The sequence below is a fragment of the Tenrec ecaudatus genome, chromosome 8, assembly GCF_050624435.1.
Source record: "Tenrec ecaudatus isolate mTenEca1 chromosome 8, mTenEca1.hap1, whole genome shotgun sequence".
NCBI classification, from domain to species: Eukaryota; Metazoa; Chordata; class Mammalia; order Afrosoricida; family Tenrecidae; genus Tenrec; species Tenrec ecaudatus.
In genome coordinates, this window is record NC_134537.1 from 25,927,196 (window position 1) to 25,988,143 (window position 60,948).

At 53.0% G+C, this 60,948-nt stretch overlaps 3 protein-coding genes across 4 annotated transcripts; all 3 read left to right on the forward strand.

The window, feature by feature from the left end:
• The first annotated feature begins 5,291 nt into the window (after window positions 1-5,291).
• On the forward strand, window positions 5,292-12,581 carry EIF2B5 (eukaryotic translation initiation factor 2B subunit epsilon). Its single transcript, XM_075556122.1, has 16 exons — window positions 5,292-5,593; window positions 6,197-6,321; window positions 7,178-7,363; window positions 7,449-7,626; window positions 7,716-7,796; window positions 7,956-8,033; window positions 8,261-8,573; window positions 9,334-9,479; window positions 9,652-9,793; window positions 9,911-10,012; window positions 10,113-10,220; window positions 10,390-10,480; window positions 10,745-10,868; window positions 11,544-11,669; window positions 11,949-12,059; window positions 12,191-12,581. The coding sequence occupies exons 1-16, from the start codon at window positions 5,402-5,404 to the stop codon at window positions 12,248-12,250; spliced, it is 2,163 nt and encodes a 720-aa protein (XP_075412237.1). The 5' UTR covers window positions 5,292-5,401; the 3' UTR covers window positions 12,251-12,581.
• A 20,425-nt stretch (window positions 12,582-33,006) lies between these two features.
• DVL3 (dishevelled segment polarity protein 3) lies at window positions 33,007-47,927 on the forward strand. Of its 2 annotated transcripts, XM_075556123.1 has the most exons (16): window positions 33,007-33,316; window positions 38,475-38,544; window positions 39,036-39,157; window positions 39,277-39,386; window positions 39,505-39,640; window positions 39,801-39,894; window positions 40,100-40,169; window positions 41,093-41,232; window positions 41,373-41,449; window positions 41,560-41,627; window positions 41,793-41,942; window positions 42,637-42,768; window positions 42,947-43,114; window positions 46,073-46,288; window positions 46,385-46,795; window positions 47,632-47,927. In XM_075556123.1, the coding sequence occupies exons 1-16, from the start codon at window positions 33,156-33,158 to the stop codon at window positions 47,661-47,663; spliced, it is 2,157 nt and encodes a 718-aa protein (XP_075412238.1). In that variant the 5' UTR covers window positions 33,007-33,155; the 3' UTR covers window positions 47,664-47,927. The 2 variants fall into 2 exon arrangements, with proteins under 2 accessions (XP_075412238.1, XP_075412239.1); XM_075556124.1 differs by having other exon boundaries at window positions 46,385-47,927.
• Window positions 47,928-50,892: 2,965 nt separating this feature from the next.
• On the forward strand, window positions 50,893-60,543 carry AP2M1 (adaptor related protein complex 2 subunit mu 1). The gene is made up of 12 exons (XM_075556126.1): window positions 50,893-51,033; window positions 53,289-53,405; window positions 55,053-55,318; window positions 55,933-56,015; window positions 57,478-57,483; window positions 57,623-57,758; window positions 57,848-57,989; window positions 58,380-58,499; window positions 58,579-58,714; window positions 58,827-58,924; window positions 59,323-59,434; window positions 59,948-60,543. Exons 2-12 carry the CDS (start codon window positions 53,332-53,334, stop codon window positions 60,080-60,082), a joined length of 1,308 nt encoding a protein of 435 aa, XP_075412241.1. The 5' UTR covers window positions 50,893-51,033; window positions 53,289-53,331; the 3' UTR covers window positions 60,083-60,543.
• The last annotated feature ends 405 nt before the right edge of the window (window positions 60,544-60,948 follow it).

The window sequence follows — 60,948 nt, forward strand, 5'->3', positions numbered from 1 at the left end:
GAAGCACCAAAGAACTAGAGGAAAGTTGTGTGTTTCATCAGTGCTATACTGCACCAACTGGCTCCTCTCTTCCCTGTGACTCCTCTATGAGGGGATGTCCAATTGTCTACAGATGGGCTTTGGGTCTCCACTCCATGCCCTCCCCGCCCCCACACTCCCAATTCACCTTAGGTATAGTTTGGGGTTTTAGATGCCTGATACCTAATTCCATCGATACCTCATGATCACACAGGCTGGTGTGCTTCTCCCATGTGGACTTTGTTGCTTCTCAGCTAAATGGCCACTTGTTTATCTTCAAGCCTTTAAGACCCCAGATGCTATATCTTTTGATAGCCGAGCACCATCAGCTTTCTTCACCACATTTGCTTATGCACCCATTTGTCTTCAGCAACTGTGTCAAGAAGTCATTACAGAATGCCGGATTGTTAGAACAAAGTGTTCCTGTGTTAATGGAGTACTTGAGTCGAGGTCTAATGGCCATCTGCAACCTTAATTCTTAACATATAGATATGAGTACATAGTTCAATTGCCCTCTCATTATATATATATATATATATATATATATATATATATATATATATATATATATATATATATATATATATTTACATATGTACATGCCTTTATTTAGACCTCTATAAATGCCCTTTGCCTTCTGGTTCTTTCCTCTATTTCCTTTTACTTTCCTCTTGTCCCACCACCATGTTTGACCTTCATTCAAGTTTAGTAATTTCTTACTGCTACATTGACCTTGATTAAGCCCCACTAGGCCTCCTATGACCATGCTTCCATTGATTTTTAGTTCACTGGTTGTTCCCTGGTCCCTGGGTTAGTTCCCCTCTCCTTCCTTTCTCCACCTCCCCGTCTCCCATTGACCCTGGAACCATTGGTCCCATTCTTTTCATCTCCGAATTATTTATCTCACCTATCTTATCTAGAGAGATGCAGATACATTTATAAGTGCAAAAACCAGGCAAAGTTGAATAAAATAACAAAGGAAATGAAAACTATCAAAACAGTAACAACAACCAAAAACAATAACAAAAAGAAAGCCACCGACAAAAATGGAAAATCCCATAAATAATTCAAGGTCTGTTTGTTGGCCATTACGGGTGTTTTCCAGGTGAGTCTGATGGGGTGCCACACTCTGTCTCCCAAGTCTACTTTTGGTATTCCCCGGGGGTTTCATCACTCTGCTCCCCCTGCTGCTCTGTTGCATGCCCTCAGTGACTTGCCCCAGCATGATGGGGCCAGACAGTGCACTCACTATTCCCACACTGTGTCTCCAATGCTGTCCCCTGCTGCCATGGTTCAGTGAGGGACACTGTGTCCCATGGTGGGGCTGGCCCTACGGTCCTCCCTGTGCGTTGTCTGCTCGGAGCAGGAACATCGTCCTTGGGGCTTGGTGGGCCAGGATGTCCCCCTCCCTCTCCATCCCTTTGGGTTTCTCCCATGTGCTCTCATCCAATGGGCACCTTTCCCCAAGCTGTAGCCCCAGTGCTGTCCCCTGTAGTGCATTCTTCTGGGGAGGGTGGGGAGTGTCCACTCTGTTGGGATTGGGCCGTCCCCGCAGACCTCTCTATTGGTTCCCTGGTACATGTCTGGGCACATCGGGTTGAAGTCTGGTCCCTCTCTCCCTCTCTTGTGGGTGGGTTACTGCCCTCCCAGCAAGAATTTTTTTAAAATCATTTTATTGGGGCTCATACAACTCTTATCACAACCCATACATACATCAATTGTGTAAAGCACCTCTGTACATTCATTGCCCTGATCATTCTCAAAACATTTGTCCAGCAAGAATTTTTATAGACTATTTGCCTCTGTTATCTCATACTGATATGACAGAAATAACCACAAGTGATTAACGACAGAAATTTATTTCACTGGAAACATTGAATTGTCTCACAGAGACCCATGTGACAAAGTAGACCTGCCGCACAAGCTTTCCTTGAGGGGAGTCCCGTTCGCACGGACCTGCTGATGGGTCCCTGCACATGCTGAGCACTCGGGCGTGACAACACCAGGGTGCTGTGCACCGACATGGACAGGAGGGAGCCAAGAACAGACAGCCTCCAAACTCCACAATCTATCCGAAACAGTGTTCACTGAGCATGTCCATTAGCTAGAGGGGAAATTTACAAACCTCCACCTTGTGGACTACAAATGCCAGCGAACTCCGCCATGGTGCATGACAGTGTTTGCTGTAACTCTGCAGAATAAGCTGGTCTTAGAATTGGGGTTGAAAGGGCATGATGCCTTTCTGGATGTCTCCTTGCTTACTAAAAGTTGGATTCATCTCATTTCCATTGTTTTCCCTCAAGGCTCCGCCTGTCACCAGTCTCTCCCCTCTGGTCAAGCCCAGGATCTCTAGGCCGGCTGTCGCTCTGCCTGGATGGGACATCTTGCCTTCTAATTCCAGTCATGTTCTCAACTTCACAATCTTCCTCTTCCATTTCTGCTCCATCTAAGACAGAAAATATGTTTTCAATAAATGTTGATTGGCTGAATGAATAATGAAATTGTAAATCTCACATAACGTGGCTAAAAAATTGTTGAAGTACAATGACGCCAGACAAATTAGATTCCGGTACCGGCTCTTCCATTTACTAGCAGAGTGAACTTCTTCACCCACCCCACCGAACACTTAAGAAACACGGTTCAAATGAATGTCTCGCAGACGGAAATGAAATGAAACGAAAGCATGCTCCTATTGTGCAGGGCCGTAAAGGTTCTCCCTGTGGAGTAGCTCAGATGGATGAGCACTGGGGTGGCTGGAAGCCATCAGAGGAAGAAAGGCCTGGTGGTGCCTTCCCAGTGACAGCCATGGGAGACCATACAGAGTCCGCCTCTGCTCTGGCACACCCCAGCTCACCATAAGGCAGAACCCACGCAGGCCAACTGCTTTGGTTTTGTATTGTTGCTTTGGCGTTCATTTTTCCACTTGTAGATCACATTCTCTCCCTCCCCTGCAGTTTGTTGCACCGTTGTGGCTTTGTGATGCGGGAATCTCTGTCACTAGTATTTCAAACACCAGCAGGACCACCCATGATGAACAGGTTTCTACAGAGCTTCCAGACTACAAAGAAGGACTAAGCTGTCCCCTTCAGGAGGATGAGCCATGGAAAACCACGGAAAGCCAGCTAATGAGCAACAAAACGTTGCCTGACACCGTGACAGAAAATGAGCCCCTCGCGGTGGCAGGCACTCAGAAGATGAGTGACAAAGAGCTGCTGCCTCAAAGCAGAGTCGGCCTTTAATGGACATGGATGGAGCAAAGCTTTCCAGACACCTATTGCTGATAGGACACAACTCAAAATAAATAAATAAACAAAAGGAAAGGAAAGGAAACAGCTGCAAACATCACCGCTGTGGAATGTACGAAGCAAAAATCTGGGGGAATTGGAAGTCATTAAAACATCAAACGGAACACTACCCTTCCACTAGACTAAACATGATAAGCTCCTCCAGGGACTGTTCTCTCCCAACAGTATGCCAACATATGTAAGACAAAGTCTTGCCATCCTTGCCTCTAGGCAGCACTCTGGCCTTACTTCTTCCAAGACGGATCAGTTTGTCCTTTTGGCAGTCCATGGTACTTGCAATAGCCTCCTCCAGCAACACCATTCAAATGCATTGATTCTTCCTGAGTCTTCCTTTGTCAATGTCCAACTTTCACATGCAGCTGAAGCAGTGGAAAATATCAGAGCTTGGGACTTTTGATCTCTTGAGTGCTGTGTCCATAAGCACTGATTGTGGATCCACAAGCAAGAAGAAATCCTTGACAACTTCAACCTTTTCTCCATTTGATATGATGTTATCTATTAGTTCAATGGTGAGGATTTTGGTCTTCATATTGCAAGGAGTTATAATCCTTACTGAAGGCTACAATGCTTGATCTTCATCAGCAAGTGCTTCAAGTCCTCCTCACGGTCAGCAAGCAAGGTTGTGTCAGCTGCATATTACAGGTTGCTCACGAGCCTTCCTCCAATCCTAATGCCGAATTCCTCTTCATATAATCCAACTTCTCTGATTATTTGCTCAGGATAAAGATTGAGTATGTATGATGAGAGAATATAATCCTGACACACACCTCCCAATTTTACATCATGCAGTAACACAACTGACTCTTGATACATGTACAGGTGCTACATGAGCACAATGTGTGGGAAACTCACACAGGGAAATATGACTGGGACTTATTCCCTAACTTAGAGCAAATCTGGAAAGCTAGTGTTCCACGGTCGGGAAGCCACCACTTTGGTAAGTTCATGTACATGATCCTGCTTTAAATATCATTCCCATAGATTCTCCCTTAACAGCTAGGCTGCCTTAAAGTGAGCACATGGTTGATTCTGTCTCCCTATCCTCCTGCAGTCCCTCCTAATGCCTTCCCCCAGTGCAGGTATTAGGTTTCCTCACCTGTGAGTTCAGACTATACTGTGGTTACCACCCACCTTGTGACTTATATAACTACTGAATATACATATTTTATGGCTACCTACAAATATCCCAAGACAGTTATATATTTAATGCAGGATAGTGTACTTGGACTTCATCCCTAACTTACCAAAGTGGAGGCTTTCCTACCGTGGAATACTAGGTTTCCAGATTCCCTCTGTTATAAGTTAGGGAATAATTTCTAGTCATATTTCCCTCGGTGTTAGTGTCCCCCATTGTCCTTACACAATATTTGTCCTTTGGGGATTGACTTCTCCAAAGAGGTCTTGTGCAGCAGATTTACCAATGCAGCCCAAGGACTCTAGGAACAAAATGCTGGATGAGGCAGAAAGCACCACAAGAATATGGAAGGATTACCCAGAGTCCCTACCAACACTTAGAACCATTTCAAGACGTAGCATATGATCCAATAGCACTGGAAGAATAAATAGCAATAGCACTGGAAGAATAAATAGCACCAATAGCACTGGAAGAATAAATAAATCTATAAGCTGCACTGAAAAGCTTATGGAAAACAAAGTCTCCAGAAATTGATCGGAACCCAATCGAAATGTTTCCAGAAACTGATGCAGCGCTGCAAGCACTCACTCATCCCCGCCAAGCAGTTTGGAAGCCGGCTACCTGGCCAAGTGAACAGGCTGCGGGGAGGGTTGCCTGACTATCTCGGTCCTAACACGCACACCCAGGGCACTGGCAGCTCGAGCCTGACGTCACACGGAGGCCCCGCCCCTGCCCCGCGCCTCCACCAACCACAGCCGCTGCCGCAGCCCCGCCCCCGCCCCTTCAGCCCCCAGCCTGGGGAACACGCATGCGCGCGCCTCCGTCGTCGCCCGTCCCCGCCCACCGGAGGTATTCCTTCGCGTTTCACGCGCTGGGTCCTTTTTGACCCCTGCCGCGTGCGGTGGTCGTTTCCGTGCGGAAGTGGTGGCCGTGGGAGAAGAAAATGGCGACTCCGGTGGTGTCGCCGGCTGGCGCGGTGGCCAGTCGCGCCAACAAGCGTGGTGGCAGCAGGCCGGGAGGCGGCGGCGGTGGAGGCCGAGGGGCCGAGGAGGAGCCGCCGCCGCCCCTGCAAGCCGTCCTGGTGGCCGACAGCTTCAACCGCCGCTTCTTCCCCATCTCCAAGGACCAGCCTCGGGTGAGCGCGGGCCCCCAGGTGGCAGGGCGGGAGCAGGTTATCTCGCGGCCCCCTGCGAGGTGCGCTCTGCAGGCCGTCTGTCCACCCGCTGCCCCCGAATTGTGCCGTGTCCGGCGAGGAGGAGACCGGAGGGATTGTCTGAAGCCGCGATGACTGCCCGCCCGTGTGAGTGGCTGGCAGACCTGGGCACTGCGCTCCACCTCCGGCCTGCTTGGAAGGATTAAAGCGGGCTGGCTGTGGAGCCCGTGGCCTCCCCACGGAGCCTTGCCCTTTGAAGGAAGGTCCAGGAAAGAAAGGAGATGCAAAAGGCCTTGGAGGTGCTTATGTGTCTGGAGACAGGATTGGCTTTTAGGATGACAGTTTGACCTTGCCTGTGTCCAGCGCCAGACAAGTGGGTTCCATGCGCACTCTGCCCACCGTAGACTATTGCTTAGAACACACCGTGAACTTCAGGTCCCTGGTGACCCTTGGATGGGAGAAACAAAGCAAAATTAAAATGTATGGAAGCCTTCATCAAGGAGTGCAAATTGTGGTAGCACTTGGGGAAAGGATGGTACCCAAAGGGCCCTTTCCCCCTTACTTCCCCCCTTTTCTACCCTTCAGGCCCTCCTGCCCCTGGCCAATGTGGCCCTAATTGACTACACCCTGGAATTCCTGACCGCCACAGGGGTACAGGAAACCTTTGTCTTTTGCTGCTGGAAGGCGTCTCAGATCAAGGAACATTTACTGTAAGCCCTTGTCACTTTGCTTCCCTCCTTTCACCATCTTTTTCTAGTTTTTCTTTGGGTGCAAGTAGCAAAGTCAGGGGAATATACAAGGGACAGTGTCTAATCAAATCCCAGTGGAAGGTCTCAGGAGTAGCTTCTCTTTTCTTCCACTTAGGGGGAGCTGAGCATATAAAGCCCTCAGTTAGTACATCTTAGGGTTCTTGTGAGGAATAGTCAAGAATGACGTCTGGGTTTTTCCTGAATCATCCTTTAAAAGTTTGGGCCTGTGGGTTGGCTTTGTATTTAATGGCTCCAGGATGGAAGTCCCAAGCAAACCATCGTCTGTTTCTCCACTGAGCTTCCAAACACTGTCTGCTCCTCTCCGTGGGGACAAGAGGGAGCTCTGCCTCAGCTTAGTGCCAAGCACAAAGCAAGCACTTAGCGGATGTTTGGGGAAATCTTCCTTAAAAAGAGTGAATTTCAGGCATCATGGAAGCTCAGGAAATAAAGATGGTATTCTGGCCGCAGGCAGATGTTCAGAAATGTGGCATGGGCTTCGGAAGGGCAAGTGGGGCGTGGAAAGTGTGTTCGTAGAGTGTTTTCTATGCCCCTGGTCTCAGCAGGACTTCAGGGTCAAGTCCATGGTCAGGGGCAAGAATCCTAGTATGGAGAGGAAATGGCCATGTCTCTCTCTCGGCCATAAAACACAACTGGTGACACAGAATTGGAAGCAGTAATTATAGTTTATAAGTGGCTTTGAAGTTGACGCTGGCGGGAGCCCAAAGAAAGCCAGAGAGATGGAATGTGGATGCTGAATGGGGGAAAGACTGGAGATGGCCCACATGACCTGTATCCCGGCCTGCCCCCCACCCCTTAGGAAATCCAAGTGGTGCCGCCCCACATCCCTCAACGTGGTCCGGATCATTACCTCAGACCTGTACCGATCGCTGGGGGACGTTCTCCGGGATGTTGATGCCAAGGCCTTGGTGCGCTCGGACTTCCTGCTGGTGTATGGGGACATTGTCTCCAACATCAATGTGACCAGGGCTCTGGAGGAACACAGGTCAGGGTGGGGAAAGGGCAGGGGCCACGGCTGGGGCCCAGTGGATTGGGTTTTGTCGTAACTCCCTTCTTCCTGACCTTTGTAGGTTGAGGCGGAAGCTAGAAAAAAATGTGTCTGTGATGACCATGATCTTCAAAGAGTCATCCCCCAGCCACCCAACTCGCTGCCAAGAGGACAGTGTGGTTGTGGCAGTGGAGAGCGTCACAAACCGGGTTCTCCATTTCCAGAAGACCCAAGGCCACAGGCGTTTCTCTTTCCCACTGGTGTGTGACCGTCTGGGGGTCATGGGGTGGGACGATGACGGGGACCAGCAGGTGAGACCTGCTAAAGCGGCTGTCACCGCTCCCCACAGAGCCTGTTCCAGGGCAGTGGAGATGGCGTGGAGGTGTGCTATGATTTACTGGACTGTCATGTCAGCATCTGCTCTCCTCAGGTGAACTCTGATAGGGTGCTTGCCCTCTTCTATTGTTAGCTTATTCTCCAGTATCGCCCTGGGATTCTGTCCAACTGTTAGAGGGGCTGATGGGTCTTTGGGGGCTTCTCTTTGCCACCAGAGAACGCACGTAGCATTAGGCCTGCCCTCCTGCCACAGGTGGCGCAGCTCTTTACGGACAACTTTGACTACCAGACTCGAGACGACTTCGTGCGGGGCCTGTTAGTGAATGAGGAGGTAAGAGGCAGCTGCCAATGCCACCTCGGCACATGCTGGGAGTGCGCTTGTTAGCCGGAGCCTTTGGAGGGGGAACGAGCTGGTAGGGGAAGCGGTACCCACAGAAGAGCCTGGGCCACTTGGCTGTACCAAGTAGAGACAGAGGGAACTTGGGATGTTGTGCGGGGATAATCGTCCAGTCTGCTCGTGCTGGCTCGGGCAGCCTCCCTTTCCATCTCATCACCCAGGTCCTAGGAAACCAGATCCACATGCACATAGCAACCAAGGAATATGGGGCCCGCGTCTCCAACCTCCACATGTATGCAGCCGTCTGCGCCGACGTCATCCGACGATGGGTCTACCCGCTCACCCCAGAGGCCAACTTCACTGACAGCCCCAGCCAGAGCTGCACTCATTCCCGCCACAACATCTACCGGGGCTCGGAGGTCAGCCTGGGCCACGGCAGCGTCCTGGAGGAGAACGTGCTCTTGGGCTCAGGCACGGTCATTGGCAGCAATTGCTCCATCACCAACAGCGTCATTGGTCCTGGCTGCCACATTGGTGAGCGCAGGTGGGGGAGTTAAGCCGGCCGGCCTAGGAGCAAGATCGGACAAGGGGATGGGAGGGCACACCTCCAGGAACCCTGCTGTGGGTGGCTTCCCCACATTCCAGGGTACCCTGTATTCATGCTCGGGACAGGGTAGAGGGTTAGCATGCCAGTAGCAGGTGTTTAGTGCATTATAGTTTGTAAAGGCTTTTCCATACATTATCTTACTGAATCCTCACCAAAACTTTGTAAGTGTACGTTGTGGATCTCCAATTTATAGATAAGAAAACAGACTGCAATAGGTTGTCTTTCCCAAGGTCACCGCTAGTGAGAGGCAGTCCTGGGATTTTCATTGGAGTCTTCCAATTGTAAATCTAGGTTCTTCTACGCTGCCTAACGTCTGGATAATAACTCACGTGGAATTGTGGTGCTGCTGCTGACACTGCCCCTTTAAACCATTCTAAGACTCTGGTTCTAAAACGTATCAAAAATGAAATCATTTGGTTCTACTTGTAGACATGAGTATGCTTCCAAAGTTTAGGGGGTACCCAGCAGCCATACAGGTTCTTGGTGGTTCTGAGCCTTGTAGAGCATGGTCAGGCTGGGCAGTGATCTATTCTTGGGCCTGGGCTTTGAGAGGGAGCAGGGATTTGGGGTGTATCGGTGGGATACTGGAGCTAGGCGGGCACTGGTGTCAGTCCAGCCTACTTTACACGAGGGCTGTGTCTGGCATTGGAGTTCTGAGTGACCAGAGGTCCTTCCATCCTGAGCCAGGTGATAATGTGGTGCTTGACCAGGCCTACCTGTGGCGGGGCGTCCGGGTGGCGGCCGGAGCACAGATCCATCAGTCTGTGCTCTGTGACCACGCTGAGGTCAAGGAGCGAGTCACACTGAAGCCGCACTGTGTCCTCACTTCCCAGGTGAGCCTGCTCTGTCCTGCACACGGGCCCTAAGGTCAGGGGTGGTTGTGCTGAGCCAGAGGGCCCTGCCTTGTCTCTACCCTAATCCAGCCTGAACATTGTCCACATCCAGCGGTGGCATTTGCCTTCTCCCCAACAAGCTAATGGCGCTGTCACCCACCCCTTGTTCTAGGTGGTGGTGGGCCCCGACGTCGTGTTGCCCGAGGGTTCGGTGATCTCCCTGCACCCTCCGGACGCAGAGGAGGATGAGGATGACGGCCAGTTCAGCGACGATTCTGGGGCTGACCAAGAAAAAGAGCACATCAAGCTGAAAGGTGTGCTCAGCGGGTGTGGGGCGTCGTGTGTTTGGCTCTGCCCCCCAGCAAGCCAGAGTGTCCTGGCGAGGCCCGGGCTTCTGCTGGCCTTGCCCTAAAGGTCAGTGCCTGTCCCAGGTTACAATCCAGCTGAGGTGGGTGTGGCCGGCCAGGGCTACCTCTGGAAAACAGCAGACACCAGCCTGGAGGAAGAGGAGGAGCCACAGCAAAATCTGTGGGGTGAGCCCTCCCCTCCAGCTGTGTGGGACTGTGTGGAAGGGGCAGGGGTTCCTTGTTCGTTCCTTGTGTGGGCTTGTTTCTCACCCTTGGTGGGTCTCAGGCCTTCAGCTCCGCATGGACGAGGAGAGTGAGAGTGAGAGTGAGCACAGCCTGGACTCTGAGGAGCCGGACAGCCGGGCAGGCTCCCCACAGTTGGATGACATCAAGGGTGAGTGGCCAGGGGAGCAGGGTCTCTCGGACCGCAGTGGAAAATCTCCCGTTTATTCTTTGGCAGGATCAACTAGCCAAAGACTTGTGTTCCCCCTTGGAAGGAGGCTGGTTGGCTGAGAATGTCTGGAGCAACACTGCCCATGAACTCACTCTCGCTTTGGTTCCAGTGTTCCAGAATGAGGTGCTGGGAACCCTGCAACGGGGCCGAGAGGAGAACATTTCCTGTGACAATCTAGTCCTGGAGATCAACTCTCTCAAGTAAGAGCAGCAGGTTCCGGTTCTTCTCCCAGCCCCACAGGGCCTCCTTCCCAGGCAGGTGCAGCCACTGCTTCCAAGTAGGAGTCCGTTCCCTCCCTCTCCCAGACTAGGAGCACTTGGAGCAGGAAGGCTAGCAGGCTCTACCCTTAGCGTAGACTTCCCCATCTAGAACCATCTTGTCCCATCTGACGCCAGAGTCAGCGTCCTGTCTGTAGCATGCTGGGGGCCCAAGAGGCCGCTCGAGCCAGCCTCGTCTCCCCACAGGTATGCCTACAACATAAGCCTAAAGGAGGTGATGCAGGTGCTGATCCACGTGGTCTTGGAATTCCCCCTGCAGCAAATGGACACCCTGCTCGACCCAAACCGCTACCATGCCCTGCTGCTTCCAGTGAGCACACACTGAGCTGGGCCCGAGGGGGTGGTAGCGGGAGAGAGCCACATCCTTACCGTGTCAACTTGAAAGGCAGGAGGAGGAGGTCGCACGCCTTGAGGTAGACATGACTTGTGGTTGCTCTTTCCTTAGAGCGGTCTGCAGGAGTCAAGTTGGCTTTAGTACTTGGGGGCCTTTGCGACACCAGACTCTGACCCCCATGGGACCAAGCAGAACTGCCCCTGTCCCTTCCCGAGAGCCTCATCTGTCTCCTGTAGAGCTGCTGATCGGTTCACACTGCTGACTCTGTAGTTAGCAGCCCACTGTGTTATCTCCTACACCCCCAGACTCCTGGGACCATACTAGACACCTGTCCCCACCCGCAAAGTAGACCCGGAATAGACTGGTGTATTGAGATCTCCGATGGAAAAGAATTTGGTCCAGAATAGAGATGGACCTTTAGGCAGGAAATAGGTATTTTGAGGTAGCAATTAGCCTTCTTTCCTATCTGCAGGAAGCCTTTTTCTCCCAGCCCTGGCTGCCAGCAACTCCCAAGCCCCTCTGACGTGACTCCATAGGGCCGTACCACCTGTTTCCCTCTTACATCCCCACCGGTGTGACACCGCTATCATCTGTGCATGGGAAGGCCAAGCTCAGGGTTATATGGCCGTGTCTTGCTCCTTCCGTCCATAGCTACTCAAAGCCTGGAGCCCCGTTTTCAGGAACTACATCAAGCGTGCGGTGGACCATTTGGAAGCCTTGGCAGCCCTCGAGGACTTCTTCCTGGAACATGAAGTTCTTGGTCCGTGCATGGCCAAGGTCAGTACCACCTCAGGTCCCATAGTCCTGCTTTTGCCTTGCAGCAGGGCCTGGTGTTTCCCATGGAGACCGTCCTTGGAAAGGGCAGCATGGAGCCAGGCTAGTGAGGCAGCCATGGAGGGCCTGGCTTGGGGCTGGGGAGGACAGGACAATTCTCTCAAGGTCCAGAGCGTAGACCTGCCCCCAAAGCTGAGAGAAGCCCACACTCCCCTCTGTTGTCCATGTTCTCTTCCAAAGCCCCTGAGCTCCCCTGTGCATGTGCCGTCCCTCCCTCTGCAGGTGCTGATGGCGTTCTACCAGCTGGAGGTGCTGGCTGAGGAAACGATCCTAAGCTGGTTCAACCAGAGGGACATGACGGATAAGGGGAGGCAACTGCGCAAGAATCAGCAGGTGAGCTGGGCTGCCCCCCCTCCTTCCTCTTCCTGGATCCCCGCTCTGGACACCCTGCATTCCAGGGGGGTTGGCACCGGGGCTGTTCTCACACTGAGTGAACAGGAGATTGTGGGTCTCTCTCCCTACAGCTGCAGCGCTTCATCCAGTGGCTAAAAGAGGCTGAAGAGGAGTCATCGGAGGGTGACTGAAGTCACACTGCTACCCCTAGCTCCCAGGCCAGGGCCAGGCGGAGCTGCTTGCAGAAGGACGAGAGACTACAGGCCAAACTGAGGCTTAAAGGAGGAGAGACTGGAACTACAGTATTCTTCCCACTGCCAGCAACCAGACCTGCCTGGGGAGTTGGGATTAGGGACGCTGCCCTGGAATAAGGCTCTGCCCAGGGCAGAGCCCAACGAGTCTTGCCATTGGAGGCAGGCCAGAGGGACAGCTTGGTGCTCTGGTTTTCCCATGGGGCACAGCAGAGAGCAGCTGGGCCCCTCTGCTGCTTGTTCTGGTTAGTGATTAAAAGAGTGAGAGGGGTGTGTTTGCTTTCTCTCTGTCTCTGACTGACCAGCCATTGAAGTATTTAACCAGGGAGTTTGGGATCCTGGACACACCCGGCAACCTTTACTGGACACCTGGAGGGCGGGGCAACGGAGTGGGTGGTGTTTGCGGCCACTAGTAGATACAATGGTGCTTTCTGGATTGGCCATTCAAACAACATAAGGGTACTGGGGGACTCGGATTCTTTTCCAGTATCTGTAGACCAATTGGGAGAAAGATGAGGCTTTCTATTCCCACAAAGAGTTAACAGTCTCAAAAAACTGGCCATTGTGTCCTGCCCTGCCCTGTCTTGTCTCTGTGAGAGTTGACTGGCAGTGAGTTTGGTTTTGTTTGAGACTTTGAGTTGGTGTGCTGGTGGACAAATGAAAGGAGCCCTCATGGCTTAGTGGATTTTTCACTGGGCAGCTAAACACAAGGTCAGTGGTTCAAAGCCGACAAGCTGCTCCATAGGCAAAAGGAGGCCTGCTCCGTAAAGATTCACAGACTTGGAAGCCACAGGGCAGTTCTGTCTGCCGTATAGTGGTACTACTAGTCGGGATCAACTCAATGGCAGCGGGTTTGGGTTTTAGCATCTGGTGCCCCGTTTGGTGCTGGAGCGGTGTAACAGCCTATTTCCAGAGTAAGCCATATTCCTCTAGCTGTAGTCCGTGCCACCAAGAGTGACACGTGATGCCAAACCCACACGAACCCATTACAGCTTGCCAGTCCCGCTCCTCTTCCTGCTCCAGCGGATACAGCACGGCCTGTCTGGGAAGCTCAGGGAAATTTTCTCCTAGGGAAGGTTGTGTTTCTCTTGAGTTGTAAAGCTAAGGACTTGAGCGTTAAAATCCAGAATTCTTTCTGCTTCCACATTTTCAGCCAGCAGTGCTAGCCTGAGACTACAGGAAGGGAAGGCTGGAGTGGCTTCCCAGCTGAGTGTGTGCTCACTGTTCAGTGCTAAGTTTTCACGCGTTCATCGCTAACCCTCACATGGGACTGTGAAGGGGTCTTATCTCCACGCCGGCTGAGGAACCTGACACGCAGGTTACGTCACTAATCAGGTGCTTCAGTGAGCAGAGGCAGCATTTGTTGTTAGATGCCGGAACTGAAGTCTAATCCTCTGCTGTGTCGGCCATGAGCCACCCTTCTGCCGCTTGTCTGGCCTTGATGAGCCCTGTTGACACTAGCTGGGGTGGCTGTCACCAGTGGGTGGGCTTCCCAAGCACCACAAATAGGTGCCTTCATTTTAGTTGGGTGGAAAAGAGTAAGCTGAAGAAGACAATACCAAATTTCACTTAGGGTGTAAAGGTATGGGATATTTCTATATGGGGAGAGAATTTGCTTTTCTTGTTCAGGAAGTCTCCATGTCTACTGTGTCCAGAGTCTTGTTCCTGGAAAACAGTAAAGAATGTTACACCATTGACCTACTAAACCCACTCTGTTCAGTCGACTGTGGCTCAGAATCTTACAGGACAAGGTAAAACTGCTCCATTGAGTCCCCTAGGCTGTCAGTCTTCACAAGCAGACAGCCTCATCTTTCTTCCACCGAGCAGCTGGTAGATCTGAACTGACAACTGTGGTTAGCCCAACCAACACTTAATCCACAGAACTACTAGGGCCTCTTACAGGCCTAATATCCCATTGCCATCATGTTGGTTTCAATTTAGTGACCCTTAGGGCTGAGAAGAAGAAGACACTTCATCCCTTCCTGCAGAGCAGCTAGTGGGTTAGAACCCTTGACCTGTGCTTAGCTGCTCAGGGTTTAACGCACTATGTCGTTAGGGCTTTCGTGGACCCAATATCAAAAAACCAAACTCACTGCCATCATTGCAGTTCTGACTCAGTGACCTATAGAACAGGATAGAACTGCCCCTTGGGAGTGTATGAGATTGGAACTATTTATAAGAGTGTCTGGTGGTTTTGAACTGCTGGCCTTGGAGATTGCAGCCTGTGTAGCCACTAGGCCAGCAGGGCTCCAATGATCCTATAGGACAGTAAAAATGAGTAGAAAGCCTCTTTCTCTCAAGGAGCTACTGGGGGGGTTGGACTGCTGACTTCATGACTAAGAGCCCAATTCACCAGACCTCTTTATGGACCTACTAAAAAGAGCCATCATGTGATTCCCAACTCCTAGTGACCCTATAGAACAGGTTTCCCTGTAGAAGACCCCTATAGGTTTCCAAGATCACATGGGAGTAGAATGCCCCATCTTTCTCCTTCGGAGTAGCTGGTGGTTTCCAACATGCAGGCCTTGCCGTTAGCCCAACAGGCAAGCGTTCCAGCACATGGCTCCTGTCCGGAGCACTTAACTACTGTAGCCATGAGGCCTCTGAATGGTAGAGACCTGAAGTGCCCCGCAGGACTGTTTAGGAGGGAGAGAGGCCTTCCAGTCATGCTGGGGGAGGTATGGGACTGGGGTGCTTTTGAGTGGCCTGAGATATAGAAAATAAAAGAAGGGGGTAAAGCAAAGGGTTTCTAACATGGAATTATGCACATGGACTGATTTATTCCCGAAGGTCCATGAGGATGTCTAAAGGCATGTGATGAGGTCACAACAATGAGAGATGCCAGCGCTGGCTGGCTCAATTGGGGTCCACCTGCAGAAATCATGAGTAACATGAAGCAAGTCAATGTGCCCTCTGAACCCAGAAGGGGATCAGCATGTCCAGGGGTAAGCAGTGGGCTGAGCTGGAGAGACCATGAAGGGCACCTAGGAGGGCGTTAACTCCCAGGACCTGGCCTCATCCAGTCGACCTGGGAGATTGTCCCAACAGGAGAAAGGAGTCCCGCTCCCTGGAGAGTGGTGGGGAGGAATTTATCAGAGAAATGCTTACACAAGCTTCCCTTAATCTCAAAGGCAATGAATGTGCAGGTTGGAAAGCCAATGTATACCTGCATATTAAATGAGAATCCCTCGGATTTTCGCACCTCTGGACAAGGCAGCAGGCACTGGGGGTGGGGCCAGGAGCAGGAGGTGTTCAGGGTGAGATTGAAAAAGGGATTCAGTGGAAATATGAGTAATGAAACTAAACAAACAGCTGCGGAAAAAGGCCTTCAATACATTTTCAGTTTCCTCAACAAAGCTCTAAACTTTTGACCACCCTAAATTAATATGAATTGTACATGGACAAAGCTTCCAATCTGCTGTTCTTCCAAACTCAGCCCATCATAGATTCTGACTCTGTAGGACAGAGTAGAACTGTGCCAGAGGGTTTCTGATCTACACTGACAGACGCAAACTTCTTCCTCTCTCCTCAGGATTGACTGGTGGATTTGAGCCACTGGTCTTTTTCCTTTAGTAATCCAACAGGACCCACTGTGCCTCTGACCAAAACCAAACTCACTGCCATCCAGTCTACGCCAACTCATAGTGACCCTGTCACGGGCAAGGTGGAACTGCCCCTGAGTGTCTTAAATGTGAGTAGACACACATGAACCATCAAACATTCGAAGACAAAACCGTTTCCAACATCAAAGAGTAGACAAAAATAAAAACATGGAAATTGACAAAATAGGGAATCTCAGAATCCAGAGGAGCCTACAAAAAGGTGGGAAGTGGAGATATTGTACATATGAAAAATGTGACAATTGATGTATGTATATGTATGGATTGTGGTAAGAGTTGTATGCGTCCCTAATAAAATGTAAAAGATGAAAAGAGAAAAAAATGAATAGGGCAAAGACTGTACAGATGTGCTTTATACAATTGATGTATGTATATATATGAACTGTGAAAAGAATTGTATGAGCCCCAATAAATTGTTAAAATTTAAAAAAAATTAAAAAAAAAAGAAAAATGTGAGAGGGAAGAATTGGAATGCAATTTTTTAGGAAAAGCTTGTAAATTAAATATTTCCTTCCATTGAGAACTAAAGGGCTAGAGAACCAAGTAGCTGGGAGATGTTTCATGATACAACCATCCGAGTTTTGAAAGCTACGACTATCTAATAGATACATATAATAGGTGAAGTCATGTTGCAAAAAGGTGAGAACTTTTTTTAATTACAAAAAGTTGTACTTTATTTTGGTTTTGCCTTATTTTAAAAGTGTTTTCCATAGGTGTGCACTTATATAAATATATATTAATTCATAAAAGGAGGTATTGGCATAGGTACATATATTTATATGGCAATACATTGAGGAAATGGATGAACTTTCAGCCTCTGCTCAAGCCCTCCCTCAACGCATGAACACTTTGTTCTAACAACCTGGAATTCTGTGACGCTCACCCTCCCGGCACAATCACGGAAGACAAAATGGGTGCACAAGCAAATGTGAAGAAAGCTGATGGTGCCCAGCTATCAAAAGATAGAGCGTCCACCCTCCCAACACAACCGCTGAAGACAAAGGGGGTGAATAAACAAATGTGGTGAAGAAAGCTGATGGTGCCCAGCTATCAAAAGAGATAGTGTCTGAGGTCTTAAAGGCTTGAAGATAAACAAGCGGCCATCTAGCTCAGAAACAACAAAGCCCACATGAAAGAACACACCAGCCTGTGCAATCACAAGGTGTCAAAGGGATCAGGTATAAGGCATCATCAGAACAAAAAAGTCATACCATAGTGAATGAAGGGTGAAGTACAGAGTGAAGACACAAAGCCCATTTGTTGGCCACTGGAGATCCCCTCACAGAGGGGTCTAGGGGAGGAGATGAGTCAGTCAGGGTGCGATGTAGCACCGATGAAGAATACAGCTTTCCTCCAGTTCCTAAATGCTTCCTCCCCCGCAACTGTCATGATCTGAATTCTACCTTGCAAGTCTGGCTAGACCAGAGGATGTACACTGGTGCAGATAGGAGCTGGAGGCACAGGGAATCCAGGGTGGATGATACCTTCAGGACCAGGGGTGTGAGGGGCGATACTGGGAGGGTAGAGGGTGAGTGGGTTGGAAAGAAGGAACCAATTACAAGGATCTACATGTGACCTCCTCCCTGGGGGACGGACAACAGAAAAGGGGGTGAAGGGAGACATCGGACAGGGCAAGATATGACAAAATAATAATTTATAAATTATCAAGGGCTCATAAGGGAGAGGGGAGCTGGGAGGGAGGGGGGAAAAAGAGGACGGACCTGATTCCAAGGGCTTAAGTGGAGAGCAAATGCTTTGAAAATGATGAGGGCAATGAATGTACAGATGTACTTTACACAATTGATGTATGTATGGATTGTGATAAGAGTTGTATAAGCCCCTAATAAAACATTTTAAAAAAAAGATAGCGCGTCAGGCTTCTTAAAAGCTTGAAGCTAAAAGAAAAAAGGCTTGAAGTTAAACAAGTGGCTATCTAGCAGAGAAGCAACAAGCCCACATGGAAGAAGCACACCAGCCTGTGTGATCATGTGGTGTTGACAGGAGCAAGTAACAGGCATCAGAAGACCCAAAACAAACAAAAAAATACTGTTCAGAATGAGGTGGGGTCTGAACACAGATCCAAAACCCATCTGTAGACAATGGGACATTCCCCTCACAGAAAGGTCGCGAGGAAGGGATGAGTCCACCAGGGTGAAGTATAGCACCGATGAAACACACTATTCCTCTGGTTCCTTGAGGCTTCCTCACCCCTCACTATCATGGCCCCAGTGCTGCCTTTAGACCAGAGCATGTACACAGGACAAACAGAATCCAGGTCAGATAAACCCCTCAAGAACAGAAATGGGAGTAGTCCTGCCAGGAGGGTAGGGGGAAGGTGGGATGAAGAGAGGGGGAAAGAAACTGTAGCGGAAGGAAGACAAAGGTCAGTGTAAGATATGAAAATAATCATTTATCAAGGGGTCATGAAGGTGGGAGGTGGGGGAAGGTAAAAAGAGGAGCTGATACCATGAGCTCAAATAGAATGTAAATGTTTAGAAAACAATGATGGCAACATATGTACAAATATGCTTGATACAATTGATGTATCCCTTGTTATAAGAGCTGTACCAGCCCCCAATAAAATGATATATATTTTTAAAGTTTTTACTATTTTTCCCTCCCTTATATCCTTAATTTTATCTATTTTGCATTTTATTGGGAGCTCTTACAGATATTATAAGAATCCATAGTTCAATTATGAAATCTCAAGAAATGTAAAGGGTCCATCCAGAGGTCCAGCTGCAGATTCACAGGAAGCGCAAGAGGAGGACAGGGAGAATGACCTTGTTACCCCAGCAGTCAACAGATGACGGTTGAACATCTCCCCAGAAGGGCCCACGCAGCTGAGTGCAATGAAGAAGAGCCTCACCAAGGCCTGCAATGACACTTCAGCCCCTCGGGACCACGGAGAGCTTCCTAGGTAGGGCTCCCTGAGAGAATAAAATCCGTCTGGTATTGAGGCTTCAGGAAAATAAAGGGATCCAACTGCTACATCAAAGGCAAGTCCAAACTCACTGCCATCAAGTCTATGCTGACTCACAGTGACCCTGCAGGATGGGGTGGAGCTGACCCGGTGAGTTGCCAAGACTGTTTAGGGGAGTAGAAAGCCCCGTCTTTCTGCTGATGAGCAGCTGGTGGTTTCAAACTTCTGGCCTTGCAGTTAACAAGCCCAATGTGTAACCACTATGCCACTAAGAATCTTAACTATGAAGTAGCAACACTGAAAACTGAGTGACAATAACACGATGTCTTCAAATTTATGAAGGAAAACTATTTTCAACTCGGAATCACATTTTCAGGTACACAAATTCCTGATTTAAAAAAAATGTATTTCCTATCCTTTCTTTTGGAGGCTACCAAAAGATGGGCTTTACTTAAATACAGAAATATTGAGGAAATGGGTCTACTTCAGAGAAGTGGAGGGAATTCTGAGGATGACAGCAATTCTGCAGGTGGAGTCAGTTAAAGGTGCAGATCAAAACATGTGAATGGAATATGCCTCCCTGGGAAAAATGGAACCGATGGCTTATCTAATAGGTTTGAGTGAATGAACACATGCATGAGTAACCAATTAAACTTTGTGGGAAGAATTACCAGTAGGTGGTTGTTTATTTCCATCAAGTCTGTCCCAACTCCTGGTGACCCAATGTGTTACCGAACAGAATTGTTCTGTAGGAATTTTTACTGTAATCTTGAAAAAAAAGAAAGAAAAAAAAACTAAAACAACAGGTCTATCTTCCACAATATAATCGGATGGGTTTGAACTGCCAACCCGTAGGTTAGAAGTTGTGTGTAACTTGTTTGTGCCACCTAGGGATGACTGTTTTCAGTTTCTGTTGAAATGACCACCATTGCAGTCACTGATCCAAATGTCGCAGCTACAGGGTCAATTCATCTCCCGGTCTTCTTCTGTTTTGCTGACCTTCCACTTTACCAAACATGATGTCCTTCTCCAGGATCGATCCCTCCTGATACATGTCCCCAAGGACATGAGACAGCATCTCACCACCCTCCCTGTTAAGGGGCGCTCTGGTTGTGCTTAGTCCAGGACAGACGCGTTCATTTTGCCGGCCATCCGTGGTATTCTTCACGAACACCTCGATTCAGTGCATCCGTTCTCCGAGCTTTCTTCATTGTCCAGCTTTTGCGTGGATGTGAGGTGATTAAAAGTGCCCAGGCTTGCGTCAGGCACCCCACCCATGAGCCCTCGGAGTGACATCACTGCTGTCTAACACCTGTGCAGCAGGTTTGCCCAATGGACTCGGTCATTTGATTTCTTGACTGCTGCTTTCCTGAGTGTTGATTGTAGATCCGAGTAAAAAGAAATAGTGACTACTTTCTCTATGTATCTCTGTTGTCGATTGGTTCTGCTGTGAGGATTTCTGTGTTCTTTGCACGAGTTGTAATCCACACTGAAGGTTGTCCTCTTTGATCATCAGTGTGTGTTGCAAGTCCCCTTTGAGTAAAAAAGATTGTGTCTTAAAAAAAAAAAAAGTGTGTCTTTTGCATATCACGGGCTTTCGTGAGTCTTTGTCCATCCGATGCCCTGTTCTTCTCAGACGATTTGCTCAGCACACGGATTGAATAAGGATGGGACAGGACACAATCCTGAAGCGCCCATCTCCCAGGTACGAACCGTGCAGTAGCCTGTGTTCTGCTTGAACCACGGTGGGGACAGATCGCACACGAGAAGCACTGCCAAGTGTTCCGGCATTTCCATCCCGTGCAACATTATCTATCGTTTGTTGTGGGAAAACTAACCCTGAGGGAAACAGGCCGAGGACTACATTCCCTAACGTAATACAGGGGAATCTGGAAAGCTGGTATTCCATGGTCGGATAGCCTCCACTTTGGGAAGTTGGAGGTAAAGTCCAAGTACATTATCCGGCTTTAAATATTCCCACAGAGTCTCCCCTGAACAGCTATGTGGCCTTAAAGTGAGCATCTGCTTGAGTCTATCTCCCTGTAGAAGCAGACATGATCCTTCTGCACTTCTTCCTGGCCCTGTCACCCAACTCCCGCAAACCTTCCCCAATCTAGGTATTAGGTTTCCTCACCTGTGAGCTCAGGGACCTTAATGTAGAGACCACCCACCTTGTGCCGCATGTAACTACTGACTATGCCTGTCTTACGGCTACCTATAAATGCCCCAAGATAGTAAAGGCTCTCTCTCACTTCTCCCACCTCCATGTGGACCACCAAGAGGGGCTGAGGGGAGCATGCTACCATGAAATGTGTCTGACTCCTTTATTTTACTCTCTCCTAGCTTTCCTATTCTCTATGACTTTACTGTAATCTTTGTATATTATACTTGTACAATCGCACCTACTGACCCTTCAGTTGATGGAAGCTGACTTCCTCTGACAATTTGTTATGATCCGCACGTTCTAATGCCTTTGGGTGGTCAATAAACACTAGTAAACATCTTTTTAGTATTTTATTTTCGGCTTAGATCCACCTGCCATCAGCAATGATATCTCCCATTGCAAAATCTTTTTTGAACCCAGCTTGAATTTCTGCCAGTTCCCTGTCAAGGTGCTACAGTTACTGCAATTGTTTTTGAACTACCATCAGTTTTATGGTTTTGAAAAATCTTTTTATTGGGGCTCATATAATTCTTATCACAATCCATAATACATCCATTGTATCAAGCACATTTGTCCACTTGTTGCCATCATCGTTTTCAAAGCATTTTCTTTCTACTTGAACCCTTACCATCAGCTCCTAATTTTCACCCACCCTCCCTCATGAACCGTTAATAATTTATAAATTATTATTATTTTTTCATGTTTTGGACTTTTCAATGTCTCTCCCTACCCCCTTGTCTGTTGTCCATCCTCCTGGGAGGGGGTTATAGGTAGGTCATTGTGATCAGTTCTCCCTATTTCCCCCCACCTTCCCCTTCCCCTCCTGGTATGGTACTCTCAATATTAGTCCTGATGAGTTTATCTGTCCTGGATTCCTGTGTTTCCAGCTCTTATCTCTACCCATGTACATGCTCTGGTCCAGCCAGATATTTTTGTTTTTTTACATCATTTTTGGCAGGGGGGACGGCTCATACAACGCTTATCACAATCCATAGATCCATCCATTGTGTCAAGCATGTTTGTACATTTGTTGCCATCATCATTCTCAAAACATTTGCTTTCTGCTTGAGCTCTTGGTATCAGCTCCTCATTTTTCCCCTCACTCCCTCATGATCCCTTGATAATTTATAAATTATTATTTTGTCATATCTTATACTGTCCGATGTCTCCCTTCACCCACTTTTCTGTTTTCCATCCCCCAGGGAGGACGTTATATGTAGATCCTTGTAATAAGTTCCCCCTTTCCACCCTACCTTCTCTCCACCCTCCCACTATCATCACTCAGCACTGGTCTTGAAGGGATCATCTGTCCTGGATTCCCTGTGTTTTCAGTTCCTATCTGTACCAGTGTACATCCTCTGATCTAGCCAAATTTGTAAGGTAGAATTGGGATCATGATAGTAGGGGGGAAGAAGCATTTAGGAACTAAAGGAAAGTTGTATGTTTCATTGTTGCTACACTGCACCCTGACTGGCTCATCTCCTACCCAAAAGCCTTCAGTAAGGGGATGTCCAGTTTCCTATAGATGGGTCTTGGGTCCCCAATCTGTACTCCCTCTCATTTACAATGATTTGATTTTTTGTTCTTTGATTCCTGATAACTGATCCCTTTGGCACGCCATGATCACACAGGCTGGTGTGCTTCTTTCATGTGAACTTTGTTGCTTCTGAGCTAGATGGCCGCTTGTTTACTTTCAAGCCTTTAAGATCCCAGATGCTATCTCTTTTGATAGCTGGGCACCATCAGATTTCTTCACCACATTTGCTTATGCACCTGCTTTATCTTCAGTAATCGTGTCAGGAAGGTGAGCATCATGGAATGCCAGTTTAATAGAACAGTGTTCTTGCATTGAGGGACTACTTGAGTAGAGGACCAATGTCCATCTGCTACCTTAATACTAAACCTATAAATATATGCACATAGATCTGTTTCTCCATCCTCATATATAAATATATTTACATATGTACATGCCTCTATTTAGTCCTCTATAAATGCCCTTTGCCTCCTAGTTCTTTCCTCTATTTCCTTTGACTTTCCTCTTGTCCCACTATCATGTTCAGCCTTCATTTGGGTTTCAGTAATTCCTCTCGGTTACATACCCCTTGATCCAGCCCTACCAGGCCTCCTACACCCTCCTCGTCATCGATTTTGGGTCACTTGTTCCCTTGTCCCTGGGTTTGTTAACACCTCTTCCTTTCCCCCCCATGTCCCCATCTCCCATGTCGCCCCAGAACCGTCAGTCCCATTGTCTTCTCCTTCATATTATTCATCCAGCCTATCTTATTTAGACAGACCTGCAGATATAATAACATGCACAAAAACAAGACAGAGCAAAACAAAACAACAAAAGAAAACAAAACATTAACAACAACAAAAAGCCAATGACAAAACCATTTTTTAAAAAAAAGAACAACAAAAAAGAAAAGCCTGTAGTTAGTTCTAGGACTGTTTGTTGGCCTTTAGGGGTGTTTTTCATGTCTAGCCAGATTTGTAAGGTAGAATTAGGGTCATGATAGTGGGGGTGGGGAAGGAAGCATTAAAGAACCAGAAGACAGCTGTGTGTTTCATCGGTGCTACACACATCCTGACTGGTCCGTCTTCTCCCCATGACCCTTCGGTAAAGGGATACCCAATTGCTTACAGATTGACTTTGGGGTTCCACCCTGCACCACCCCCTTCACTCACATGATTCCCCCTCCCCCGGGTCTTTGCTGCCTAATACCTGATCCCATTGACACCTCATGATCACACTCATCATAGTTGTAATTGTTTGACACGAATGATACTGTTGGATAGTATCACTGCACACGTACATCTGTGAGAAACAGGTTACAGCAGAGTTGGTCGACTAAGATAGACTGAAGAAGCACTGGATGATGTTTCCCAAAATATCAGCCAATCAAAAGCCTCTGGGAGCAGGAAACCATTGTAGACTATATGTCCATAAAATGAACCCCTCAGGTTGGGAAGCACTCAAAATACAACTCGGGAAGAGTTGTCTCCTCAAGGAGAGTTGCCCTTAGGATGTCAGGACCTTCAGTTGCTGGTGTGGCCTAACTCGAAATGAAAAGAAGCCACTGGAAATTGCTGTGAGTGATTGGAATAGATTGTACGGAGGGGTGACAAGGAAAATCAGAAGTCGTCACAAATGGAGTTGCATACTTGAAGATCTAGAACCTAAGCATTTGGGGGCTGAAATGAACAGGCATTGCATATTTTAAAATAGGCAACCTGCTACAAAAATGACCTAGGGCTAGCATTGTACCACCTCTGACTTCACAAGCGGGGAAGTTAATCAAACTTACCACCCACCCAAGGCCAACTCCTATGAGTCTGAGGCCAGACCTACTCCATACCACCACCTTCTGTATGGATTCTGACACCAACTGTCCATCCATGGCACCTCCTACTTCTCTGCTCAGTTTGATGATTCACTACAATGACCACCCAGAACTCACAGGCCTAACTCATGATGATGGGGTTTAACAAGGAAGTTAAAAGGTTACAATTAGCCTGGGAAATGATCAGGATACAGTTCTTCAGTTAGGAACGCCTCTTCTCAGCCATTCTTACAGGCACACCTCTCTAGTGACCAGCCTCTTAGTCAAGTGGCCCTTGGCTTCTGTGCTCCTCAGGTAATGTCATAAAGCTGTCAGCACTGCCAACAGATGTCCCGAAGGCATGCCACTTCACCTTAAGGAAGTCTCAATGCAAAGGCTCAATCCAAAGGCTCCAGCTCCACCTATTAAGTACCTGGAGGTACCTCATTCAGCAACTGAGCCTGCTGTCAAAGGCTCTCATTCCATCTGCTGCAACATGCCCCAGAGTTTGGTGTGACCTGCACATTCAAATGCCTTTGGGTCGTGAGTAAAGCACAGGTAAACATCTTTTGGGAATTCTCTGTGTCCTCAACTTTCTCAGTCTGTAGGCTGGGAGGACGACCATTGCGCCTTGTGCTCCTAGTTTTGCTGCTCTGCCAATTGTGTTAGACTGGGTTACACACTATGCCCTATGCATATTGGGCTGATAACTGTAAGGTCAGCAGTTCAAAACCAGCAGGCACACTGTGGGAGAAAGATGAGGCTTTCTAGTCCCGGCAAAATGACAGTCTTGGAAATGCAGAGGGGCAGTTCTATTCTTTCCTACAGGGTCGCTATAAGTCAGAATCAACAGCAGTGAATTCTTTTCTTTCTTTGGGGTGGGCGGGGGTAGTTATCTAGAGAAACAAAGTCAGTGACACTTATATATGCATAAGAGAGAACTCAATATCAAGTAGTAATCTGATATCAATAAGACATCTCCATCCAGTCTAAGTCAAGTTCATGTGTTTGATGCCAACCAAAGTCCTCTTGCCACTCGTGTACACACAGGCCAATGAAGCAGAAGCAGGGAGGTTGCAGGCTGGCAGGTGCAGAGTCTCCTGGATCCAAGGTCTATGGGAACACAGCAGGGTACCAACAGCTCCCAGCTGCCACGGTCAGTGACCCATGGGGGGCCATCCCTGGAGTCAGACACAGAAGAACCCAAGCAAAGATCAAGAGGAAGGGCAAGGGAGAGAGAGTTATTCTGTCTCCCTTATAAAAAGGCCACACCCCAAGGGAGGCATTAGCAGGCTACCACCTGATAGACAGGTTAGACCCCACCCCTCCCTCCACACAGGCACCATCAAGTTACCATAAAATCTAACCAGCACACCACTCCTCTGCTGTCACAGCTGCCTATCTTCTGGCTCAAGGAGGTTCAACTTACAGGGATCTCAGAATCCAAGTGACATGTTCCACTTCGGGCTCTTCTCTCTTGATCTCCATTCCTCCTTCTGCGGTGGCTCATTTTATGCCCAGCAGAATGGTCAAGTTAACCAATTCCTAAGTTGGAGTTCCACACACCCTCTCTGTGTCGTCCCCCACTAGTCATTTAGTGGGAGTTACAAAGGCTGTGTGTTTAGAGGAGCCCTATCAAGTATTGGACTGCTGCTTACTGTACTACATCTATTATACCGGGAATAACAAAGAGGAATGACACCACATTCATCATCAAAAAGAACATTCCAAGACCCACTCTGAAAAGCAATGCTGCCAGCAGTCAGTTAATATCTGCCTTCATGACAGACCAGTTAATACGACTATTATTCAAAGTTATACACCACCCACAAAGGCCAAAGGGAAAACATAGATGAAGGGGATAATTACAGCATATAATAAGCAAAACAAATAAAACTGTAAGGGAATTATAAATGCCAGGAAACGGTTAAAAATCACAAAAGAAACGACACAAGCGTACTGGCTTTGCAGGGAACATTGATTCATTCATGGCCAAAATCATGCCACTGCTATTGTGTACCCTAGAGCTGATTCCCACTCAGCAGTTTCACAGTGCCGAGTGGCCCTGCCCCAGAGGGCTTCCCAGGTGGTCAAGCTTCACAGAAACACACTGCCACCTCATTCTCCTGCAGAGTGGCTGGAGGATTGGAACCACCAACCTTCAGGTGAACAGCCAAGTTCTTAAGCACCGTGCCAACAGACTCGCGAATGCCACGATTGTTGTTAGGCGCTGTCTAGTAGGCTCTCGTCGACTCATGTCGACCCTATGCACAACAGAACAAGACACGGCCCCGTCCTGCCCCGTCCTCCCTATGCTTGTTACGTGTGAGCCCATTGTTGCGGCCACTGTGCCAATCCATCTCACTGAAGTCTTCCTTTCTGTTGATGACCCTCTACTTTACCCAACATGATGTCCTTTCCCAGGCACTGTTCTCCTCTGCTAACAGGCCCAAAGTGGGTGGGGCGAAGTCTTGCTATCTCACGTCTAACAGAATTCTGGCCGTACTTCTTCAAAGACAGATGTGTTCATCCTTCTGTCTGTCCCCGGTACTTTGAGTAGTCTTCGACAACACCATAATTCAAATGCATCACTTCTTCCCTGGTCATCCTTATTCAGTGTCCAGCTTTCATATGCAGATGAGGTGATTGAAAATCCCTGGCCTTAGTCCTCCAGGGGGCATCTTTGCTCGTTAACAATTTTTTCATCAACATTTTAAAGCGGTCTTATACACTCTGAATGTATGTGGAAGCATAGTGGTACAGTGGTTACGAGGTGGACTGCCATCCACAAGGTGAGCAGTTTGAACCGACAGCTACTTTGAGGGAGAAAGATGGGGCTTTCTACTCCTGGAAAGAGTTACAGTCTCAGAAACCCACATGAGCCATTCTACCCTGTCTTATAGGGTCACTATGAGTTGTCATCAACTCAATGACCGTTTGTGTGTGTGTGTGTGTTATTTTCCCAATGCCATATAGCACTTGATTTTTGGACCGCTGCTTCCATGGATATTGATTATGGATCCAAGTAAAATGAAATCATTGACTTCAATCTTTTCTTCATTTACCATGATGTTTTCTATTGGTACAGTTGTGAGGATTTAGGTTTTCTTTATGTTCGAGTATAATCCATTCTGAAGGTTGTAGTCTTTAATCTCCATCAGTGAGTACTCCATCAGAAAAGGAGTCCTCCTTTTCAGCCAGGAAGGCTATCATCTGCATATCGAAGTTTGTTCATGAGCCTTCCGCTACTCCTGATGCCACATTCTTCTCCACGTAGTCCATCTTGTCAGATTACTTACTCAGCATACAGACTGAGTAAGTAGGGTGGGAGGACACAACCCTGGCACATGGCTTCCTTGATTGAAAACCATACAGTAGTCCCTTGTTCTGTTTGCACAACTGCCTCTTGATCCACGCACAGGTTCTTTACGAGCACAAGGAAGTGTGCTTGAATTTCCATTCTTCTCAAGGCTAGCCAAGTTTGTAATGATCCGCACTGTCGACTTCCTTTGCATAGTCCAGTGGTTCTCAACCTCCTTTTGCGGCAACCCTTTCATCCAGTTCCTCATGTGGTGGTGACCCCCACCCTAACATTATTTTTGTTGCTACTTCATCACTGTCATTTTGCTATGGTTATGAATTGGGTGACCCCTGTGAAAGGGTCGTTCGACCTCTCAGGGGGTCTTGACTCACAGGTTGAGAACCGCTGGCATGGCCAGTAAAACACAAGTAAACATCTTCCTGATATTCTCTGCTTTCAGCCACGATCTATCTGACGTCAGCAATGATATCCCTTGTTCCGTGTCCTCTTCTGAATCCAGTTTGAAATTCAGGCGGCTCTGTAGATGCATTGCTGCAAACATTTTATCTTCAGCAAGATTTTACTTGCACATGATGTTAATCATCTTGTTCAATGGTTCCCACATCCTGTTGGGTGCCTTTCTTTGGAATGGGTATGAACATGGAGTTCTTTCCGTCAGTTGGCCAGGTAGCTGTTTTCCAAATTTCTTGCCATAGATGAGGAGCGTTTCCAATGTTGCATCGGTTTGTTGAAATATTTCAATTTTTATTCCTCAATTTAGGGAGTTTTGTTTTTCACTAAAGCATTCAGTGTAGTTTGAATTCTTCCTTCGATACCATTGATTTTTGGTTTATGCTACTTGAAATGGTGGATGCATGTTGACTACTTCTGTTTAGAAGAGAGAGTCTGTGTGGTATTTTTCCATCATCTTTTGATGCTTCCTGCAGTATTTAATGTTTCCTACAGAATTCTTTACTATTGCAACGCAAGGCTTGAATTTTTTCTTCAGTCCAGCTTGAGGAATGCTGGAAGATGCTTCGCTTTTGTGTTTCTAATTCTAGGTCTTTCATGATAATGTTTAATTTTGTCCTCTTGAACTGCCTTTTGAAGTTTTCCGTTCAGCTCTTCTGGTTCATCATTTCTTCCCGCTTGCTTTCACTACGCTACATCCAAGAACAAGTTCCGTTCTCTTCTGGCTTGTTAATGACCTTTTGCTGTGCATGATGTTCTTGAGGTCCTCCCACAAGGAGTGCGGTCTTCAGTCATTAGTGTCAGGGTGTCAGATCTGTGCTGGCTCTCATAGATTTGTTGGTTTTTTCTAGTTCCAACATTTTTAAAAATCTTTTTTTAAATTTAATAAATCATTTTATTGGGGCTCATACAACTCTTATCACAATCCATACATACATCAATTGAGTAAAGCACCCTTATACATTCATTGCCCTCATCATTCTCAAAATTCACCTTCCACTTGGGTTCCTGGAATCAGCTCGTTTTCCTTTTTTGTTTTAATTCCCTTCAGCTTCAACCTGAACTTGCATCTTCATCACTAGGCTGAGACCAGATTGATACGCTGGACTTGAACTTCCCACAGGTGCAAGTTGACATAAAATCTAACCATCACAGTTGTAGTAACTGGTCTTCCTTGTAGGCTTCTAGATATTATCCGATCACAGACAACATTGTGCTTCATGAAAGATGTTCTTTTTGTTGATAAATGTGGTGCTATTCTTGAATCGGTCATCGCTAGCATAGGGAGCCATGCTTGTCTGATGCAAAATGGCCAAGACCAGTAGATTTCAGTTCACTAACGTCCAGGACACAGACTTTTATCCGTTCTATTGCATTTCTGACAGCTCCCAAAATTTCCTAGATTCACACAGTCCACATCCCAATTTACTGATGGATGTTTGCATCTGTTTCTTTTCATTCTGAATCATGCCCCATCAGCAAACAATGTCACCATTGAGTCCTATATTGATTTGACAAAAAAAAAAAAAAAAAAAAAGGTGAGATTTCACTACCTTAATAGGATGAGGGAATTGGAAGGGAAATAAATCATCACCAATCACACTGTAAATCAATAATCAATGCATAGAATACATAAATCAAGAATGCGTGTGAACTTAAGTGATTATCTGAGGTTAGGGAGAGGAGTGAGGCTTGGTGGTGGTTGTCATATGTGTCCTGTGCTCATACTGTTTGACTGTATGTAAAATGTTTCCCTTACTGTGGAGGAAGGGAAGGGTACAGAGTGAAAATACACTAGTGTGTGCCAGGGCTAGCGGGGACGGCAATTTCCCTGAGGTAACCTCTGGCCAGTAGGTAGTGAGGCAAAGGCTGGAAAAGTAGAAATGAGATAAAGGAGGGACTTGGGTATCCTGCTAACTATATTTGGAAGGCAATGAGGGTATAGAAATGCTTATTTGAAGAGAGACACCCCGAGGAGCACAGTTTGCCCTTGTCTATTAACTAAAAGGTTGGCAATTTGAACTTACCCAGCTTCACACTTGGTAAAATAGAAGGTCAGAGAAAGACAGAATATATGAGGATACCCCCCCAAAAGAAATGGAATTTTTTCCCAAAGCTATATATTTAGAATTTTTAAAAACAAAATAACCTTATCACCTTTAAAGTACTTTCCATTACATTGAATACATTTGTCAAATCTGTAATTCCATTCTTGGAAACATTTTTCAAACACATCTGTTTGGATGGCTGATAGCACCTCCCTGGTTTTTTTCTTCACCTCTTCTACATCTTCAAATCGCTGTCCTTTCATGTCCCTCTTCATTCACACAAACAAAAAGAAGTCACACAGACTGAGGTCAGGTAAGATGCGTGGGGCAAGAAAGTCATGCAGCTTTTTGCCCAAAACTAGTGCACTGAGATGGCTGCGTGAGCAGGTGCATTGTCGTGGTGGCAAAACCAGCCCCCCGTCTGCCACAAATCAGGCCTTTTTGGTAGCACAAAGTTATGCTATCTTTTCAGAACCTCTGGTGGAATGAACTCCAAATGCACTATCCCCCCTCACATCAAAAGAAAATAAACAAATGAACATTGTCTTGATCTTTGATTTGCATTTTGGGGGGCAAGGTGACAGTGTGGCGTCTTCCACTGGCTTAATTGATGTTTGCTTTCAGGGTTGTAAGAACAGAACCATGTCTCATCAACAGTAATGACCTTGGGGGAAAAGTCTGGGTTGCTTTGGAGCTGTTCTCTCTTTTTTTTCTTATTTTGTTGTTGTTGATATTTTTTTGCAACTTTACTATTATTATTGCTTTAATGTTTTTATTTATTTTCAGAATCATTTTATTGGGAGCTAATACTGGCGCTGTTCTTTCAAAGCACAGCATATTTCCATATGATGCTCTTTTTGTTGAGAACCAGAGGCACAAATTTCACAGCGACCCTTCTCATTTATAAATCTTTGTTAAAATTTGCTGAACCGAGCTCCAAGCTAGTCCGGATAACTTCCCCATCTTGCCAATGGTCTGTTGTTGGACTTTGAGCACAAATGCACGAATTTTGTTGACATTTTCGTCCGTTCGGGATGTTGATGGACATCCAAAAGTTTGTCAACAATTGACACCTCACCTTTGTTTGAAATGAGAAAACTACTCATACACTTGAGTTTTTCCCATAGTGCTGTCCTTATAAGCCGTATTCAACATCACAACAGTTTCTGTGGCATTTTTCCTGAGCAGGAAACAAAATTTCATAGATGCATGCTGTTCTCTTAAATTGGTCATCACAAAAAAATGAGGTTCGAGTGGAACTGCTTTTACGAGAAAATTCACTGTCACCAGAGAACCTTCCTAGGCAATGCCACTACGTGCACTATCTCAGAGTGAGTTGCTGGATGCTTGGTTGGGGGGTGGGGGATGCATACTAAGCAAGCTCACCTAGCAGAGCTATTTTCTTTTTGTTTGTTTGGGTTTTTTTTTTGTAACCCCTCATATATACCCTTAGTAAGATAGATTGACACAGTGGCTGCAACAATGGGCTCAAGCTTAACAACAATTGTGGGGATGGTTAGGACCAGACATTGTTTTGTTCTATCACACGTGAGTTCCAACTAACTGGAAGGGACCTAGCCAGACCATTCCTGCCTGAGCCTCAATACTTACCATGCATGACCTCTTCTTGGAACACCTTCCTTCAGATGGTCTCATAGCTGGATCCTCAGCAGTTAGAGATCTCCCCTGGCAAATCCATCTGGAATAGTCCTCTTTCTTCTGTCCCTGTCACATTACTCCACAGCACCTCCTTAGTGGTTTGTACGGCTCTCTGATATGTAGGGGACTGCCTTTTGAGGGAGTGAAGGTCTTGGGGGCAGCCTATGTCTTTTAGCCATGTCTTGTGCATAGTAGGCACTCGATCTTTATCCAGCGAATGAGATGGGAAGGAGGGAGGAGGTCTGTTGGGAAACTATTCCAGGAGCCACCCACTGAGTGGTGCGAATGATTGGGCAGTCAACTCCTGGTCAAGTGCTGGTGGTTGGAACGCACCTGGTTGGAACGCACCTCTAGTCTGCACAATCCGAGCTGTCATGAGTCAGAACTGACTCAAGGGAAGTAACAACATACCCAGTTCTGGTTTGACAGTCCCAAGGCAGCGGCAGCGGGTGGGTCCCAGGCAGGCAGGCTCCACTCGGTCCCTTTTTCTTTAAACACCACTGCTATATCCAGCTGCCTCTGGCTGGGATCTGGAATGACAAGGAGGGACGTGAACTGGACGCTGCGCTGCCCTCCAGGAGTTCAGGTTGGGTGGGCTCCATCTCAGCCACTGTACTTCTTCTCAGCGCCCTATGGAGATCGCTTTCCCCAAGCTGTCTCTGGTCAGAGCCACTCCCCCGCCACCCATGTCCGGGGGGGGGGGGGGGGGGGGCGGCAAGGGACGCGCGCATTGCACTCCTGGCCGGCCACAGAGACGGCTCCTGACCCAGAGCCAGTGGCTCCGGGGGGTCCAGCAGCGCAGCCGTGCTGGTGCTGGTCAGGTCTCTGCGTCCCAAGCCGCAGACCAGCACTCCGCCGCCACGCGTCCCGCAGGCCTGAGGCCGGGCGCCCGAGCCGAGCGGGGCCGCGCCGCTGGGCAGGGGCGGGGTGTCCGCGGGGCTGGCCCCGGGCCCGGCCATCTGCCGCGAGGCCGGCTCGGCTCGGCTCGGCCCGGCTCGGCCCGGCTCGGCCCGGCGGGGCTCGGCGGCGGCGGGGGCGGGGCCGCGCGGCGGGGGAGGGGAGCGCGCGGGCCGCAGCCCAGCCGGGAGGCCGCGGCCACCGGAAGAGTCGCAGTCGCCAGCCGCGTCGCGAGGGTGCGGAGCGGAAGCGGCGGCCGCGGCGGCGGCGGGCGGCGCTGGGACCCGGGAGCGGCCGGAGAACAAGGGAGCTGGCGCCGCGGCCGGCGGCCGAGCTGGGCTGAGCCTGGGCCGCGCCGCCGCCGCCGCCGCCGCCGCCCGAGAGTCCCGGCCCGGCCGCCCGAGCAGGCCGCGCGGGGGCCGCCGGGCCCGGGGCCGGAGCCATGGGCGAGACCAAGATCATCTACCACCTGGACGGGCAGGAGACGCCGTACCTGGTGAAGCTGCCCCTGCCCGCCGAGCGCGTCACCCTGGCGGACTTTAAGGGCGTGCTGCAGAGACCCAGCTACAAGTTCTTCTTCAAGTCTATGGACGACGACTTCGGGTGAGGACGACCCCCGCCCCGCCCCTGCGGACCCCGGACCCCCGGCTGGACGGCCGGCCCCGCACGTCCTGCGCTTTGGGAAGCTGGGGTTCCAGCCCTCGAAGGGATCGCCCGTTGGCCTCTTTTGGGGGATCTTGCGCCCTTTGGGCACCCTAGTTTGGGGGGATTCCAACTCCCCAAGAGCGGTCAGTCCCTGCCCATTGAGCCCCCTGACCTCCCCGGAGACCAGCGGCCCACACCAACCACACCCGCCCCTCCACCCCCAGTTCCTAGTCCGAGTCCCCAGTCCAACCGCTGCCGGGGCGGGGGGGGGGGGGTGAGGACCACCTCTTTAGCACAGACTTGGGGTGTTTGGCGCTGAGCCTACCCCTTCTCCATCTTTTTAGCTCCACAACTCCGAGCCATATTTGGAGCATCCCGCATCTCTGGGCCTGGAGCTGGGGCAGGGAGGTGCTCAGTCCCTGGATGTCTGCTGGGGCCTGCACCCCAGCTGTCTGTTTCGCCCGTGTGGGGTGTCTGGGATGTTGTGGGGTGTCCAGCCTAACCCAGGTGCTTACCTCCCTTAAGAAGTGAGGCCCTCGTCCTCCGGGTGGGGGCCAAGCGGGGCGGGGGACATTGGGAAGGGCCGTGGATCAGAGATCCAGGAAGAGACTCTTAATAGTCTCGGTTGCCCCCTCACTCCACCCCCTTTCCCCCAGGGTCTTCCCCCTCCTCCCAGCTGCAGGGCTTTAGACGCTGGAGCTTGGCAGCAGCGCTTCCCCTTTAAGAAGGGATGGAATGTTGGAGCCGGAAGGTTCTGTAGCAGCTGGCCTGGGAAGGGGAGCCTGGCCCTTCTCCTCACCCCCTCCCCAACTCTGGGCTGGCTGCGGGAGGAGGGGGCCCTCACACCAGCCTGCCTGGGACCCGTGAGGAGACCTCCCCACCTGGAGCCATTGAGGCCTGAAGGCTGCCTCTCCAGCCTGGCCTGAGGCCTGCCCAGCTCCTGGGAGCTGAGTGAGGGGGACATTCCTCTCCCCCCCCCACCCCAATGTTCATCGGGCAGGCTGCTCTCCCTGGGGCCTTAGCCTCCTGGCTGCAGGAAGCAAGCCCCTTCTGTCTGCTTGGCAGCGTTGCTGTCACTTTCTACCCCGGGAACTAGGGTGTGCTAAGCCGGGCAGCCCCTGTGAGTGAAAGTCTTTTGTAGATTGTAACGATCTTGTTTCTGTTGTTGTTGTTCCGCCCCAAGGCTGGGGTGATGGTTTTCTGGCTTCTGTCCAGGGACACACGTCCCTGATTGGAAGAATCTGAAGCGGGATCGATGTGGAAGGGGGCTGGCTGGGGATGTGGGATGTGGTTTGTGCCGTTCAGGAGACTGGGGACAGATGCTCTGGGCCGCTGTGTCTCCACCCACCACTCACTCCTGGGCCTAGCCCCACCTCCTGAGCCCAAGTGTCTCCAAGCTGCCTCCCAAGTCTTGGAGCTGCTGCTGTCTGCTCACAGACAGGCCCTCCTGACACCCCATTGCTATTGACTTCATAGCTTTCTTTACAACCGTAGTCCGCTCGCAGTTTTTCTCAGCCTGATCCAACTAATAGTACAAAATCATGAGCCTGATTTTCTTTTTCTTTTAAAAATCATTTTATTGGTGGCTCGTACAACTTTTATCACAATCCATACATCCATCCATCGTGTCAGGCACATTTGTACATTTGTTGCCATCATCATTCTCCAAACATTTGCTTTCTGCTTGAGCCCTTGGTATCAGCTCCTCATTTTTCCCCCTCCCCCCCCCACCCGGGCCTGGTTTTCTATTTGTATTTTTTCACCCTAAAATGTATTATCCACACTCATTTAGGGACCACTTAAAGTCATCGTGCATACATGCATGGTACTCACACCACTCTCTCCAAAATAGCAGAATCGGCTGCTTTGGCAGGGCTGAGAACAACGCTAAAAAGAAAGTAGATGAGACCAAGTTTGTCTTTACCTCTGAGGGCAAAATGAACTGAAGATTGCAATGTGGCAAACCCTCGGCTGCATGTTCTTTGAATTGTCAGTCAGCTAATTCTCTTAACACTCTAGCTTTCCGAAAGCAAACTCACAGCCATCGAGTCAGTACTGATGCGAAAGTAGGATTCCAGGACTGTAACTCTTGACGCGAGTCAAAAGCCTCATCTTTCTTCTAAGGAGCAGTTGGTGTTTTCAAACAGGGGGCCTTGTGGTTAGCAGCCAAGTGCGTAACCACTACACTACCAGGGCCCCTTGTACCCTTGCTGTAACAAGGCGAGGAAGCTGGGTAAATTCAGTAACTTGTCAAGTGACAGCAGAATGTGATTCCATGTCAGGCACCTGGCTCCAAAGTCTGTGGCCTCAAGCACACAATTACTACAATTACCGTCCCCCTCTTACAGATGCCTCCATCCCAGGGGAGATGTGGTAGGGCTGGCACTTACCTGCTGACAAATGGGGAAGGGAGTCAGCGTGGAAAGGCTGCTCCCAGTCTCTCCTTGTGTCTGCAAGGTTCGCTCCGTGAGGCCTCAGGATTCCCCAGCTCCCATCTGCCCTCCAGAGCATTGGTCAAGCTCAGTGATTTGGAAGATGGATGAGCACTTACGTCAGTGCTGAGGAGATAGCAGATGGAAGGACAAGGTGCCCACTGTGAGTCTGGCCTTGAGCTCAGGCAGCCACCTGGGAAGCCAGCCCCTAAAGGTGCTGCTTCTTCCTCCACGGTGCCACTGCCCCGCCTCGGGGCCATGCTTTGTCTCTTTTAGGTCCATATTTCCCTGTCCTTTCTGCCAACCTTGCCCCTGAGAACTCTCATGAGGCTTGATCCTGTCTAGCCTCACACACCTACCCAGCTCTTACCAGCACCTACCACCTAAGTGCCACTTAGCAGCTGTCTGTCCAGGAAATAGATCTGCTGCTGGGACAGGTTTTCCTGCTTCCCACTCCCAAGCGCCTCACACGAACTCGCCACTAGCTTGCACCCCCAGCGAGGAAAGGCAGGCTGCAGGGCAGGTGTTTCTTGGGACCCTGGACAGGCCCCCCGACCTACACCCTGCCAGGCACTCTTGGCAAAGAGTTCTCTCCTGCTGGGATGAAGGAATGATGCGCCGAAGAAATGCTCACCCTTAAATTTTGCCTCTAGTTAGAAAGAGACTGCGGACCCCACCATACAGGGTGGGGAGTGGGATGGGGTGCAGGAGGATGTGCACAGCTGGTTGTTAGTACAGTATAAGCCTGGCTTGTGCTGGGCCTCGGTGACTCATTCGTTAGGAGGAGACAAAGGCTTGGGAAAGATAAGGAGCCGATCGAAGATGAAAGGCTAATAAACACCAGGATTGGAATTTGAACCCAGATCTGCCCAGTTCCACTTGGGAGGGTGTGTGTGCGAGTGGGGGTGATGGTGGAGGTCCAGTCAGTGCGGTGGGAACCGGAACCATTCAGCTCCCTGATGGGAGACAAAGGCCTGTTTGAAGCCCCCCAAGGGGGCCTGGCCAGCTGATCTCTGTGAGTCAGTGGAGCCTTGGCGACCTGCCGGTGACCCCCAGAATGAGCGCCAACATCTGCAACCTGTTTGCTATGTGATGGGAACTCGGTAGAAGGTAGACATGCCCACCTCAGTGAGACCCTTTCCAGAGCAGGTCACGAAGCCAGTTCTGCTCTGTGGCTACCTCTTTCTCTTTCTCTCTCTCTCTCTCTCTCCCTCTCTCTCTCCCTCTCTCTCTCTCTCTCTCTTTCTCTGTCTCAAACCCTGATTCCCATGGACAGCTTGCAAACTTGGGGGACCCAGTGGCCAGCCTGGCTGGTGGGCTGAGCACAGTGGTTTGGGCTGCTTCCTTTGGGTCGAGATGAACTTGGGAATGGAGGAAGAGCCAGAGCTGGGTAGGGGGCAGCCTCAGCCTGTGAGCTTGGCCGGGAGTCCCAAGAACATGAGCATCACAGGGAGAGCCAGGCACATCCCCAGCCCTGGGCAGATGCTGCTCCCAGAGCCAGGAGAACTGCTTGCCCCAGCCACCTTCCTCTGCCTGCTCGGTTCAGAACTCAGACGCATGCACTTCACCCCCTGACCCCTGGTCATATCTCCCGCTCTGTATAGGAGTACAGGGTGTCTGACTCAGGCGGAGGTCCTTAAGCTGTCCCCTTCTCTCCCTTGGCCCCCTGCCATCATCTGTGTTGGATTTCTTGTCCTAATGTATGCCCCTGTCCAAATCACATGCCCATGACTGCAAGCCACTTCCCATCACCCGGCACGCACCACACGGCCCCCACTCCACCCCAGCCGGTCATCGCCTAGGGAAGACTGAGACGTCTGAGAAGAGTCTGAGTTTGCAATCAGTAAAACCCAGGGTTGAATTCCAGCTCCCACCTTCTGGCTCTCTGACATTAGATGAGTTTCTAAAGAGTCTCTGCGTCTTGGTGAAATGCAGAGGATAGCTTTAACTTCCTGAGGTCGCCACGCACATGATCACTTGTCACACAGCTCTGGAGATGGGATGGTGTAATAGGTAAGCACCTGGCTGTGGGGTCAGGCTGACCAGGGTTCCACTTCCAGCTCTTCACTGACTAGCGCTGTGATGTGAGGTGAATCGCTTAACCCTCTGCGCTTTCGTCTCCCCATCTGTCCTTGTAGCATTCCTGGGCGTTCTGAAGACAAGCAAGGGGCTCAGCAGAGTGCTGGGACCCTGATACAACTCAGCCAAAGAGAGTCATCAGTCGTGCTTACTCATCCCCCGTAAATGCCTTCTCCCCTCCCCTTCCCCAAGTGCCTCCTCCACACCGCTCAGGAGAATATCAGGATTCCTGCCTCCATGGGGAAGGCAGGACTGCGATGGCTGTGTGCTTTGGGGAATCCAGGGAAGAGAGAGTCCAGGAGAGACATGGTGGGGAGTGGCACAGCCCCCACCCCGGAGATCCCCGGGTGTGGGCGCGCACTCCGGAGAACAGCAATTTGCTGCCACCTGATGACTCAGGGGAGGGCCAGCAGGCAACGGGCCTGGGCAGAGTTGGGTTTTACTGGTGACGCTGCAGAGCCCTCGGGTTCACCCACACCTCTGCTGTATGACTAGGCTGATGATACTGGTTGGGCTGCAGGAGCCCCTGGTAATTGGGATGGTGAAGGCACCCCTGTTTCCACCCCGGAAAGCTCTCTCTGACACCTGCCCTGCCCTCCCCACAGAGTGGTGAAGGAGGAGATCTCTGACGACAATGCCAAGCTGCCCTGCTTCAATGGCCGGGTGGTGTCCTGGGTAAGGAGCTCCGGCCTGCATCCCCTGGGGGCGGGAGGATAGCTGTGTCCTGGGTGGGGCTCTGCTTCATCTTCCACTCTTTCTTTCCTTTGCTAACCGCCCCCCCCCAGCTCCCACGTCCCTTTCCCACTCATGGCGGGATAGAGCTGCCCCTGTGGGTTTCCCAGACTGTCACTCTGCACGGTAGACACAAGCCCCGTCTTTGTCCCCAGATGCCACAGTGGTGAGGAAGAGAGGAGGAAGAGTGGGAGGGGGAGGTGGAGAGTCAGAAATGCACAGAGGGGCCACCTGCCCATCCCTGCCTGGGACCACTGGCCCTTGTCCCCACCCCATCCCACTCACCAGTCCAGGCAGAGGCCCCTGTCTCTTCGCCTTCAGCGCTCCCTGCTGCTTTCTCCCCAGGTGGCCCCTCATGCCCAGCCAGAAGTCCACGCTCCCTCTTCCTCTACGGCCCCATCCCGGTCATCCTCTCCCCCATTCCTCCCCAACAGCTGGTGTCCGCAGAGGGCCCGCACCCAGAGCCAGCCCCGTTCTGTGCTGAGAACCCAGCAGAGCTTCCACCCCCCATGGAGCGCACAGGCGGCATCGGGGACTCCCGGCCCCCCTCGTTCCAGTGAGTGTGAGCTGGGGTGGCCAGAACCCAGAGGGGAGGGCCTGATCAGCTCAGCCCAGGGCTGGGGGAGGGACCCCCCAGCCCTCCCCCTCCTCCACCAAGTCCTCTCCTCCCTGCAGCCCTCATGCTGGTGGGGGCAGCCAGGAGAACCTGGACAACGACACAGAAACGGACTCCTTGGTGTCCGCCCAGAGGGAGCGGCCTCGCCGGAGGGACGGCCCAGAGCACAGTGGGTCTTCCCCGAGCTCCCCACTTCCCCCACGCTGGCTTCCTCTCAGCCCTGCCTACCCCCTCCCTTCCCTGGGCATCAGGCTCTGTGTAAACCCAGCCCCCTGCACCCCTGGCAGCAACCCGGGTAAACGGAACTTCCAAGGGGGAGCGGCGGCGAGAGCCCGGGGGTTTCGACAGCTCCTCCACCCTCATGAGCAGCGAGTTGGAGACCACCAGCTTCTTTGACTCGGATGAGGATGACTCCACGAGCAGGTGGGGCTTGAGTTTCATGGGTACTGTGGGTCGAGGGGCCCCGGAGGAGGCCCAGTCCCTGGGAGGGAGGTGTGCTGTGTGCTGGGGCCCTGGGCCGGGCAGTGCCTGTCATGGGGCGGGGTGAGGCCGGTCTGGTGGGGAACGACTGTGGGCCCCACAGGTTCAGCAGCTCCACGGAGCAGAGCAGCGCCTCTCGGCTGATGAGAAGACACAAACGGCGGCGGCGGAAGCAGAAGGTGTCCCGGATCGAGCGGGTATGGGGCCAGGGCTGCTGGAGCTGGATGGGGTGGGGGTGGGCAAGCTGTGGGCCCAGCCCCGGCGAGGCCAGGGCTCGACCTGTCCTTCCCGACATCTTGCCCTCTTGTTTCAGTGGAGGAGGGTGGGGACCTTGAGGTGCTAGGCAGGAACAGTGCACCCCTGCAGCCCCTGCCTGCTACTCAGGGCCTCTGTCTGTTCCAGTCCTCGTCCTTCAGCAGTATCACGGACTCCACCATGTCACTCAACATCATCACGGTCACACTCAACATGGGTGAGTCTGCTGAAGCAGCACTGCCTATGCGCCGGGGCCTGGGAAGGCTCGAGGTGCAGAGCGGGAGAGGCCCAGGGCATGCCCCAGCCCCCAAGGAGCAGTCTTACAGAAACATCAGCTGACCCCTCCAGTGTCTCTCGGTCAGGGTCAGTGCTATGACAGAGAAGCACAGAGCTGTGGCAGCAGAGAAGGGCATGAGGGAAGGCTTCCTGGAGGCAATGATCCCTGAGTACGTCACAGCACACCACCACCTTCTCAGCATTCAGCCCTCCATCTCTGTCCTCTGATTTCTGTCTTAGATGTTCTCTGATGAGACAGTTGGACTGGTGGAAAGAGCCCCAACTCGGGAATGTACAACTGAGTTTGACTCTTAGTTTTGCTGCTTGGTGACTCAGAAGAGGCACTTTAAGTCTCTGAACCTCTGTTGTCTGCTCTCTGAAGCAGGATGAAAGTGGAAAGGTGTTTAAATAGAAGTATGTTTGAGCATGCTAAACAGGGTGCCTGCTTCGTGGTTCAGCCGGTGTCAGTTCTTGTCCCTTTTCCGGTAAAGCCCAAGTCAGACTCATTGCCATCAAGGTGATGCCGAATCATGGCGACCCTGTAGGACAGAGTAGAACTGCCCGTGTGAGTTTCTGAGACAGTAACTCTTTAAAGGAGTAGAAAGCCCTGTCTTTCTCCCTCAGAGTGGCTGGTGGTTTCAAACTGCTAACCTTTTGGACCATAGCCCAACCGCATAGCCACTACACCCCCAGGGCTCCTGTTTTCCTAATAGACCAGAAACACACACACAGACAAACCCACTGCCATCAGGTTCATGCTGACTCATAGCGACCCAGTTCCATAGCAACCTTATTTTCTCATAAGGAGATGAGTGTTTGGGCTGGAATTGTGCTTACCTCTCAAGGGCTTGTTACTCCCTGCAGAGAAGTATAACTTCCTGGGCATCTCCATCGTGGGCCAGAGCAATGAGCGTGGTGACGGAGGCATCTACATCGGCTCCATCATGAAGGGCGGGGCCGTTGCTGCTGACGGCCGTATTGAGCCAGGAGACATGCTGTTACAGGTACCAGGGCCCATGCTGAATGGTGGGGTGGATAGGGAGTGTCCCCACCCTGTCCCCCTGCTCACGTAGAGCCCCTCCTCGCTGAGCAGAAGACTCATTCTCCGCCCAGCTGCATGTCCTCCTTCCACCCTCTTCCCCAGGTCAACGAGATCAACTTTGAGAACATGAGCAATGACGATGCTGTCCGGGTGTTACGGGAGATTGTGCACAAACCAGGGTACAGATGGGCCAGGCCATCAAGGAGGGGGGTGCACAGGCATTGCTGGCTACCAGGCGAGGGGCATGGGCTCCCACAGCTGCCCTCACTAGGGACACCCTTGCTTGCAGGCCCATCACCCTGACTGTAGCCAAGTGCTGGGACCCAAGTCCACGCGGCTGCTTCACACTACCCAGGAGTAAGTGGCTAGGGCCCTCGCCCCTAAAGTCAGCATTGGTGTCTGCACATGTGAACCCTGCCTCTCCTTCCTGCTGTGTCACCCTGAGCCCCCGAGCCCACTCTGTTGGGTGGGCCCCAGCAGTGGGCAGGGTGGGAAGCTGGTGACTCCTCACACTTTCTGCAGGTGAGCCGATCCGGCCCATTGACCCCGCGGCCTGGGTCTCCCACACGGCGGCCATGACCGGCACCTTTCCTGCCTACGGCATGAGCCCCTCCCTGAGCACCATCACCTCCACCAGCTCCTCCATCACCAGCTCCATCCCTGACACCGAGCGTGAGTGTCCACTGGCCAAGGGCCAACTGCAAGCCCCCCCCCACTGGCATTGAGTTGGTTCTGACTGACCGGGGCAGGGTGGGGGTGCCGCTGTGGGCTTCCTAAACTGTTCCCTCTTGCCGGGAGCAGAAAGTCCCACAGCAGCTGGCGGGTTTGAAGCACTGACCCTGTGTGACCTTGTGGTTAGCAGCCAAGCATGCAGGCCACGACTCCACAAGGGCTCCTTTTAGGCAGGGCCCCATGGAAGAGACAGGATGGAGACTCTTGCTGGAGTGTTGGGAGCTCAGCCCAGCCACCTCATGGGCCCTTTCCCCCGTGTGCACCCCGCAGCCCTCACCAGGCAGTGAGAGCTTCTGGACTTGTCAGCACCCGTGGAGCCTCCATTTCCTCTTGTAAAAGAGACTAATGGCCCGCCCTTTACCAGGCTCCTCTGAGGGATGATGAGAGATTCACAGCATACATCAGAAAGCTGTCATAACCCACACGTATAAGCACCTGCTCTTAGCTCCTTTAATCCTCTCATCAAACATCTTGTGAAGTAGACGTGAAAGTCCCCATTGGGATGGAAGGGAACCGAGTGTTCAAGAGGCCAACCCCTTGTCCAGCCTCGGTCCCATCAGTCGGAGGCAGAAGAGCTGGAAGGTACACCCCCAAAGCCGCCTTCGGCTTCACCATTGTGCCTCCCGTCCCCCAGGCCTAGACGACTTCCACCTGTCCATCCACAGTGACATGGCTGCCATCGTCAAAGCCATGGCCTCCCCGGAATCTGGTCTGGAGGTCCGGGACCGCATGTGGCTCAAGATCACCATCCCCAATGCTTTCATTGGTGAGGGGGGCCCCTGGATGGGGAATGGCAGAGGGGGGAAGGTTGAAGGGGACCCAGGCCCAGGGACCACTCCTTTGAGCCAGAACCAGCTCCAGACTGCTGGCTTCTGTGAGGCCCAATGAACCCAAGCCGGGGGGCAGTGAGGGGTGGCCTCTCTAAGTGGCAGCCTTACCCCCAGGGTCAGATGTGGTGGACTGGCTGTACCATAACGTGGAAGGCTTCACGGACCGGCGGGAGGCCCGCAAGTATGCCAGCAACCTGCTGAAAGCCGGCTTCATCCGCCACACCGTCAACAAGATCACCTTCTCCGAGCAATGCTACTACATCTTCGGCGACCTCTGCGGCAGTACGTGCCTCTCCCACCGCCCTGTCCTTTCTCCTGCCTACCCAGTGGCCCCCTCGTGAACCTAGAGCTTGCTCAGAGCCTGCTCTGTGCCTGACTCCATGCGGGGAGTTTCTAAAGCACTGATTCAGTACGCACCACCACCTTCTCCCTAGAGAAGTCAGCGTCCCGGGACTTGTAGTTGTTCCATTGTCCACCTGGGTTTCACAGACAGGAGTCGCAGAGCTGGGCCCACCATCCTGCTCGTCCAGGTCACAGAGCCTTTGTTCTTCCCAACACCCACGACTGTCCTCCCCATCACCTCTTGCCCCACCCCCACCCCCACCCCTTCACGTACCTGGTGCTAAAGAAAACATTGTCTCAACTGGCTGAGACAGAGTACCTACTATTGGCCCCAACCAGGTTCCATCAGGGCAGGGCCCAGGGCACTATTTCGAGGGTGTGGGTAGTGCCCAGGATAGAAAAGAGAAGCTGTTAGGGCCAGGTTGCTGAGGATCCTGCCAGCCAAACCAAGGGATTTGGATTTGGTCCTTAGGGGATGCAGAGCCCGTGAGGGCTCATCAGAAAGGGGAGCCTATAGGGAACGTCTTTTCCTTCTAAGCCTGCAGGCAGCTTTTGGGGGAGCAGCATCCTCAAAGACAGGACAGCTGTGCCCAGGCTGGAGACCAAGGGCCACTGCATCGGCCACCTCTGCTTTGAGGGAGCTGCTCCTAGGTTCTTAACCCTTCACCACCACCACCACCTGCATCCCTCCCTCCGTTCTGATTTTGTTTTTTCATGATCTTGATGGTGAGTTAGCTCAAAAGATTAACTCTTGAAATGTTTCACTTAGGTTCTAGGGCTTTGAAGGTCTGTTCCTGAGGGTCATAATTCCCTGGATGAAAGGTGGGGGGCCCCAGGTTCATGAAACGTCCAGTATGCCCATGGAGTACTGATGATTTAGAGGAGTTGAGAGTTAGACCATTGAGAGTCTTAATTCTATGCTTACTATGTGGTCACGGGCAAGTGACCCAGCCTCTCAGTGTCTCCGTGCCCGGATCTGTGACATGGAGGGAAGCGTGGAACTCACGCCCGGGGCTGTCTTGAGGATGATAGAAGGTCCTAGCCCTGTGTGGCCCACAACAAGTGGGCTAGAAAAGCGGAGGGTGGTGTCTGTATTTAATTTCCTTTCTTCTCACGTTTCCGTCTCTGACACTGGGATGCATCTTTAATCAGTGGCATTTCAGATTCCATGGCACAGAGTTGTTATGACTGACCTTATCACTATAGAATTCAGCCTTGGCCCAAAGGATCCAGGGGCACACACAGCTGTGGTTTTTGCTCGAGAGACCTTGTTCCTTCTCTGGGCACTCCTGCATCTCTCATCTGTGGACCGAGGACACCAGCGGCCCAGCTCCGGGTGCTGACAGAACAGGTTCCTCCCTTCTCTCTGCCCCAGCTTGTGTTAGCTGAGAGTAGGCACCATTGTCCTCAGGGTGGCAGTCTGAAGACTGCAGTCATCACCAACTCTTTGGGCATGAGCCAGGTAGACCAGGCTTCTCTTCTCCCCCCACAACTAATTGTTCGCCTCTTTAACAAGAAGGTGGCCGGCAGACCACAGGTTGCTCAGCCCCCTCTGAACCTCATCTGATCTCTTCTCTCCTGGAAAACTGGGCTGGCTCACCTCCAGGCTTGGGGGAAGGCCTTATCAGTACCCAACAGGCCAATTACAGCTCTCTCGGGGCTCTGGGAGCTGGCACAGTGGCGTGGTGCCTGAGCAAGGCAGGTGCTGAAGGTGCCCCTTGAAGGTGGTTCTAGCAGCAGGGCACAGATTTGCCTCTAAGAATTGCATAGCTTTTAGGGGAGCCAGAGCCATGAATAGGTGATGCTCCTGCAGTGAGAGGTGCTGGGCAGAGATGGCCCTGGCGGGGACCGGGAGCACAACTCCGTCCCACCCCACTCCCACCCTGCCCAGGAGCTCCGGAGGCTGGCCGGAACCAGAGGCCTCCTCCGAGGACCACTTTATGGGGGATGTTCTGAAAGGCTCTAACTTTGATCCCAGGCTTTTAGTGAGGATTTGTTTAGACCTAGATTTCCGGGGGAAGGTTGGGAAGAGGCACAATTTGACCCCGTTCCTAACTCATACCTGTATCCAGAAAGGTAGGGAGCAAAGTCGCCCTCAGCTTTAGTCTGGCCATGTAATCTCTCGGGACTGTCTCTCACCCGCAAAACACGTGCCTGGTGCTACCCTTGTCCAATTGTGGGGAACCGTTAGGTGAGATAAAGTGCTCTGGGTTGTGCCTGAGAAGAAGCCGGGCAGTACAGTCATTAAGCTTTCCGCAGCTCACAGGAAGGCTAACAGTTCAAACCCACCAGCTGTGTTCCGTGGACAAAAGATGCTCCCCCAAAGTTCTGTAGGCTGGGCAACCTTCCCTGGGGCACTTCCACTCCAACCTGGGTATGAGTCAGTGGCCTGCATGGCCATGGGTTGCTAACCGAAAGGTCAGCAGTTCCAACCCATTAAGCAGCTCATGGGAGAAATCCGAAGCCATCGTTCCTGAAACGGATGCCTGACCTTGGTCGTCTGAGTCCGAATCAGCTTGGTAGCAGTGTGTTGGGTTTGGCCTGGTTTAGCGTTTCCCTGGAACTCTGGATTTTGACCCTGCCCTCCGCCCACCAAGCAGGGATGCAGAACTGCCCGAAGGCTTGGGGGGTGGGGGGGTCCTCCCACGACAGACTGGGAGTTCTAAGTGTGGAGCGGTGGCTTGGCACCTCCCTGAGGAGGGTCCCCGGGGCTGTTTCGGGTGGGTGGCAGAGGGTCTGAAGGAGGGCCAGGGGGTCGGCTCTCTGTCTCCTCCCATTGACCAGAAACTGTCTCCGCTGCTGTTGCACACCCACTAGCTGTGAGCTCGGGGGCCCCCTCTTGCCCGAGCGCCGTGCCACCCGTCAGACCCGCTCACCCAGGCTCTCCTCTCCACCCAGACATGGCCAACCTGTCCCTCCACGACCACGACGGCTCCAGCGGCGCCTCTGACCAGGACACGCTGGCCCCTCTGCCCCACCCCGGGGCCGCTCCTTGGCCCATGGCCTTCCCTTACCAGTACCCGCCGCCCCCGCACCCCTACAACCCACACCCTGGCTTCCCAGAGTTGGGGTACAGCTACGCCGGGGGCAGCGCCAGTAGCCAGCACAGCGAAGGTAAGTTGGCCGGGGCCAGGGAGGAGGTGCGGGGGCGGGCTCGGGCCAGCTCCGAGTGTGCGTCCCCACCCCTGCGTCCCTGCCTGTGCCCCACAGGCAGCCGGAGTAGCGGCTCCAACCGCAGCGGCAGCGACCGGCGGAAGGAGAAGGACCCCAAAGCCGGGGACTCCAAGTCGGGGGGCAGCGGCAGCGAGTCGGACCACACGACGCGGAGCAGCCTGCGGGGGCCCCGCGAGCGGGCGGCCAGCGAGCGCTCGGGCCCAGCGGCCAGCGAGCACAGCCACCGCAGCCACCACTCGCTGGCCAGCAGCCTGCGCAGCCACCACACGCACCCGAGCTACGGGCCCCCTGGCGTGCCCCCGCTCTACGGCCCCCCGGTGCTGATGATGCCCCCGCCGCCCGCGGCCATGGGGCCCCCCGGGGCCCCTCCGGGCCGCGACCTGGCCTCGGTGCCCCCCGAACTGACCGCCAGCAGACAGTCCTTCCGCATGGCCATGGGAAACCCCAGTGAGTTCTTTGTGGATGTGATGTGAGCAGGGGCCCCCCCACCTCCGTCCCACCCCGCCCTGGCCGCCTGCATCCCTCTCGCGCCATCTGTCTTTTTTTACTTTGTCCGGTACCTGAAAGGGAAATAAACAGAACTAAATCCAGGCGCGCTAACTGCTCCAGGGGTGCACTGAGGGCGGGGCAGACCCGCCACTTGGTTCCGCAACCCCCTAACTTGCCTCCTGCCCCACCTTGGCCTTGTGCTCTCTGCCCACTAACTGCCATGCAGGATTTCCCAGGACCCTCTGGGGCCCTGCTCTGCTGTCTCCCAAGGGACCAGGCTTGCTAGTGCCACCCTTACTTGGGCCCGGCCCAGCCCGGCCCACACACTTTGGGAACTAAACGAACAGGCACCTTGGAGGCCCCCTCCCCTCCCTTCAGCCGAGCATCCTGCTAACCTGCCCCTCACGCATGCGTGCAATGCGCTCCTCCACTTTGTCCTGCAACCTTGCCCTCCTGCCCCTGAATGTCACTGCCTTTGCCCCTGCCTGCCGCTGCGGCCCGCCCCCTAGAGCCGCTGCCACCTCCAGTAACCGTCCATCCATGCCCCCTGCCTGCGCCCAGCTCTGACCCGAAGCACGGAGAGCCCCCAGCGCCGAGCCCGAGCTCCTAGCTGGTCCCAGGAAGCATCTCTTCTCTACTCCACCCCCACCCCAGCCCCTCCTTGCCATGTCTGGCCTGTGTGCTGGCTCCTTCAGGTCCCTAACCCTACTAACGAGCAGGCTCATCTCACCTCTGGGCCTGAAACATCTCTTTTCTTTTTTCCTTCCCCATTTTTTTTCCTGGGCCTGGAGCAGCCAAGAATTTCGGGCTGTTTGACTTTCTGTGAGCAAGGGGAGGCCCAGCCTCTGAGGAGACCAGGAAGCCTGCTTCAACAGCCCCTCAGGGCTCCTGGAGGATACCTAGCCCCCACACTACAGTCAGCATGTTGAAACACTAGGCTTCCTGCCGCAGGCCTCAGCAGTCCCCTCTCCAGAGGTAGTACACTCTGCCTGTCTCTCTCTCTCTCTCTCTCTCTCTCTCTCTCTCTCTCTCTCTCTCTCTCTCTCTCTCTCTCTCTCACACACACACACACACACACACACACATACACGTGCCTATGCAAGTTCACTTAGACTCAGGGCTGGTCCCTCCGTGAGGGCTGGACCCCTCTCCCTCAACTCGCTGTCAGCTTGTGGGGCAGGTCCCCTGCCCGCCTCCTCTTCCTCAGAGTTCTCCAGCCTTTCACACTTGTCCTCAAATACAAGTGCAGCCTGTACGCTGGTCTCAGACTGGGCTCAACAGAAGACTTCTCAAGCAACCGGCATTGGACATTCTCATCCCCTCTTCCACGCACCCCCCTCCCGTTTCCACATCCTCCACCGTATTCCAGAGTGGGACACAGGAGTTCACAGGGCTGTTGAGGTTTGGCAGGGGCTCTCTGGAACTTCCAGACAGTGCCAGATGTCTTTTTCTTTGTTTGCTTTTGTTTTTTAAACCTTGTTCTTCGCTTTAAAAGGGGAAAAAAAATGATTGCTATCATTTTTTACCAAAGTCCCTAAGGTCCTCATAGTTTCAGGGCTGAGATATCAAGGGTAAGGCAAATCCCTTAGTTCCAAGCCTAGGCATTTTGCCATTCATTGAGTTAGCTAATACTGCCTGGGGCTTGGGTCATTGGAAGGCTGAGCTGGAAGTATGTCCACGGTGTTCATCTTCTGGGAGGTCTGGGCTTGCTCCCTACTCAGCCCTTGGTTTCCTGAGGCACCACCACTGCAGGCTTTGCCCTGTACATCTCAGCCCTTTCTGGCTCTGCTTGTCCCACTTTCTGGAGAATTGCTCCACTGTTGCTCATGCCTTCCATGTTGGTTCCCCCACCCCACCTCACCCCTACCCCGGCATTCCATCTTCAGTCCGCTTCTGTTTCTTTGGAAGACCCCAAAATGGCCTCACCAGTGATGGAATTCAAATAATTTAACAGGTTCACTGCTCTAATGAACCGTTTTTAGTACTAAAAATATGATACACCAGAAGGTAGTATATTATCTCATGCAGATAATACTGAAATAAGAACAATAAAAGGTACGCATTAAAAAAGAGTAAGGACTGTCCATTTGTGATTTCCACATTGGGCGGCTGCCTGGTTGCCCAACTTGGAGAGAAGCCTGATGGCATGTACCATTTTAACCACCGGTTCTCTGAACTCAACCGAAAACGAGGTAGGAGTTCTGTGGAAACCAGCTGGAGCCCATCCCTGGGCCTCACTCACCGTCATGGCTTCAGTTGCCACTGCTCTGATTTTCTCTGGCCCATTCCTCCCACGCATCTTTCGGTCTGTATTTTTATTTCCCGTGGGACATTTTCACAGGCACATCCCTGTCATGTCAACACATCATCTCTCATACGAACTGTGCCCCTCCTGAATTCCAGTCGTGGTTACTTCCACCACAGTCTGCACAGGCTACCAAGCTAGAGACATTTATGAGTTCAAACTCCCATGCCCTACCAGTCAGCCTATCCCATCCATTCCGCTCCAGCAGTTGTTCTGGAAGTTAGACGTTCCTCTCCCTCCTTGGAGCCTGGGATTTGGAGCTTGGAGCCTGGGATTTGGAGTCAGGTGGTTCTGGTTTGAATTCCAGCTCCACTACCTTTGGGTCGGGTGATCCTCGGAGAGTGGTTTAAGCTCTCTGGGTCCTCAGTTCCCTTGTGTGTAAAATGACAATAATAATACCTACCTCACAGGGTTGTTGTGAGGATTTAAATTAGATATTGTACGAAAAGTGCCTAGCACAGAGCCTGGCACACAGTAGAGTAGGTGCTCAATAAATGATAGCTATTATTGTAATTACTATTATTACTTAGTCTAAATTGACAGTAGTTTAGGATATGTCTAAGGAGCCCTGGTGGCACAGTGGTTAAAGCACTCTGCTGCTAACCCCAAAGGTTAGTGGTTCAAAGCCACCAGCTGCTCTGGAGCAGGAAGATGTGCCAGTCTTCTGTAAAGATTTACAGCCTTGGAAACGATAGGGCCAGTTGCTCTGTCCTGCGGGGTCACTTGCTATGAGTTGAGGTCCATTTTTAGAGAGGCGGGGGTCAAACCTTGAGTGTATCCCATCACTTCCTGACTTCAGGCTGTGACTTCCTCCTGCCACACTCTGGATCTGGCAGGAGGGAGCTAGGGATAGGATTTACAACTAGGTTTGCTCTTTGTTGCCCATCCTCCCAGGACTGGGCGTAGCCCTGCCCAGAACAGGCAGCAGAACATCTCTGCCGACAGATGGACAAGAGCCCATAGACGTTTTCCAAAAGCCAAGCAGGCTTTTCATGTTGGAAAGTTGGCTCTGGACCCTCCTCTCAGCTTGGATGTGAAGCTGAACTCCTTCATCAGAGAAGGGCTTCCAAATCCTATATCCGATGAAATTAAACTCGCCAAGTATTTTCTAAGCAACCTGTCTTGTCACTCGAAGGCAAACAGCTTCTAGCTGAAACAACAGAGGCACGTTCATAAATAAACAACTTTGGCTCATGTCCTCCAAGCAATTGTCTCCTCCCTCTCCCATATCCCATCCTGGGTCTTGGTCCCTGGGAAACTCGTGACTGGAATGAATATATAATGAAAAAAGTTTGTGAGAAGCGGTGGAGAGGTATTAGAAAGCGCAAACACTTCTGCCAAGTTGTGTGTGTGTGAGTCAAGAAAGTACAGCCAGTCCTCGACTCTGGAGGCGGAAGAGGTCAAGGCCGTCCAAGTTTTAACAGATGGAATTCACAAAATGTCACAAAGCCACTTAACGTATCCAAAACACTTAAAGCAGGCCCGGGAGCGCGTGCAGAGACTACAATTCCCCGAATGCCCGGTGCAGACAATGGGACGGCAGCGGGTATAAGGAGGGGAGAGAAGAAGCGGCGTTTGCTGGGACGTGTATCTAAGGAGTGACGGGATAAGCCACGGTAGTCCCCGGAAGGCGAGGGCGACTCGCAAAGGCCGTCGGTAATTGTAGTTTTAGTAAACCTAGAGAGCATACAACCGGAAGCGAGGCGGTGAAGAGGCCTGACGGGATTTGTAGTCTGCGCGGCGGCGGCGGGAGTGCGCACGCGCAGCTGGGGCCGGGGCGGGGCCGGGCCACTGCAGTGAAAGCCGAGGCGGCGAGCGGGCGAGCAGGGGGCGGGCGGACATCTTGGGATCCGGAGAGTGGCCTGGCCGAGGAGGGTGCCGCGGACACCAGGTGAGCTCGGGCTCTGGCTTTACGGGGTCGGGGAGGACGCCGAGAGTGGCCGCCCCGCCGCGCAGCTTTGCTCTCCCCTGCACTGAGCGTCGCGGAAGGCTGCCCACTCCCGGGAGTGGCCTCAGTCCTCAGACCCGGGAGGGAGCTGAGGGCAGGGCGGAGGCGCCGGGGCGCGGCCGCAGGACGGGCGGGGAAGCGATGCCTTCCCCCTGAGCCTCCCGGCGCCTCCTGAAAGGAAGCCCTACTAGAACCCTCCCAGAGCTGGGCACCTCGCGGCGCTCGGCCCCCTAGGACCGTGACCCCCACCTCCCGCCCCTGGTTCCCGTCTCAGTGCAAGGACACGTCTCTTCGTTCCGCTAGCATCGTGACACCCCGCTGTGCGGCTGCCTGGACTGTGACCGGCCTCGCCCCCGCCGCACCCCCTATTCGCCCACACTGCATTGACACCCCGCGGCCCAGAGTCCTCAGACCTGGCACAGCCCCCGTGCCCCGCGGCACCCTCGTTTCCGCCGCGCCCCCCTCCCGAGGGGCAAAAGCCCACCACCCCTTCATGCCTTGGCACCGAGATCCAAGGTCTCCTCCGCCTTCCCGTCCCCCCCACCCCACCCTGGCCACTGCCAGCCTCTCCCCCTGTCAGCCGCCCCCCAAGCCTCGATGCCTTTACCAGCCCGGCCGCTCTTTCCTCTCCGACACCCCCACCCCGAGCCCCCGCTGTGCTTGCCGCTCTGGCAGACGGTGAATGGCTGCCGCCGCCGCCGCCGACCTTTCCCCTTCCCCGAACACCCGGTCCCTGCCCTGGGCCCCACGGCTCTTCTCCGCTGCCCGCAGCCACCGTCCACTTGATCCCTGTGACCCGGGTTCTGTGCCCAGGGCTCGACTGCCGTTTCCCACCCCTCGCCCAGCCTCTTCAGACCCTGCTGGGAAGTGCTCGCCACCCTGGGACGCCTCGGGAGGCCTTACTTATTTAATTTAAATAAGACAAAGGCTTCGTTTTTTGGGTGTGTTTCATTTTAGAGAAGCCTGCCAAAGTCTCCCCTGTGAAATTAGGACCAGAGCTGATCCAGGAACTGTAGAGCCAAATGAACCCTTGTTCTCCTCTTAGTCTGAAATCATTTGACCCAAATAATTCGGAGAATTCAGGCATGTTGCTATGCCTGGCTCCCCCACCCCACCCCCGTTGTAGGTACTTGGACCAGACAGGAGTGAGTTGGTTGGTGGGTCTGAAATCATTGAGTTTCTACCCGAAAGGGCTCCTCTGTTATCAACCGATCTCTGGGGGAGACAAATGCAAATAAATGCCAGAAGTAGACAAATAGCACCCCTAAGTGCCCGGGTTATGAACCCGAAAGGTCAGCAGTTTGAACCCCCCAGTGTCTCCACAGGAGAAAGTCGAAGCTCTCTGCTCCTCTAAGGATTTAGTCTCTGAAAGCCCCAGGGGCAGTTCTGCGCCCCGTAGGGTGGGGATGCGTGGGAATGGCACCCCTTCCTTGCCATTACCCTGGAGGACTCCCGAAAGAAGGGGCAGCAGGAATCATTAGCAGCTGACGTGTCACTGACGTGTAATCTACCAGGTCTGAGCTCAGGCCTTTCCCCTCTGCTCCTTCGCCTGCTTATCTGACCGCCTGGGGTGGGGGTGGGGGGGTGTCAGGCACCCTGGATCCATGTCCGAGCCAGAGGCCAGGCCACCCTGCTCTCCCCCTCCCCCCACTCTGCCCGCACTTTGTGGAATGTTAAGGCTTCTGGGAATCCAGAGTTCAGGCCTGCTCCTTCCCAGAAGGGTAGTGGACCTGAGACTGAGCATTCCAAGGCTGTGCCTGGGGCCCCAGGCCTGAGCCATCTGGAATAATTCCTACCGCCATTCCTGCTGCCCCAAGCAAGGGGGCAGGCCTTCCGGGCCTCTGGGGCTCCATGACTCACCGAAGCAGGAGGGGGGCTGAAGGGAATCCCAGCTGAGCTCAGCACCAGGAAGCGGGCTCAGGAGGCGCCCCCCCCCCCAGCTGAGCTCTGGGCCCAGCCCCCAAAAGGAAGGGCCAGAGTAGCCAGAGAATCTTGGGCTCAAGGCCTTTTGAGTTTTTATCTCCCTTCCAGTTCCAGCTAAACTGGAACTGGCAGAGGGAAGGGGCCGGTAGGGAGGGCTGGAGGGTCACTGACTGATGGGCTTGAGTCAGGACAAGAGCCCAGTGACCTGCACCGCCTCACGGGCCCTGCTGGGGGCCTGAGGTCTGCCCCCCTGACGTCGCCCCCACCTGCCCCAGGTCTGTTCTCACAGCGATGGGCTGCGGAGACTGAGCTGCCGCCATGATTGGAGGGCTGTTCATCTACAATCACAAAGGGGAGGTGCTCATCTCCCGGGTCTACCGAGATGACATCGGGTGAGTCCTTGTGCCCCCCGACCCCCGCCCTAGCATGTGAACCAGGTCTCTTCTCCCTGGAGGCTCAGAGTACATCCTGGCTCCCTGTGGCTCCGGTGGGGTCAGCCTGGCAGTCAGCGTCTGCGCTGCACAGCGAGGTCTCTGGACTGGGGGGCCCTCCACAGGCCCCTCTGCCTCCCTGATGCCTGAGTGGCACACCTGGTTGCTGGAGGCACTTGCTTTTGCCAAGCAGATTGCTTGTTTCAAGGAGGAGGAGGAGAGAGGTCCTGTCTGCAGTGGTTGGAGTTAGTGGTCAGGCTGGAGGTGCTAACTCACTGCACGGTTGGTTTGCAAAGGCCCTCAACGGTGGGGCCTGCCTCGAGTCCCTGGAAAGCCTCTGCAGGCTGGGCGTCCTCTGCCTCCCACCACCCATTCTCCGGAAACATCAGGCTGATTTTAGTCCCGCTAGGCCACAGCTGGAAGAGAGGCTGTGGCAAGGCTGGGGCCTCCAAGGTTCCTGGGCGTGTGAGGTGGGAAGGCCATGCTGGCCTGTCAGAGTCAAGCCAGTGTAGCTCCTCACCCTGCTCCCTTGGGCTTTGCCTGGCTGTCTGTGCCCCCTCGCGCCCCGCTCTTTGCTGATGACAGGCCAAGTGCTGGCCTCGGCAGCTCTGATGCGATTGGCTTCCTCTGTCTCTTGCTGCCCGAAGAGCCAGAGAGAAGCAGTCAGGGACTGGGAGGGCTGTGGCAGTCAGTACCCCTCGCCCCTGGGGCAGCCATTTGCCCTTGGCCCGTTGGTGGGGCAGGAGCTGGAGAAGTGGCAGGGCCTGGCCTCCCCGAACCTGGCTGCCTGGTGACCCCCACCCACGCCAGGCTGCCCAGATGCCCCCCGCCTGGCCTGCCTGCACTCTCCCCGTGCCGTGGCTTGTCTGCTTCCACCTCATGGTGAATGTTGCCCTCCCCGTGTGTGTGTCGTGTGTCTAACCCTCTCTCTCGTTGCCGTCCCCCTCTTGCTGCTGCCGTCATTGTCCTCATCCCATCTCATTGGCTGTCAGAGCAGTAGGTAAGCGGCCTGGCCAGCTGCCGCCTGGCCACCGGCGGGTGGCGGGCCCTGCCCCCCACCTCATCTCTTGTCTTGCCCTGGACTCTGGGCAAGAATGGATGGTGCAGCTCCAGGGCCCCTTTGGCGTTCTCCCCGAGGGCCTTCTGTGGCATCACGGGGGTCTTAACTTCTGGAGGAGCTCCCTGCCCCACTGGCGAGGTCACTGGCAGGGGGTCGGGAGAGGGAACAGGATCTCTTGGCCATGTGGGCCTGACACTGCTCACTGGGAAGCCAGCAGTGGCAGCTGAGGTAGAGCGGGGACAGATGTTGGGGCCAGGCCTGGGAGCCAGGGACGTGCCTGCTTAAATCTGGTGAGCCTCACTTGATTGAGGAGACATCCGCTTTCCTGCCGCTGCCACACGACTTCCCTTTTTCTCCTAGCTAACCTCCTAACACCAGCCCAACTCTGGCCTTCCGCCCAGGCCCACCCCGGGGGTCAGGAGCAGCAAAGCACCCTGCTGGTGTCGGCAGTGGTGTGGCAGACACTGCAGCACCCAGGAGGGTGGGCTGGAAGCCCCGGGGTGGATCCCTTGGGTGCTGAGCAGCCTCCGTGCACTGTGTTCCCTCAGGAGGAATGCAGTGGACGCCTTCCGGGTCAATGTTATCCACGCCCGGCAGCAGGTGCGCAGCCCTGTCACCAACATTGCACGGACCAGCTTCTTCCATGTTAAGCGGTCCAACATCTGGCTGGCAGCTGTCACCAAGCAGAATGTCAACGCTGCCATGGTCTTCGAATTCCTCTATAAGATGTGTGACGTGATGGCGGCCTACTTTGGCAAGATCAGCGAAGAGAACATCAAGAACAACTTTGTGCTCATCTACGAGCTGCTGGATGGTGAGGCCTCAGGGCAGCGGCCCAAGCTCGGGTGAGGGTGAACCTGACTGGGCCTGGCCTGCAGGCACCAGGGCCCTCTGAGCTTCCTTCCCCAGCGAGTCTGCTGTCTCTGCCCCTGAGAAGGCCAAGCCCAACCTAGCCCTAAAAGCCGCTCTGGAGTGGAACACATGCAGGCAGCAGGGTGGGAGGGAGAGCTAGGAGGTTGACTCTGCCCGCCGCAGCTAGGCAGACCTCATCTTCTCTCCTTTGGGAGTTAGGCCTTGGGCCACTGCCCTCCCAGTTTCCCCCTCACCAACTGCCTCAGTGCCTGGTGGGGTGAGCTGCTGTAGGCCCCTCAGGCCTGGTCATTGCTCTCTCCCAGGGGCCCTGGGCCTCTTGCCCACTGTGGTCATGTGGATTTCCTGCCAATTTTCTCCGAAAAAAATTGTGCCATTTTGATGTTGTTTTCTCATAACACATAAGTCCAGAGTCGTGGTGGGAAGCTGGAAGCTGCCTGCCAATGACCCTGCACTGTCCTCAGAGCTGTGCTGGCCAGATAGGCCCCAGCCCAGGGCGGGGCTGGCATGAGGGAGCCTTCCCCTGTCCCCACCGGCTGAAGGCTCCTCCTTTCACAGAGATCCTGGACTTTGGCTATCCACAGAACTCAGAGACTGGCGCCCTGAAAACCTTCATCACTCAGCAGGGCATCAAGAGCCAGGTACGCGGGCTGTGCCGGCCAGAATCAGGGTGGCACCCCACTTCCCGTCATCCCAGCTGGCCCCTGAGCCTTGTCCCAGCTGACTCATGAGCCTGCCCCTGACAGGAAGTGCTGGTCTGAGCCTCCTTCCATTTGCCCAGTGTGGCCCCCTCCCACCCCACAAGCAGCTGCAGCCAACTCAGCATTTCTTAGTAGGAATTCAACTCAGCAGTTTCTCTCTGCAGGGGGGAGGGGGTGGGAGGGGGAAGGCACACTGGGGGTGGGGGGCTGGTACCCACAGGAGTAGAGGGGAGGGATGAGGTTCACTGGGGGCCTGGTACCCCATAGGAGTACAGAGGAGGGGTGGGGCATACTGGGGGGCTGGTATCCCACAGGAGTAGAGGGGAGGGGTGAGGTTTACTGGGGGGCTGGTACCTCACAGTAGAGAGGAGGGGTGGGGTTCACTGGGGGGCTGGTATCCCACAGGAGTAGAGAGGAAGTGTTGGGCATACTGGGGGGGCTGGTTTCCCACAGGTGTAGAGGGGAGGGTGGGGTTCACTGGGGGGCTGGTATCCCACAGGAGTAGAGGGGAGGGGTGGGGCATACTGGGGGGCTGGTACCCTGCAGGAGTAGAGAGGAGGGGTGGGGCATACCGGGGAGCTGGTATCCCACAGGAGTAGAGGGGAGAAATGGGGCATACTGGGGGCTGGTACCCTGCAGTAGTAGAGGGGAGGGGTGGGCCACACTGGGGAGCTGGTACCCCACAGGAATAGAGAGGAGGGGTGGGGTTCACTGGGGGGCTGGTATCCCACAGGAGTAGAGGGGAGGGGTGGGGCACACTGGGGGGCTGGTATCCCACAGGAGTAGAGGGGAGGGTGGGGTTCACTGGGGGGCTGGTATCCCACAGGAGTAGAGGGGAGGGTGGGGTTCACTGGGGGGCTGGTATCCCACAGGAGTAGAGGGGAGGGGTGGGACATACTGGGGGGCTGGTACCCCACAGGAGTAGAGGGGAGGGTGGGGTTCACTGGGGGGCTGGTATCCCACAGGAGTAGAGGGGAGGGGTGGGACATACTGGGGGGCTGGTACCCCACAGGAGTAGAGGGGAGGGTGGGGTTCACTGGGGGGCTGGTATCCCACAGGAGTAGAGGGGAGGGTGGGGTTCACTGGGGGGCTGGTATCCCACAGGAGTAGAGGGGAGGGGTGGGACATACTGGGGGGCTGGTACCCCACAGGAGTAGAGGGGAGGGTGGGGTTCACTGGGGGTCTGGTACCCTGCAGGAGTAGAGAGGAGGGGTGGGGCATGCTGGGGGGCTGGTACCCCACAGGAGTAGAGGGGAGGGTGGGGTTCACTGGGGGGCTGGTACCCCACAGGAGTAGAGAGCTTGGCATTCCCTAGAGGATCCAAGCCTCAGATCTCTCTTGTTCTCTTCCTCCCTTCTGCTACACTACTTTCTTTGGGCACCCTGCTGCCTCTGGCCTCCAGCATCAGGTAAGCTGCTTCCTCAGCTCTGCCCCACCCCCTGGGCAGCTTTGCTGGGTGTCTGCTGGCCCCACTTCCCCTGGGGACGGGAGGGGTGGGCAAGGGGACAGGAGTGCAGTGGGTGCTCCTTGTCTCTGTCCCCACGCAGACTAAAGAAGAGCAGTCCCAGATCACCAGCCAGGTGACAGGCCAGATCGGCTGGCGCCGGGAGGGCATCAAGTACCGCCGCAACGAGCTCTTCCTGGATGTGCTGGAGAGCGTGAACCTGCTCATGTCCCCACAGGGTGAGCACCCACCCACTCCCCCAGCGGTGGGTGGGGCGGAGCCTGCGCAGGGGCTTGCCTCAGCAGCCTCCCGCTCTCTGCGTCCTCAGGACAGGTGCTGAGCGCCCATGTGTCGGGCCGGGTGGTGATGAAGAGCTACCTGAGTGGCATGCCTGAGTGCAAGTTTGGGATGAATGACAAGATTGTCATCGAGAAGCAGGGCAAGGGCACGGCGGACGAAACAAGCAAGAGGTGCCAGAGGCAGGGGGCTGGGGCAGGGAGAGGCTGGGCTGAGTGGGCCCCGCACGCCCCTGCTTCCTTTGGGTTCAGTGCCACGATCATGCAGACTCCTCAGGAGAGTGCCTGGCCAGTTGCTCCTGGCCTCTGTGCTCGCTTGCTGTCCTCATGGAGGAAACCCCTTAGCGTGGTCCCCAGGGCCAGGGCCTCTGTGCTGCTGGCCTCTGCGTCAGCTGCCTGAACAGCTGGGCCCCAAGCAGTTTGGCACTCAGACCGTGCTCTCGTCGGGCCAGGGTCCCGGGTCAGGAGTTGCCCTCCTGGCCATTGTCCAGCCTGCTACTGGCAGCCTGGCCTTGCCTCTGGCCTTCTCCTGTGCCGATGACTCCCCTCCTTCCCTGCCTCTAGCGGGAAGCAGTCCATCGCCATCGACGACTGCACTTTCCACCAGTGTGTGCGCCTCAGCAAGTTTGACTCTGAACGCAGCATCAGCTTCATCCCACCCGACGGGGAGTTTGAGCTGATGAGGTGCCCTGGGCTGGGAGGGGAGGAGAAGATGGGGAGGGGCCAGGCTCCGCCCCACTGACCCTGCTCCTCGGCTCCAAAGGTATCGCACCACCAAGGACATCATCCTTCCCTTCCGTGTGATCCCGCTGGTGCGGGAGGTGGGGCGCACCAAGCTGGAGGTCAAGGTGGTCATCAAGTCCAACTTCAAGCCCTCTCTGCTGGCCCAGAAGATTGAGGTGAGCTCAGGCCAGGGGCTTGGGGTGAAGGCAGGATTGGTTCTCGGGAGTAAGGGCAGCTGCTGTTGGGGCTTGGCAGAGCCCCACACCTGACCAGGTGTGTTCCCTGCAGGTGAGGATCCCAACCCCACTGAACACAAGTGGGGTGCAGGTGATCTGCATGAAGGGCAAGGCCAAGTACAAAGCCAGCGAGAATGCCATCGTGTGGAAGTGAGTCTTGGCTTCGTGTGCCACGCAGGGCTCGATGCTTTGGTGTTTGTGACCCTCTGGGTCTGTCTCGGTTGTTTCTTCTCATACCTCCTGCTTGCACGCGGGCTCACACGTGTATTACATTTCCAAGAAACAAATGTTTGCCCACCTGACCTTGAACCACCTCTGGGTGGGGTGGGTGGGTGTTGTAGCAAGGATGGAGCCCACAGTGCTACAGGAATGTAGTTCTGCGATCATGTAGCTCTGTGGTCGGCAGGGTCCTGGCCACTTTTCAACACACTGCCCCTCAAGCCCCTGGGTTCTCTCTGCCTAGCCCATGGGCACACACCCCCCCCCCCCCGTGAGAACTCCTCAAGCCTGCGAGGGGCACTTGCTGACCATTGCCCCTGTGTCCCCAGGATCAAGCGAATGGCCGGCATGAAGGAATCGCAGATCAGCGCAGAGATTGAGCTCCTACCCACCAACGACAAGAAGAAGTGGGCTCGCCCCCCCATTTCCATGAACTTTGAGGTATGGCAAGAAAGGGCCCTGTAGAGCCATAGTGGGATGTGCTGGGGAAGACAGACCGTTCCGCTCGGCCGCGGTACCTTCCAGGCGAGGAAGCGGGACCCTGGGGAGCATCAGTGACTTGGTAATTCATAGACCTGTTCCTTGCCCCTTCGAGCCTCTTAGCAGGAACTGCTGTTTCTGCTGACAAAAAGCAGATCGTCTTAACTGTCATCAAGCAGTGCCTGGAGAAGGTAGATGACTTCAGTGCTGGCTAAGACACGTTACTCACAGCAAAGTGGGCTGGCTTCATCTTGAGCAGGATAAATACATTCTAGAGCAATCCTAAAGGAGTGCATTCAGGTTTTCGCAGGCAGTCCTGACTTCAAACCCACTGCGATGGCTGTTACTCTAGCGTGTGCTTTCTTCAAGAATAACCACAGGGAGGCCCCCAGCCCAACTGGCACTTGCAGTGGAGATGAGGTGGGGCAGGCAGGCTGGGGGACTTTGCCACCTTCCTGTTTGTCCCTTGTCCAGGTGCCGTTTGCTCCCTCTGGCCTCAAGGTGCGCTACTTGAAGGTGTTTGAACCGAAGCTGAACTACAGCGACCATGATGTCATCAAATGGGTGCGATACATTGGCCGCAGTGGCATTTATGAGACCCGCTGCTAGCCACCCGGTGGTAGCTAGCCTGCCTCCGCCCCCCGCCCCCCAGGCCCAGCATCCTGGCTACCACACATCCGAGTCTCCTCTCCTGCTTTGCTGCCTTCCCTTTGCACCAGCCCCTAGTCTGGTCTGGACCAACTGTGTTGGAGTGGGACTGGTGGAGTGGTCCTTGGGCCCCCTGGGCAAGGGGGTGCTGAGGCTCCTGCTCCCCTTCATCTGTCCTGGCCCAGTGCTGGGCTGATACCAGTTCTGTGACCAAAGCCAGGTGGGTCCCCTCTCCTCCTGTCCCCTGTGGCCCACATCTCTCTGGAGTGAGAGGGTTGGCTGCCCCTCGCCTCGGAGCTCCCCAAAAGGCCAGTAATGGATCCCCAATCCTCAGTCCCTACTCTGCTTTGGGATAGTGTGAGCTTCATTTTGTACACGTGTGACTTTGTCCAGTTATGAACCCAATAAACTGTAGAATGGAAGCGTTGGCTGTGTGTTGATGTACACGAGGAGAGGTCGGGCTTTCAGAATTAGTCTTCCTTTGGTTCCTTGCATTGCCTGCAGAATGTCCTATTCCGGCCTCTAAAGGCTCTTTCCTTCCGCGGATTGCTAGGCTTCCCCTGGGCTATCCAAGCCTCAATGGTGTTGGTCCTTAGTCTCGTGTTTTCTCAGAGCAGAAAACAGCCTCAAGGGAACACAATCCCTTTTAGCCCTCATTCCCTGATGTCAGCGATTCAAGGCATCTCCAATTAGGGAGTTAACCATCGTTTTCCCATGTCCCAAGGCTTCCCAGTCCATGGGGGTGGGGGTGGGGGTCGGGGTGAGTGGTGAAAGCAATGAGGTGATGGGGAGCACGTGCCTGCAGGAAACCATTCCTTGGCCCACCT

Coding starts and splice junctions, on each gene's coding strand:
- EIF2B5 (XM_075556122.1), top strand. CDS start 5,402: ATGGCGACTCCGGTGGTGTCGCCGGCTGGCGCGGTGGCCAGTCGCGCC. Junction 5,594..6,196: donor TCTCCAAGGACCAGCCTCGG/GTGAGCGCGGGC, acceptor TCTACCCTTCAG/GCCCTCCTGCCCCTGGCCAA. Junction 7,364..7,448: donor AGGGCTCTGGAGGAACACAG/GTCAGGGTGGGG, acceptor TGACCTTTGTAG/GTTGAGGCGGAAGCTAGAAA.
- DVL3 (XM_075556123.1), top strand. CDS start 33,156: ATGGGCGAGACCAAGATCATCTACCACCTGGACGGGCAGGAGACGCCG. Junction 38,545..39,035: donor ATGGCCGGGTGGTGTCCTGG/GTAAGGAGCTCC, acceptor CCTCCCCAACAG/CTGGTGTCCGCAGAGGGCCC. Junction 40,170..41,092: donor CACGGTCACACTCAACATGG/GTGAGTCTGCTG, acceptor TACTCCCTGCAG/AGAAGTATAACTTCCTGGGC.
- AP2M1 (XM_075556126.1), top strand. CDS start 53,332: ATGATTGGAGGGCTGTTCATCTACAATCACAAAGGGGAGGTGCTCATC. Junction 53,406..55,052: donor GTCTACCGAGATGACATCGG/GTGAGTCCTTGT, acceptor GTGTTCCCTCAG/GAGGAATGCAGTGGACGCCT. Junction 57,990..58,379: donor GCGGACGAAACAAGCAAGAG/GTGCCAGAGGCA, acceptor CCCTGCCTCTAG/CGGGAAGCAGTCCATCGCCA.